Source organism: Aplidium turbinatum, chromosome 2 (genome assembly GCF_918807975.1).
Source record: "Aplidium turbinatum chromosome 2, kaAplTurb1.1, whole genome shotgun sequence".
Taxonomy (NCBI): Eukaryota; Metazoa; Chordata; class Ascidiacea; order Aplousobranchia; family Polyclinidae; genus Aplidium; species Aplidium turbinatum.
Genome location: NC_137473.1, coordinates 47890613 through 47962231, shown reverse-complemented (window position 1 = coordinate 47962231; position 71619 = coordinate 47890613). Strand labels below are relative to the sequence as shown.

Here is a 71619-nt window from a genome sequence, read left to right as displayed (position 1 = left end):
TGGAACATGTTTCTTAGCTAAACAGGAGTTAGCCTTTCGTGGTAACAATGAGAGCGCAAACTCTTCTAATCGTGGAAATTATGTTAAATTAATGTATGCTTTTGCTGAAAATGATGAAAGACTTTCTCGACATTTGGAGACATCTACAGTGTTTTCTGGTTTATCCAATAGAATACAGAATGACCTTATTTTTTATTTATTTATTTGCAATCAGACTCAAAGTCCATAGAATTTAAATTTTTAACAGTCATCACACAAAATATCAGACTAACACAACATCAAGCAGGCTACATCAAACAACGTACAAAATACTGTTGTAGTGAATATAAAATGTAGAATTAAAGTAGTAATCAGAAGACATAACATTGCGCAGTGGCTGAACTTATACGAACTGATATTAGAAAGGACATCAATGAAGCCTCGTTTGTTGCTGTAGAAGTCGACGAGACGACAGATGTCACGCAAAAAGCACAGATCTCCGTCATTTTTCGCTATGTCAGTGAGACCTCATTTGAAATAAAAGAAGCTTTCCTGGGGTTTGATGATGTGAGTGATCATAGACGAGCCTCTGCAATAGCTGAATATATCTTAGGAACTTTGCAAAAGTTTAATTGCGTGGAAAAGCTGGTAGCGCAGACTTATGACGGAGCATCTGTGATGTCATCAGGTTTGAACGGGGTGCAAGCCAGGATAAAGGAAGAGGTGCCCGAAGCTATGTTTACGCATTGTTATGCACATAAACTGAACCTGGTGCTGTTACATTCACCAAAATGCATGCCCGAATGCAAAACATTTTTTTCAACACTGGAAGGGTTAAGTGCATTTTTTAGTAAATCCGTAAAACGCACTCGCTTATTAGATGATGTTGTAAAGCGGCGTCTGCCAAGGGCATCACCTACGAGATGGAGTTCACATTCCAGATTGTTGCAAACAGTAGCCTAAGCATGTATCACGCTGATCTGCTTAAAGTTTTTCGTATTATTGGCGACGGTGATGTGAGGTGGGACAATGATTCGGTAATTTAGTCAGCTGGATACGAGCAATGGCTCTCAAAACCGCTGACCGTCTTTTTGATTCTGGCGTATGAGGGAATTTTTATTAAGACTGATGCTTTGTTCAGAGTGCTTCAAAACAAAATAATGGACATTTCCTTCTGTTGTGAGCAAATACGCGACACAGTTGGCTATGTGGAACGTCAGAGACAAGAGTTTGAAAGTTTTTATAAACGGTTTGAGCAGAATTGCACAACACTTGAGCTGAGATTTAACGACATTGATATTGGAAACCGCGCGTCGATTAAAAATAAACAAAAACAAATGTTTTACAATGTTTTGGACAATATCATTGTTCAACTGAAATCGAGGTTTGACAATTTTAGTGAGCTTGCCTTCCTGGGTTTGGTAGATTGTTCTAAATTTTCCGAAATGGCTCTAACGTTTGATGACACTAAATTGCATAGCCTGTCAAAAAGTTATGCAAAATTCTTCGACTTTGTAAAACTGAAAGCTGATCTTGTGGGACTATACAGCTCACAAACAGTCACAAAAAATTGTAAAACTCCTGCACAGCTTCTCAGTTTTTTTTTATACCAGAACGCTCTAAGTCAGACTGTTCCTGAGGCGACAAAGTTGCTACAGTTAGTGCTCACAATACCTGCTACAACAGCGTCGGTGGAAAGATCATTTTCTGCGTTGAAAAGGATCAAAACATACAATAGAAGTCGAACTGAACAAGAGCCTCTTTCATCACTAGCAATAATTTCCATTGAGATGAAGAGGCTTCAGAAATTGCGGCAAAATAAAGACGATTTTTACAACAAAGTCACAAATGTTTTTGTCCAAAAGGATAGGCGCATGGATTTTATTTTTAAATAAATGTGAAATTATGCTGCTAATTATTATTTTTTTGATTAGTATGATATCGTTTTTGTTGTTGTTAAAGAAAAATTATTGTAAACGTGACTTGAAAAAAATAGTGCCTCACCATCTAGGAACCTCACCGCACGTTACTGAATGTCACTCCACACTTGCACACACAAGAAATGGAGTGTTTTTTTGCCAAAGTTTGTTTCAAACCTGGGAAGAAAAAATCTGGTTTTAGCCTTATGTCTTATACCATATGGATGTATGTCGTCTAGTTTAACAAAGTAGCCAGAGAAACATGCTGCCAAAAAATTATTTTCGTACAACGGTAGCCTACTCGGTAGTTTAAAACTTCAGATATGTAACGTACGAACACGCACACAGAGTGACGGTTATTGTATTCAGCTGTCGACGACAACGACAGCTACGACAACGAACAAGCGACGGTGAAGTGAAGAAGAAGGTTTCTGTGACAACACAGCAAAACAACGATTAGCAAACAAAACTTACGAATTAGGCCTAATGCGGAATTACAGATGATGAATTATAGGCCTAATGAATTCTTACCGACTAATTTGTGGCGCACGGAACAGCACAGGGAGAAACCCAACAATTGAAAATTCTACCGTTGTAGATCGAAACTGAACATATAAACAGTAAACAGTAAAATATTATGCTATAAATTTCACATCATAGGTGAGTCCCGTACTTGATTTAAACATCGGGAAATAAGACGAGGTACTTATTACACTTAACCATTGACACTAAAATTCACATTGGCCTAGCCTATCACAAAGGTTGCAGTAGGATGTTAAGCTTACCGTGAACTGTGATAATCACTGATTTGGCCACATAGGCTAACGGCAACGACAGATGAACTTGCTGCAGACTTCAACAACACAGTACGTTAACGCAGTAGGCTAACTCTTATTCAACTAAAAAACAGCAGCACCGTTAATAGCTCGAATAACTGTCAGTCGCTAACTAGTTGCTGTAAACGTTAAGCTGATCTTTACATGTACTGCCACTTGACAAAACTCAAAGAACAAAGAAACGTAGTAACGAACGCAAACTCGCAAATGCAATTATGACGTAACGATCACACCTCGAGGTGAGACAGCAGGGGTTGCCAGGTGCTACTTAGGGAATCCGAATTTAGTTGTTACACATAGAAAAGGAGGCGGACAAATACGACGTAACACCCCCACACAAAAATGAGAACTGAGTGAACATTTTTTTTACAATCCAAACTAAGTCGTGTTTGGAACGATATACTTCACAATCCAATCGGCCTCTAAGAAGGCCTTTACGAACAAGGGATTAAAAATGCAGTTACATATTTACAATTAAAAGGCACATTTTTGAAGCAGGTAGTGTGTTTTCACTATTCTCAACCAGAAATGTTCGTTGTTGGCTGTATTAGCCAACAGAAATTCGTTCAATAGTTCATAATACACATTGATCAATGTCTTTAACCCGGCGACAGGTAAACAGTCCATTTTGTTCTGCATTAAGCAGTTTCCAAAATCAAGCACAGTTTCGAAATTGGTCTCTTGACCACATTGTATCGAGTTTTCACCGAAACTGTGCGTACAGTCCCTTTATTGTCCGGGTATGTGTCAACCACTCGCCCCAACAGCCACTTCGAACGAGGTTGGGAATCGTCGACGAGGAGGACAACATCATCTTTTTCAAAGTTCTTCTCTCTTTGAAACCACTTCTGTCTCTGAATGATGAATGGGAGGAACTCACGGGTCCAGCGCAACCAAAATTGATTGGCTAGGTATTGCACCTGGGCCCAGCGGCGTCGAACATAACAGTCCTTTCTATCAAACAGTCCAGGGGGCAGGTTTGGTGCTTCTCTCAACAGCAATAGGTGATTGGGAGACAACGGCACATCATCTTGTGGGTCAAAGGTGATAGGAACGATGGGTCGCGAATTTATGATTGACTCCACTTCGACCATCAGAGTAACGAGAGCTTCATCTGAAACGGTTTGCTCCTTCATTAGAGCAGTTAGGATTCTTCGAATGGAACGGATCATGCGCTCCCATGCTCCACCGAAGTGAGAGCCGGTTGGCGGATTCCAATGCCAGGTCACATTTTGTTGGCACAGATACTCATTAATCTTCTGTTGGTTCCACAGTTGTAAGGACTCACGCAATATTCTTTCAGCACCGACAAAATTCGATCCGTTGTCACTATAAATGTCGGTTGGGAGACCTCGACGACCAATGAATCGTCGAAGGGCATCAATAAACGAGTCAGTAGACATGGTGTGGGTAATTTCAATGTGGATAGCTCTAATTGACATGCACGTGAATACGCAGCCATAACGTTTGAGTGAACTGCGGCCTTGCTTCACCATAAAGGGTCCAAAATAGTCGACACCGACATGAGAAAACGGAGGCTTATCGGGTTGGAGTCTTCCAGATGGCAAATCAGCCATAAATTGTTTGCCAACTTGTGCATTCCTTTTTTTACAGAGCAAGCACTTCCCGAGGACACGTCTAACGGCGACGCCTCCCTTCAAAATCCAGTACGTTTGTCGAAGAGATGCCCATGTATGGGTCATGCCAGAATGGCCCACTTGAGCATGGTGACTTGTAATCACAAGATCTGTAAGGTGAGAGTCAAAAGGTAACACGATCGGGTGCTTGGCATCTTCTTCGATTGGTGCTCGCTCCAAACGGCCGCCAACCCGAATGACCCCATCAACCAATATAGGGTTCAATTTAACCATGGATCGTGAGAATGTCCTTTTAGTTAGCATGGCACCTCCAGATAATACGTTTAGCACCTGTCCAAAGCGACTTCTTTGCACATATTTAATCAGTTCCACTTCAGCAAGCTTCAATTCGCGGACTGTGATGGGAGATCGATTAAGTGGAGCTTGGCAAACCGAGGGTCGAGTCTTCATCATGAGGAACTCTTTGTAGCGCATCAACCACGCTGTTGCTTTCTTCAAGCGTATCAGCTTGGAATATCGTTGCATCAATCGGTCAGTTGAACAAGAAGTCTCTGAAGCGGCACTCACGTAAACTCGTTGTTTCTTGACGGGCGCAAACTCTGCTGGAAGATCAGGTAGTTTTATTGGAGACTCTGGCCATCTTTCTTCGGCTTCCCACAAAAACGTTGGGCCAGACAACCAGAAGCTGGAGCTAATCAGCGTACTCGCATTCATCCCACGGGACGCACAATCGGCAGGGTTTAACTTTGAAGGCACATGTCTCCACTTCGAAAGGTCTGTATTTTGTTCAATCGTGGACAATCGATTGGCAACAAATGTAGGGAATCTTTTCCTTGCATTACAAATACTTTGTAAGACAGCGCTCGAGTCTGTCCAAAATCTTGATGTGCAATTGGGTAGGTTCAATTCTTTTCTTACTATTTTATCTAACCTCACGGCCATAACAGCAGCAGTGAGTTCCAGCCTTGGAATGGAAACTGTTTTAAGTGGGGCTAAGCGGGACTTTCCCATCAGAAATGCACAGTGAATCCTTCCTTCATCGTCAACAAGACGGAGGTAGGACACAGCTCCATATGCCACAGACGAAGCGTCGGCAAAATAGTGAAGTTCATGCTCCGTTACCACGCCAAAGTGGGGAGGTTTGAAACAACGAGGCAGACGTATGTCGTGAAGTTGGTGTAGCTGATTTATCCATTCATTCCAAGTGTCTACTTCAGACGCCGAAATTGGGTCATCCCAACCGAGACCTTGCTTGCATAAATCTTGCAACAACAACTTTGGTTTCAAGGTCACTGGAGCAACAAACCCCAGGGGGTCATATAGCGAGCTCGTCGCAGACAAAATACCTCTGCGGGTCAGGGGCCTCTCGGGAAGAGAAACGTTAAACCCAAACTCATCTGTGAACACGGTCCAATAGACACCCAGTATGTGTTCGTTGATACTATCCTCATTAAAGGTGTGGTTTCTTAAACACTTGGAACGTTCATTCTCGGGTACCGATTCCAAAACGCCTTTGTCGTTCGACAGCCACTTGGTTAAGTGAAAGCCACCTTTGCTCAACAGCTGAGTGAGTTGTGACATCACTCGTATTCCTTCTTCCCGAGAGCTCACAGACACTAAGCAGTCATCAACATAAAAGTTATTTTTGACGATGTCTGGAATGCCTGGACAAAGAAGACTACTAAAGTCCTGCGCCGACTGTCTCAAGCAGAATCCAGCACAGCTGGGGGAGGATGTTGCTCCGAACAAGTGAACCAACATTTGATGTGGGACCGGTTGTTTGTCCATATCTCCTCCAGGCCACCAGAGGAATCGCAGTGCATCGCTGTCTCGAGGCTCCACCTTAATTTGATGGAACATGGCCTCGATATCAGCAACCAAGGCGATTCTTTCCTTCCGAAAACGCATTAACACGCCCACAAGATTGTTCACTAGGTCAGGACCTTGCATTAAGGCGTCATTGAGTGAAATGCCATGATGTTTTGCAGCGCAGTCGAACACCACTCGTAACTTGTCAGGCTTCCGAGGGTGTAAAACCGGGTGGTGCGGCAGATACCATGTGGTATTTACTGTTTGGATTTCCTCTGTTGGAATCTCTCGCGCATACCCCTTCGAAAGATAAGTTTCTATTACGTCAACATATTTTTTACACAGCTGCTCGTCTCTTGTCAAACGTCTTCGCAGGCTAAGTAAACGACGATGAGCCATCTGGCGGTTATCTGGTAGAGTCAAGGAACAGGGTCTCCAAGGTAATGGGAGTTGATATTTTCCATCAATCTGCTTGACTGATTTTGTCATCATGTCATATGCCATTCTATCTTCACGTGAGTTGGGCATGTCAAGTACTGATTTTTCATCGCCAAAATCCGTTTTCCATAAACACTCGATTTGTTGCTCGATGGCAATGTCTCTTGATTGAGCAAAGTTAACTTGAAAGGACGAAGAGGAAGTTGGTGACAGAGATGGGCCCAACAAGGACCAACCCAACGGGGTTTTTATAGCGATCGGCTGATCACGTGATCCCTTCCGTGAACGTTGAATGCAAAACACTTCTGGGTTGTCGACACCGATCAACAGTGTCACACTTCCACCTTTCACACAAGGAAATTCCAGATCATCTAGGTGGGGTAGTCCAGACAGTTCCTCTTGACTCGGAATGGCATTTGGAGTAGTCGGAATTTCATCAATTGACAGGACTCCAGACAGCTCAAACTTTCGTCTGTCATCTAGGGAGGACACAGACAAGCTTACAGATATTCCATCATATATTTTAGACGTGTTAGAAAGAGTCTGTAGTGAGATCTCTCTTTTATCCCCAGTGATATTCAAAACGTCTATCAATCTGTTAGCGCAAAAGGTTGCTGTAGAACCTTGATCGAGGAACGCGTAAGTCAAAACTTCATTGCCATTGTATCTAACCTTTACTGGCACAATGCACAGGTAGGCCTTGCAGACACCCGCGTCTTTATCTGGCGGCCGCGGTTCCGTCACTGAACAAGAAAGAACTCCCCTTTGTTCTTCATCACTGCGTGGCTGAGATGAATTAGGTGGATTAGGGTTGTGGAGCAAAGTATGATGGAAACGTCCCTTGCACCCTTCAATGGTACATGTGCTGTCAACTTTACAGTCGCGAGTTTGATGCTTTGTGCTAGTCAGGCACTTATAACATAAGTGTGCATCGTAAACCAGTTGTCTACGCTGTTTGTACATCATGTTTTTAAACTCGTCACAATCAACAAGCTTGTGCGACTTGCGTTTACAACATAGACAAACATTACTGAAAGATGGCTTTGATACACCTTTGAACGGAGGAACGTCCGTGTTAAATGCTGAAACTCGATCCTTACGATTGGGTTTCTTTGCCAGGGTCTGGTGAGTTTCCTTCGCCTTATGAATCCTACTTCCGTACAGGGAGTTCTGGATCTCTGCTCGCATGCCAACAAATTCTGCAAGATCTCTGAATCCTGCTTCACGGCTTGTGTTGTGCAGAACCATAACCGATCTCTCTGCCCATGCCTCTTGCATACGGAATGGCAACTTCTCAATCATTACCATCATTGTGTCCAGAGAGTTCAGTCCAGCAAACTCATTAATGTCATCCAGGGTTGAGAGACACACATCCATGGCATTGGCTAGATCCTTTAAGCCTTGAGGATCGTTATGCCCAACCTTTGGCATCCTCTTCAGTTTTTGCTCTGCTGCATTTGCGATGATATGGGGCTGGCCATACTCCAGGTACAACTTCTTCCTTGCCAGATCATAGCCATCGGATTTCTTCACAAGATGTTCTATTGAACGCTTTACGTCACTATGACAATGTTGTAACAAATAGACCAACTTCCTTTGATCGTTATGTACCAGCGGAACGATCTGTGCGTCAAACGTCCGCACAAAATTTTGGTAAGTTAAGGGGTCACCCTTAAATGAAAGTATTTCTGGTCGTGGTAAGAAACGTTCGTCACTATAAGAGAAATGTCTACTTGGTAGTTGGGGCTGCTGATAGGAGCACCCTGGTTGTTCACCGACATGGGACTCAGGTTGGTAATCTGGTTCATACGAGTCATGTTTAATTGTTTTCGGTTGCCAAGCCAAATTTGGCGAACTAATATTTACTTGAGGAGTCGAGCGTGCTGCAGGGAACGTAGAATTAGGCTTGTTAGCTTTAGCCTCATGAGTAGCATAAGGAGATGAAAGGACAGGAGAAGATGTCTCTTGAAATTGCACAGAGGGTCTCTTTGTCAAACGGGAGGAAACATTCTCCTTGCTGTTTGGCAGACCAGGTGACGTGAATCCAGTTTCATCGACAGTAACGTAAGGTGAATCAGCGTCACTCATCGCCTCTGCCCGAGATTGCAATTCCAATTGTAACATTTCAATTTTGTGTTCAGCTTGCCTGCTCTTCCTCTCAGCTTCTATCCGAGCTTCTTCTTTCTTCCTCTCTGCTTCTATCCGAGCTTCTTCTTGAATATGAAGCTTTTCCCGCTGAGCCAGTTTCAGTTGGATCAGTACTTCACGTTGCTTTGAGCTTGCTCGCGAGCTGGTGCTTCCAGAGCGTAGGCTCACGGAACGATGTGAGGAACTAGGCTTCTTGTAAGACGTAGATGGCACAGGCAAGTTGGCTGTTCTTTCCAGCCACTCCTTGCAACGAGTGTCAAACTCGACCTTATTTTCTTTTATTAGGGAGCGTTCGGTTTCCCTATCATCTCCAATCATATTAACAACTTCCTGATATTTTCGGTCCACTTCGGAGCAGTAGGAACGGAATGCCTCCAACTTAGTACTAGGATGAAGCATTAGCCGCTCTCCATGCAGATAGGACTGCTGCAAATTTTTTGCGGCCCCATCGAACTCAGCTTGCTTGGCTGCAGAAGCATCCTCGAGTGGACTACTGCCTTGGACGCTCATCATAAATAAACAAATGTAGAAACAATTAAGCCTACGGCAAACCTTCGGGACTTGAGTGCTGCAACTCCGAGGACTGTCCACTTTAGTCGAAACGCTTCTATGTAACGTACGAACACGCACACAGAGTGACGGTTATTGTATTCAGCTGTCGACGACAACGACAGCTACGACAACGAACAAGCGACGGTGAAGTGAAGAAGAAGGTTTCTGTGACAACACAGCAAAACAACGATTAGCAAACAAAACTTACGAATTAGGCCTAATGCGGAATTACAGATGATGAATTATAGGCCTAATGAATTCTTACCGACTAATTTGTGGCGCACGGAACAGCACAGGGAGAAACCCAACCGTTGTAGATCGAAACTGAACATATAAACAGTAAACAGTAAAATATTATGCACGGAACAGCACAGGGAGAAACCCAACCGTTGTAGATCGAAACTGAACATATAAACAGTAAACAGTAAAATATTATGCTATAAATTTCACATCATAGGTGAGTCCCGTACTTGATTTAAACATCGGGAAATAAGACGAGGTACTTATTACACTTAACCATTGACACTAAAATTCACATTGGCCTAGCCTATCACAAAGGTTGCAGTAGGATGTTAAGCTTACCGTGAACTGTGATAATCACTGATTTGGCCACATAGGCTAACGGCAACGACAGATGAACTTGCTGCAGACTTCAACAACACAGTACGTTAACGCAGTAGGCTAACTCTTATTCAACTAAAAAACAGCAGCACCGTTAATAGCTCGAATAACTGTCAGTCGCTAACTAGTTGCTGTAAACGTTAAGCTGATCTTTACATGTACTGCCACTTGACAAAACTCAAAGAACAAAGAAACGTAGTAACGAACGCAAACTCGCAAATGCAATTATGACGTAACGATCACACCTCGAGGTGAGACAGCAGGGGTTGCCAGGTGCTACTTAGGGAATCCGAATTTAGTTGTTACACATAGAAAAGGAGGCGGACAAATACGACGTAACAAGATAGTTTGTTTTTATTTTTGACCATCACCACGAAAAATAATATATGCCAAACATAACAGAAATCTAGAAAAATGCAAAAGCGACAAAACGCTAACGTAATGACGTGCTTGATATAGGAAATAGGATAGCCAGTTTAAAATATCGCACGGTTGCAACATCTTAAGTATTTTAAAAATTAGAAAAAATTCACAATGTTTAGACACCACATTAAATAACGTCAGTCCAGACAATATAATCAAGTAATATAATAATACAATACACTAATTTTTTTAAATATAACTCGACAGCAGCGAAGACAATAGGCACTGGGTTACGCAACTTCTCCCCAATTTTTTTAAACTTGCTTCGCCAGTCTGTTTTAGAAAAAATCCCAAATGGGAATCCATGGCATAGGCTAAATGACGACACAATAGAATTTTCGATGCATTGCATTCACTGATATAATGACACTGAAACAAATAAAAAGAGCACCTATTTGAAGGTGAAAAAAACGTAATTATCAACGGAGTTTGCCCGTACCCAATGGACATTTTCGTAGATTTTAGTGTAAGAGTTGGGAAGGCCTTCCACGTTCAACTGCAACAGTGCTACTCTGACCCTTACGACAGGTGGAGCTGCCTGCACTAATAAGTGAACTTTCTCAGGATCGTGAAGTTAAGTTCCTCTCATTGGACATCGGGGTTGAGGGTTTATTCTTTTACCGCCACGGTCAAACTTCACTTAACTAACTATGACACTTTTTGTGGCCCCTCCACCCCAAACAAAAATCAGCTTGTTTATTATGTCCTCTTCTCCAAAAAGCAGTACTTGATGTGATTGGTATTGTACATCAAACTCACAATCAATCTTGCAAAATAGAAACAAAGCTGCTCAACTCCGAAGAGCTCAATCCTGATGCACCAGTCATTAATTATTATTTTGTTATCAGTGCTAAAATAGGCTACAAGATTGAAAGAGCACAGTTCAGTTTGTTCGCTTTTGTTGGGGAGAAAAAATGTACAAACATAAATGGCGAATAGTTTTTACAACAACAATGACAGAAAAAAAAAAGTCACCAAAGTTAGCTGCCACCAAACCATACCAAACATTTGAAACAATTTGATCATTTGATACATCAAATAGTTTTTTTCACATTTGCTTGCTTATTTTTCGAAAAATTCTGGCAACTTTGTTGCTAGTGTTGCCAGATGAAAGATTCCTGTGCGCTGTCCAAAAATTAAAGGAATTTTCTAAGGAAGTGGCTATTTTTCCACACTTAACGCCATGGTTGGAATCAGGTGTTGCCAGAGTTAGGATTAAAGTTAGGAAGGGTTAGAGTTAGGAATAAGGTTAAGGTTTTGATCTTTGCCCAGGACTGAAAAAAAATCACAAAATGCAACTTATCTGGCAACGCTATTGAGGCTATTATCAGTCATTTGCTAATATGGAAAAATCTCTTTATTGCATTTCACCAAAATTTTAATTGTTTTTTGTTCCTACATAAGAAAACAAGATCTCCGCATCTTTTAGGCAATGTTTTTATCTTCAAAAAAATTTCAAATGTGGGTGTTTGTGATTACGGTTAAGTACGGTATGCTCTATCTGCCAAAGACTTCAAAATTTTCCAAATCAATTTAATTCAATTTATTTTTCTTTGTCAGAATGCAAAAGAAATGATATTGTGAAAAAGAAATACGGTAACAAAACCAACGAAAGGAAAAGGTGGCAAAACCTTAATGGTTTAAGACGTGCATAAAAGGATCTAATATTGCGGTATACGCATCAATAAATATACCGTAGTTAAGCACGGCCACCAAACACATATTCTTGTCTTTTAAATTTCCCTCAAATTAAGATAAAGTGAACCACCATTGTTGTTGCAAATATGCGCATGTTTAGGGCCTAATGATAGTGCCATTGAACGTTACCAAATTTTTTGTATGAAATGATTATTGAGCATTGACTAATGTTCATAATATCAAAGTATTGTTTGTATAGAGAGGATACCGTATATCATTTCAGTAAAAAAGTCTGAATATACACTAGTACTGTTAACACTGTGTTGCTAGAGTTAGGAAGGGTTAAGGTAAGGGTTAGAGTTAGGAATTAGATTAGGGTTTTGATCTTTGCCCAGGACTATAAAAAATTTCCAATATATATACAAGTTTTTGTTTTCAACAGCTTCAAACGTTTCTCAAATTAGGGCAGAATTCCTTATCTGGCAACACTATTGAGGCTATTATTACAGTATATAGTGTAAATATAGCCACAGCCAAAAAATAAATTGATTGATTGACTACATGTCCAGGATCGCAAACTATAAATGCTATTGATATTACAAAAAGTGCTTAATGCCCATCAAAAAAGCCAAGCAGAGCAAATTACATCAAATTCAGCTATATACTATTTTCTAATAAATAGATTCTATTTGAATAAGGACCTTCTACCTTCTAATGATCTCCAGTAAAGGGTGAAACAGGCTGTAGATGTTGCTAAAAATAGTAACTGAATTTGATTTACAGCACCCTAGATATAATGGTTGACAAGAAGAGTTTGTTGTTGTAAATGTTGCCAGTTTGTTGTTGTTGCCAATTCAAATACTGCTGTGCAATAAAGTTTTCCAAAGGAGTAAAAAGTGAATAAAACTATACTTTATTTTGAGAACTGTTCAGAAATTAGCAATGTCTGCTTGAATATTAAAGGTTTTTGAAATTATATAATGAACAAACATGCCTTTGCAAAACAAAAAAAGAAAAGCCACATGCTCAGAAGATGTGCAGATTAAAAAGAATAAAAAGAGGTTTGATTTAAATGTAAATGTGTTGTGTATTCCAGAGAATTTTGCTTAAATGCTTATATTGTAGCTAACTCATGCTTAATGGTCTAAAACTGTCCTTCGTCAGGGATCATAATATTTGAAACTTTACATTAAATGTTTGAAGATGTTAAACCCATTGAAGTTACATGGTTTTGTCTGTCTACTGTTCAACAAAGCAAACTCTACCAAAGCTTTATGTACTATTGTTTAGAGCTCGACCGATATATCGGTAAGCCGATATTTATCGGCCGATATCAGGAGTAACCGATATATTGTATCGGCTATTTTTCGCTGATAAACATCGGCCAGCAAAAGCACACTCAAAACCAATCACACATGCCTTTAGAAGAAACACAAGTTGCTCAAACGCTCATTTAAACTCTCTCGTATTAATTACGTTCAAGTGCAAGCGGCTGCACACAATCCATTTTTGCACGCAGCACTTGAGTATGCTTTTGAATGTCTTGTTGTGTGCACAACACGTGGAAGGCGATTTCAACTGCCAGCGCATCGGCTGGGGCTACAACAACATTAGGAGCGACGGAGATTTGCTGACTGACTGGGCCTTAGGGTGTATGGTTTTTTACAACCTATAGTGAAACCATTGTTTTTTGTCGGGAAATAAGTAGTTATGACCACATGTGAAATATTTTTTCTCAACTCCATGGTTTCGAGGTCCCAACTGCCACTTTTCTACATTTAAACAAACCTTATCTACAGTGTGTAACAAAAAAATAAACGCATCTCTTGATTTTCATTAACTGATCTATTTTTTTGATTCTGCTTCAAAAACACCAAACCCAATATGTTAGCAAGTGCAACAATAACTTTTCTCCATTTTATATTATTACGAGAACATGTAAGTTGAGTACTGAGCACACAAAAAAAGTAGATACATTTTTGGTACACACTGCATGAAACCATCAACACTACTACAATGTCCAAAGTACTCCTTTGATGCTTGTCTACACCAAAATTTTGCAATATCAGTCAGAAAACAAACATTTTAAACACTACCATAACACAAAAAGCACATAATCACATCAAAAACGAACAACAAGATTGAAATTTATTGCAGCAACATTCAGGGCTGGAGATGTGGAGCCAAGCATTTTCTCTGGAGCTGGAGCCTTTTTTAAATGTCTGTGGAGCCGAAGCTACAAAAATTTTATCTGCTCCAGCTTCAGGGTTGGGTAGCCTAATCTTGATTAGCTTAAAATCAAGTAGTAATACTGATAAACTGATAACATGAGGCTGCAAAACTACTACTTTAGTGTGCTTGCCCCTTTAAACAGAATTTTATATACTGTATAATGTATATATAATATTACAATGCAAATTACTAAACCGTTTTGTCCTACTGTGGTAAATGCCATAAACAATAAACATACTTAATGGAGCCGGCGCTGGAGCAATTTTTTAAAAATTTGCAGCTCCCGAGCTATTGCATGAATGCCTGATGGCTCCGAAGCTAGAGTCAGAGCTATTTGATAAATGCTTGATGGCGCTGGAGCCGAAGCCAATGCTCTCTTACAGTGGCTCCACAGCCCTGGCAACATTGAATGCTGCAAGTAATCAGTGCATCATCGAAATAAGATAACCTCTTATTCTGTCATCAACCTCATTAATTTTTTCCTGTGCCTGCATATCATTACTATCCTAACAGAGCTATTTGATAAATGCTTGATGGCGCTGGAGCTGAAGCCAATGCTCTCTTACAGTGGCTCCACAGCCCTGGCAACATTGAATGAGCATTGCAAGTAATCAGTGCATCATCGAAATAAGATAACCTCTTATTCGGTCATCAACCTCATTAATTTTTTCCTGGGCCTGCTTATCATTATTTTTCATTTATCATCTATCATTTACTTTTCCTTCAGTAATGCCTTTTTTCATAAAACCAATTGCTCTTTCATTTGACATCTGGTTGTTTTTTAATGAATGCCAGATGTTTGGGGTAGCGAGTGATAAACATGGTGAACATTGCATGGTAATGTCATAAAAAGAGGCAAGTTTCTTTTCACTTCTCAACAACATTGGGTTGTTTCTTTATTTGATGGGTTGGTAGTTATTTCATGGACATTCGGATGTTAGTAGCTGAAGTTGCCATTTTACAGTGTTACAAAACTACCATAAAATATTCTGTGAATGAATTAAATAAGGAAAAGTATAATGATATGCTGCAAGTACAATAGCTGTTTTTTTTTAATAATTAATCTATAAAACTCTTAGTTTCAGAGACTACCGAGTAACTCATTCTAAGTCACAAAACGGCTGGGATGGGAAGCTACACATCCCAGCAACAGCACTTCATGTTTGTCAATTTTGAGTGATCTGTTTGAGTTGACTACCTACCAGCGAATAGTGCTGGACCCTGTCAGCGACAATCTGTAAACCAAACAGTTCAATATGTTATTCCTAATAACATTGAACCAAGGCTAAAGTGTCTTTGGCTTGGTAATGAGATTAATTATTGAACTTGCAATTACAGTGCAAGTTGACCCCCGTCGTTTTCATAAAGCTGACTTGGACATTTTTAGGACCCTTGCAGCCACTGTTTGGGGCCCTTCCAGCCCCGTAGCTCTTTGAACCCCAGGCTAGTGACCACTGTGGCACACTTTTTTATATCGAACTCTTAATGTTACTCAATACTAACTGCAAAAAGCTTCAAAGTCCTTTTTAGTGGTTAAAATTCCCATCGCCGGTACCATGATTTTACACCAATTTCTTTCTTGAGTTGGGACCTTGAATTGTTGGAGTAGGAAAAAAATATTTTAGATAATGAGTTTTCAGCTTATTTCCCGACAAAAAAATTTGGTTTTGTTGGAAAATTTGAAAAAAAGTTTAAAAACCGTACACCCTAGTGGGCCTCTACAAACCATCTTGCTCTCCTATTCAACCCAAAGGAACCAGCCAGTTTCCACTCCGTTCCTGGCATCCAACCCGCTGAGCTTCGTCGTGAAGAAGCCACTCTGTCCCTCGGTCGACGGGCGCTGGAGCCCAGTGATGTACGCGCATACAAAAAATATTGACGCCGTCAGCGTTAACGCAAACGTTCGAAAAACCATACGCCGTATGCGTCAACGCAACTTGTAAAAAAAGTTGGCGGCGTCAGCGCATACACTAGCGTAAACTAATTTTGTTTGCGAGGTGCCAAACATTCACACAGTATAAACCACTTGAAACAAACAAGTTTTATTTTGAATTTCCACGAAGAAACACAAGCATCTGAAAGTGTTCATCTGACATTTTGCTGTGTTTTGGTTCCAATATGTATTTGCCCATGGAAAACATTCTTTCAACTGCAGCGCTGGAAGGTATTGGCGTGTTGTAGCGAAAAAAAGACATTAAAAAGTATGCGTTGACGCTATGCGCTAAAAAACCGTGAAAACTTTACGACGTAGCCTCAAGCGCAAACTATCCAAAAAATGTGGCCGCAAGCGTTAGCGTAAACAAAAAGTCTACGCCGCAGGTGTGCGGCGTTTACATTTGCGGCGTATACGTACATTTCTGTGTACTATGCAATGTGTACTATGTATGTGTACTATGCAATTGACAATTGACTAAATCTGTATTTATAAAAAAGTATTGTGTGCAATCTAACAGCATGTTAAGTATTGGCAATAAGCATTAAAGTGCTTTTGTTAATGTCATATTAAATATTATATATATATGTGATAAATACCTAAAAAAATAGAAACTAATTTAATAAGTGTATTACATATTAATCCACTATTCCATTGCAAGGTTTCAATTAATACTTATAACTAAGTCATTATAAATAGAAGAACATAGCATTATAAAGCCATCATGAACTGAGCAAGATTTGAAATTTTAATGAGCAAATCTGTGTTTGCTAAATTGAATATACATAATACTGCATTGATGCAATTGTGATGATTTCAGCCAAAAATCACAGAAAAAGATTGGTGAAATGTTTTCTTCACATTCACGCCAAAGAAATAATGCACATCCCAAATCACCAGAACCATTTTCTTTCAAGAAATGCTTGCAGTGGTTTAAAGAGTATGCAGGTACTTCATCAAATGGTAGATCAGTAGATAAATGTATTGAGTGTATTTTAATTTCAAACAACATTGCTGAATGCTAGTAGAGCTTAAAGGTTTTTTTTTGTTTTTTTGTGAAATATGTGAGCCTTAGAAAGTAAGTGAGAATGTTGGTGTAAATGCTTCACTTCATAATAATACAAAGATAGACAACAGTGTATAATTCATTAGTATCCATATAAGGCTTTCCGTTCAAAATTATCTTCACACACAAAATAATAATGCAATCAATATACAGTAGAACTCGGTTAATCCGGATTCGGTTAATCCGGATCTTCGCCTAATCCGGATGAAACTGGAAGTACAAATGATTTGTAATCTTTTTCTTGAGAAACGGCTTCGGATTATCCGGATTGTTTAATCCGGATCTTCGCCTATTCCGGACAAAAGTTGCGCTTTCTCTATCGCTTTATCCGGATTTTGCCGACAGTTTTGCCATTTTATGCTAAAACGTAACGTGGCTTATTGCGAGAAATTTCTTATCTATTGTTCCGTTAATGTGACGCAATAAATTATTGCGGATTTCTTCTTTTCATGAACAGTAATCCCTCCTAACGCAAAATTTGTGTGCAAATGCTCAAACTCGTACTGTAACTTGAAAAGATGTCGGTGGAATTTTCGGTGGTATGTCGGTGATGTTTTTCCAATAGAAGACTTTGTTTGATTTTTTGTAAGTTTTCCAAAGAAACTCGTCTTCTGTAACTGTTTTCAAAAGTTTTGAGTGACTACAGATTATTCCGACACGCATGTCTGAAGATATAACTTTTGCCAGTGTGTTCTTGCGTTAGACGCAGAGTCTACAAATACTTTCGTTTTACATGCATACTGCATTTCAAAAGAATTCTATCGCTAATGTGGTGATCGCGCGTCTCGGAATTGGCAGATGACCACACTAATGCGTTCAATTTCGGTGATTTTTACCGATACCCTTCTATCTAGGTAACGTCAGGCTTGATAGAACCGTCATCGGTTAATCCGGATCTTCGCCTAATCCGGATGGAATCGCCGGTCAAATCGAATCCGGATTAACCGAGTTCTACTGGTACAAACTGTACATACCTTTTATTCAAGATTAGCAAGTTCTAAGTGGAAAAAAGTTTTTCAGTAAAAATTTATCTCTTAAGATAGCCTACTAGTGGCAATGGTGAAATAAAGGTATATATTTTTCTTGTCAACCTCTTTATTACTGGTACGGTATTTCATCAAGAATTGACTTGAACAAACTTGAAGTCAACTATTTTTTTTTGGAACATCAACCTGCAGTCATGATATTATATCAACTTCTTAATTGGGGTGAATAACATTAGGCAGTTGTAATGTTTTCAAGGGAATGTATCAAACATGTTCCATGATAAGTTCTGTAGTTACTTTGTTAGAAGAATATTTTTTCTTTGCCTTAAATCAGTTAACACAACAACAAGGGTGCCACAGGTCAGAAGTTTTGTGTTTTACTTGGTATCAGACTTGATGGCATATGTGCCGACTTCCAGGCGGGCCGGGGGGCGGCGCCCCCCATAAATTTATGGTTGAGGAGCAACAAAAATGGTTATTACAAGTGGTGTTTCAAAGATAAAACACTTCACGAAAGAGATTTAGATAAATTAAACAGACTTAAAGAATGACGGAAGCAAAAAACAGCCTACGTTGTTCTTGCCCGCAAAACAGTAGTTGATCGCATGGCTTTCTCATACGGTACGGAAATTTCAAAGTAGATGGTAGAGTAACTTATGCTGCTGGAATAGTCACGTAACTATTCACTGCAATATTAAGTAAACCAGTTAAATTAGACGCGCTAGTTTCAACGAGGTCTTTCCGCTGTGAGATCAATTATGATTCAACAGAACGCATTGTTTTGTTCGCAATGTGTGAGAATCAAATCGAAAACCGATAAAAGAAAAGGTGTTTAATGGTCTTGGTCGCAGATATTGCCTGCATTAATGACGTCTCTTACCGCTATTATCACCTAACTAACCTGACATCATTGTTTTATGCGCCCGCTAAGGTTTGACTTCGATTTCAACGACCATGGAATGTTACGTAATAAGAACGATTATATCCTACACGCAAAAATAAAAAATTGATCTCTTAAAACAGCTCTTTCTGCTGTATTGTCTCGTGTGTTTTGCATATATTGCTCAACAAATGCATAAAGTTTTGAATCGACAAGAAATCATTAAATTTGAAAATTAAGGTTGAATCACTGCAAATAAACGTATTCAAAACTTTTACTTAGGCCGACGCGATTTCACAATCCGTAATCTACGTCGACAATGATTTTTCCGCAGCATAAGTGCGTTCATTTTGAAAACTGCCGAGCTGGAGACAACAGCTTGTCCCGTGTTAGTTGAACTTGTCTTTTTGAGGTGAAAATCACTTGCGAACATCTCGACCTATACTCGAGTATATCGACGGTCGAAAACAAGAAAGTCGTAAGTGACATTTTGAGAAATTCCTATTTTTGCATTTTCAAAACCTATGCACTTCGGGTTATCTACTACTATAGTTACAGATATTAATTCTCAAAGTAAAAGCGTCAACGAAATCCAATAAAAGAAAAAAAATGTGTTTTTTTGCGGAATGGCCCGTTTCGGTGAGTCCGATTTGGTGAGTCCGATCCCTTAACGGGGGATTTTTTCAATTTTTTTTTAAAATTATTGGGTACCGTAGCCTAATTATCATTGCCGTTTTAGGGTTAGGAGTTAGGGTTAGAGGTTAGGAACTCACCGAATCGAACTCACCGAATCGGACTCACCGAATCGGACTCACCAAATAGTAGCAGACCCGTTTTTTTGGCCCTTTACTCCAAAGTGTAAAAATGCACTTATGACTTTTTTTGTTTTTCGACCGTCGATATAGCCTACTGTATTCAATAAAAAACTTTCGATAAAAACAGAAGAGAAAACACTTCGCCGTTGTTAATGCTTTGAAGGTAAGTAATTAGCAAAACGAGCGAAACGAGGTTAATAAAACTGATCCTGGTTTTATTAGCGGGTTTTCATCCTGCTTGAGATCATGATTTTTTGCGTTTTATTTCTATAACTGCACTGTTTTGATCGTTGTTATTCACTCGCACAAAAAGGCAATGAATCGGCTTGTTTTCCAACTGTTCCAATTATGAGCTAACAATATCAAAATTTTTAAGACTAGGCGTACTGCATGCGTAAAACTAATCGTTTCAAGCAGCGGTTCTAATAAATTCGGGTTGCGACCTAGGTGTCAATATAAACAAGACGGTAAGCTTAATCAAAGACTATTTTAATTGAGTAAAATAGTGTTATGGTTATGACGTCGTCGCCTTTCTCGCCTGCCAAGGTTTTTTGAAAAGTTGGCGCCTATGCTTGATGGTCTTCCATGCCCATTGCCCACTTTATGTAGGTTACTTTGGTCATGCTCTAAGTCAGGGGCGGGCAACTTCTATAGTCAGCGGGCCTGATATGGGAAAATGAAGTACTTGGCGGGCCGGATTCATGAATCGCTACATTAATCGCGTACCGGTATTTATCTACCTAGACTAGGAATACATCGTATTTAATGTAATGTAAACTTTAAGTTTAAGGTATAGAGATTAAAAACAGTATTTAATGAATTTATTACCGTAATGTACTTCAATAGCTGCTGAAGTCAATGAGACATCTGTGGTCGATCAAAGTTGTCAAGTTCTTTAAACTCTGGCTGCATGTCGGACGTAGAAACCCTCAGTAAAACCGCACGGGAACATCAGTGAGATTGGATCGCAGCTTTGTCTTGTTAATGGTCATGGTCGAAACTGTTTGCTCGCAAATGTATATACGGTAGACCCGAACAGAACAAATAGTTTCATGGCCATCTTTCTCAGGTTGGCAAACTTGGACTCATTCAGTGACGCATAAAATTTGTCAATGCTTTTAGATTGGAATATCTCTTTCAGGGTAGTCACACTGCAAATCAATCAATTCCAGCTGTAGAGCATCCAGCACCTTTTCAAAGTCAGTTGTAAAGGATGATGACAAGATATCAAACTCGGCAGAAAGTTTCTGGAAGTCCGCAAAACGACGATCAAATTCATTGTCTAGTGCAGATATCATATTGGTGTACTTCTCAATTGTCATCATCCGTGACGCGACAATTCATCGAAACGACACTTAATCGAACCGACTGTTTATCGAAACGACAGTTCATCGACCGACTGTTTATCGAAACGACAGTTTATCGGACGACGAATCTTCCGAAACAAATTTTATCTAGGGTTAGGGTTAGTCGTTCGATTAATTTTCGTTCGTTTAACAGACGTTTCGATTAACCGTCGTTCGATTAATAGTCGTTCGATCAATAGTCGTTCGATCTATACTACTGTCGTAGTACCGTCATCATCTGGGGTGCCGTAGTTTCGAGTGTTGGAAAGTGTGTTGTGATATTCTGATTGAGCAGACGAGAAAATAGTTTTAGCTTCACCCTGAATGCCTTCACTGTTGAGTACATTTCGTGAGCAAAAGTGCCCTTCCCTTGAAGTCTGGTGTTCAATTCTTACAAGAGACAAAGAAAAAGGATGGAAGGGCCCGTTTATGACAGAAAATAACATGCTTGTCACTTGACTAAAAACCGAAAACAAAGAACTAAAGAATAACTAACAATCACTATTATTTGACGTATTAAGCAAGTAGTGGGGGGTTGCGGCAGAGTGTGGCCGTGGGCCATTATCATGTAAAGACCGGAAACTGTCTCCGGGCCGCTCAAAATCCCGTCGCGGGCCGGGTCCGGCCCGCGGGCTGTATGTTGCCCGCCCCTGCTCTAAGTTATACTTCCACTACATTAGACCGACTGCACTAAAGTGTAATTACTAACTAATGCTACTCAGTTAACGCTGCGCTCATTTTTTAAAAGACTTTTTGCTAATTTTTACCATCTAACAGAATATTGATTCTGCAGTGCAATGAATATTTTTATGGTCAGATATTTCAAAGTTAAAAAAAATTCAAGCTGAATTCTAATCTTCAAAAATAGTAATACTGTGAAGGACCAAAGCGAACCAGGTTCTTGACAATTTTCATGTAGGCCTTAACATTAATGTTCAGCTGGATAATATATGACTATTTCAATATATCTTTTTTTTCAAATGATGCATTTTATGTGGCCACAGTGTTATGGCAAAAATGAATTTCTATTTTGTTGATTTTATTGCAGTTTTATAATGTTGTTTGATGCATTCAACTTAATTTGTTGCCAATCATTTTTCAATAATATTTTTGGGTTAATCTTGGTTTCTGAACAAAATAGTTAGTCCACATTCCATCATTATCTCTTTGATTACCAATTCTACAAAGTTGTATTTTGTTAGTTTTTTTAAGTTGTATTATCCTTAACCAGAAAATGAGCAGATTGGACCTGAAGGAATAGAATCACTTTGCAAGTCCATTGGAGTGGAGCCTGACGATATTGTCATGCTTGTTATTGCGCAAAAGCTTAATGCACAGACAATGGGATTTTTCACATTGCAAGAATGGACAAACGGAATGCAGAACTTACAGTATGTTTTCTTATTTCAAAAATTAAGCACTGCTTTCGATCGCTTGAGTCACATTTACATGCAAGAAATAATGCAGAGGAAAAAAATACCTGCTTTTTTCAACAGTTTAAAATTCTTTCAAATCGTTGCTATTGTTGTGGTTTGTTTATCACCGAAATGTTTTTTTTCTGCTTCTGTTACAGATGTGACAGCAGCGCAAAACTACAGAGTAAATTATGCGGATTGCGAGTTCTTTTGAACGATTCCTCCTATTTCAAGTCTGTTTATCGATATGCGTTTGATTTTGCCAAGGTGTGAGTTCAACGTACAGTATAAATAGACGTTTGTTGCGGTTTTGTCAAAACCCCATCGCATCCTAGTTTTGCACGCTTGTGACATTACTTAAACGTATGTAGAATGGAGCGTTTTTATTGGCTGTCAGCCGGGTCTCGCTGTGAATGCTTGCTATAATAGGCTGCCGAGGAACACATATTACTTCAACGTTTTTATTCACTTGCGGTTAACAAGCAACAGTTATATTTTGGAAGAATCTTGTCTACAACTTTTTCACCAGACATGAAAGCAAGTGGGCCAAGACATTTCAACAGAAATCTATCTGGATACTATTTAACGTCTCTTGCTTCCCGTACTGCGAGAGTTGGACTGCAACGAATGTCTGGTGGCATTTCTCCACGCCACCAGATCCTGAGAGCCAACCGAAACAAAATGATAATGAGAAATGGTTAAAGCAATTTGTTTTATCGATTAGTCACATATCGGTTGATTGAGACTAAGCTGGATGAATGAAGTGACGTTGCATTTTTTTGTTTGTTTGAAGGAAGCTGGTCAGAGAACTATGGACTCCGACACAGCTCGTGGAATGCTTGATGTGTTGTTAACGAACCGATGGCCTTTGTATCCACGATTTCAATCATACTTGGAAGTGAGTATGTGTTTAAGGTTTTATTTGCAATAACCTGTCATGCTGCTCTAAAACTGCTATTAGCATAAAGTCATCAAATGTTTCTATATTTACATCGTCTTTCGAGGATGCAAAGGCGGCAGTTTTTGCTCAGGGACACACCTCTGCTTTAAAATCCGCCGTTTTTACATCGATTCAATGTATGCCTTATTCCATTATTTCCCTAAGACCTCGAAGTGCAAAGCAATCAACCGAGACCAATGGAACAACATTTTAGAGTTCAGCAGACTGATACGACCTGATCTCTCCAACTACGACATGGATGGTGCTTGTAAGTTTGTTTTTGTATCCTGCTTACATAGCAGCTTTTGGACGTTGGAAATGTTTTTGTCAACAATTTTTGTTGTAGCAGTTGTTTTTGCATTATTTTTACCGCCTGGCTTAGTAATCAGCAACCACTTAGCCTTGAGGCAGTCATTATAAGACCGCACAGAAACAACCGATTCGTTTTGTGGCATTCTGAATTTAATGAAATGAACCTACGATAACGTTCACAGGCCTTAAAACTAGTGTTTTTTTTCCGGCAGCCATCGTGGCCTACCGAGAGCTCCTTCTCGGCGGCCAAATCTGCGTGCTTGGAAGCCAAAATACAAATAGGCTAACGATAGCACAAGTAAATAGAATTAAACTTGCAACAATGCCAAAATGATCACTTAGCGTTGAAGTCTGGCGACGTACTGCAATAGAATCATTGTACCACGCAATAACTCCTTTATCGGAATTGTAATCCGGTAATGCGGGACCATCTAACAACCCTAAATTGTTTTCACTGCTCGCTGCTCAGTGAATTGTTTCAACTGCATACCACCTTTCATAAAACCTGACCATTTATTCCGTTATGATGTCACCATTGAGGGTGTGAAGTCACTAACCCACAGCGGGAACATTTCTCAACTATGTAGACACGTGTTTTCCCGTCGGATGTCAACTAACCTACCCAGACAACAAAATCCGTCATTTTTACATTAATTCTACGTTTGCAGTCGTTAAATCAGGGAAAAATTACAAATTTTGTTTCGGATTAACACTTCGTTAAAATAAACGTCGGGAATTACAAACAAGACGTATAGCTGGTGATCGCAGCTGGATATTTTCCATACAATACCAAATGTTTTCGCACAATGCAACAGTGGTGATTATGACGTGCTGACCTAATTCTGCGTCACTCTTTGATACTACATATTTTCGACAGTTAATCCACGATCATTCTAAATTGCGAAATTAAATAATTAGCTAGAAGAAACCGGCGGCCAAATTGGCCGACTGAGGAGGTAGCACCGGCGGTCATTCAAGCACTACTTAGCGGCGATGGCCGCCGGCTGCTTTAAGGCTTGCGTTCACTTCACTTTTTTTTTATTAATTTAATGGCCACTGTGACCAGGTTGTGGAAGTGTTTGAACCAGTCTGTATTTCGAAAAAGATTACTTACACCCGTAGTCAGTGATGTAGCAGCACCATCTGTAGCACTTGCATTTTGGTAACAATTGTCGTCAACCAACAAATTTTGAAAAGTTCAAGAGGTTGCTGGAAATTTTCCATAGTACAAAAAACTACCAATTTGGCAATATAAATTCGAAAACGGAGAATACATTGGACGCTCCCAATGTAGGTCTATAGTAGATGAGCTTATTGCGTACAAGTTAATGTTGCATACAATTGCAATTTATGCATCTTAGCTATGTAGTAGTAGTCCAGTTTTAATCCGGTGATGTCCCCGTTACGAAGGTAGCCGGATTCACCTCCAAGTGCCGCAATCGCCACACACCCTGACTCCACATCGATCTGTCTAAGTGTCTAACGCGTCCTCTCCTGTAAAGCCCACTTCCACCTTGCTGCTTTCCTCTTCAACTTGCCTTTTCCACGTTTTCTTGGGTCTTCCTTGTTTTCTACGACCCTCCGCTTAGGGAGCGTTCAAATATTACGTAATGCTGTTTTCCGAATTTTTGACCCCCCCTCCCCCATGTGACGCCAACGTAACGTTTTTGTCAACCCCCCCCTCCCCCACGTGACGCTTTTCCATTACAAAGCCCGTTTTGCCAGTGTATATCAAAATTATGACGTGGAAACACGTGCTGATAAAATATCTTGGTTTGTATGCACCTAAAGCTTACGTTTGAGACATGAAATTTTAGCTATATTCTTTTTTTGGATTAAAACGTTATGTACCTACTGAAAACGTCTAGTAGCCCACCGTCCAAAATGTTTCTATCCAAACCTTTCATTGTTTGGTTATGTATTGAAAGAAACATCACAAAAGCGCAAAAGAAACCGCAAGGAAAGCTAAGCATCTTCGAATGGGGTCATCAATGCTTCAAAAATGTTTCTATATATTGGAGCAATAGCCTACTCTCGCTTTGTGTGGTTCGAACTTGATGGATAATTGTCTTCTTCAGACTCGCACGTATGAATGTCTTCTACCTGTTGAGAGGTTTGTGTCAAAGTCATTTGGTTCTTTAATGAACATATGTAGGCCTAGGTTATGTAACAGTCATAGGCAGTGGCGTACGCAGGATTTTCTGAAGGGGGGGGGCATTGACAGTAGCGTAGCCAGGAATTTTGAAAGGGGGGAAAGTTTGACGACCGGTGGGCTTAGCCCGACGGCGTTTTCGCCTAAGACGACACCCAGCGGCGGGGGGTCTGGGGGGCCTCCCCCAGAAAATTTTGAAAAATTACTTTGAATTTGGTGCATTCTGAGAGCATTTGCAACAAAAATGTGGGTATAAATATTCCTGTAAAATGGTGCTGTCAGGTTGCATAGCAAAAGGATAAGATCATGTTTTCTTCGGCATTTTTCGGAAATAAAGCTAAGTCTATGTTTTCTTGTTGCTAATTCCTGGCTGAAATGTTTGGTATTGGCAAAACTCGCTCTTGCAGTTTTGTTTAAAATTAGGCAAGTTTTTTTTTAGACAAAGCATCATTCCCAAGCATAAAGAGACTGAAAGCATCATTCTCAATATCGTGACGTCACACGCGTGCCAAAGAGGGGGTTGTAACCCCACCCCCCCCCCCCCCTGGCTACGCCACTGGCCATTGATATCTCGGACGTCTTCATGATATCCCAGTATGGTTTTAGTTTAGACTTTATCCATTTCTTTCTCGCTATAACAGGCTTACAGAACACTATGCTACATTGGCATACCTGGGGTGGGGTAGGTGGATTGGGCTATGTATTTCGTATTGGCTTAGTCTATACAACAACATTGTTAGCCTAATTGCTTTGACAGTGCAATCCAAAACATATTGAATGCTTTAATCTACGTCGTTAACTACTAAAATATTTTTCGGGGGGGGGGGGGGGGCATGACCCAACGGCCCCCCCCCCCCCTCTGCGTACGCTAGTGGTCATAGGTACACCTGCATACCTGTTCATCACCATGTGTCGCTTTTTTGCTGCTTGACTCGGAAAGTATGCACAAATAAACTACCGTACCGTACTCGTAAGCGTTACGTAACGTTTTGCTTGAACCCCCTCCCCCCGATGTGACGCTAACGTAACGCTTTTCATAACCCCCCCCCCCCTCCCCCTCGATAGCGTTACGTAATATTTGAACGGTCCCTTATTTAAAGATCAATCATCGAGCCTTTGCAAAAATACTTTAATTGAAAATCACAGTCATTAGACATGATCAACAATGCATTAATCCCATAATTTTATTAACTAACTTTCAAACAACTTCTCACGTATCTTGCCTGTAGAAACGCTCATCAAAGAAAAAATTTAAGACAAAGACAAAATGGATTCACAAAGAAGAACATTTTGTTAACCTTTGCAGCACACCCAGCGTCTCAGCGTTTCTTTAGCATAGGCTGTGTAGTGTGTAGCCTCAGCCTACTAGTCGTTTGAACAAAAGATTTATACTGCTAGTCTGCAGCAATGGACAAGAATTTATGTTTAAAGCTGATTTATTAATTATGTTTTTGCCGTTCCCTTGAACCTACCACTCATAGATTTATCTACTGGGTACGTTAGGTCTCTGCTCCTAGTCTGGCTGATTACCCCATTCAATGCAATGTGATTAAGAGTTTTTGTTTACTTTTAACTGACGGTATAACGATAATCCTTTTGGAACATAAGCAACTGTCGATGTCGTGGCTTAAACGTTGTCTCTTGCATTTTTGTATTTTCAGGGCCTGTTCTTATGGATGAATTCGTGGAGTGTATAAAGGAGACCAGTGCGAACTAATATCTATAGACAATTTTCGCTTGTTTTCTATTTATTTTGTTTGTTTAGATTTAAATGTGCGCCTTATGCTGGCCAAGCAACTCATGGGGGTTAAACTATCTAATCAATGAGTTTCATCGTAACTCTTCCAATGCGCATAATGACCCATAGAAGGCTTATTGAGTGTAAAGCTCCAAAAAATTAAGTCCAGTCACATCAAATCTGCTGCTATATAGGCTTTTCCAGGCAAAAGTAAGTTACAAGTCCGGTGAAAGTTTTTTTGTTGATATTAATCCAAGTTTCACCAACGTTATTTATATGCGACATATTCTACTTTCCTCAGGGAAAGTATGAAATTTGAAAGATGTTTCATCCGGGCTGCGAATTCAGATAAAAATATTCTGGTCTTGTCTTCACAGCCTTGTTTTTATTGCCTAGTCTGACAATGTGGGCGACTGTACCAATGTCAAATTCGTTCGCTTGTGAATGTAGTTAATAAAACGGTTGATTTATTGCAAATACAACATTTTAACAGTTCATAGCAATTTCTGCTTTGTAAAACTTAAAAGCTGCATTGAATGCAAGAACTTTTAGAAATATAGGACGTGTTTCGATCTGATGAAAGAAGGAAAGTCTTTCAATAATAGTGTTGCCTGGTGTTATTTCATTTCAAGTGTTATGTTTAGTTCGTCAAAGTTAGATTGAAAACGAAACAAAATTGTTGCAAAAGTAGGCTACCGTAACAATTTCTAACTACTCTGTATTCAACGGTACCCAGTCGGTGGGATAATTCCCCGGCAAACAATCAGATTCTTCTCTGACGGTGCTTTACTCTGCCGAATTTTGATAACCGACCCTGCGTCAAAAGTCCCGAGACGCATTGAGAAGAATTTGCTAAAGTCGATCATAATTTAAATGCTTATAAATGCTTTTCTGTAAGTTTCATAAAAAAAGTACTAAATAGAAATTTTACGACCTTTGCAAAGAATCGCGCAAAAGAACAGCTTTAAATTCAGATTCGCGGTGAAAAAATACAAGAGAAATGACGTTGCTGCACTGCTTGAGACGGTGCCTCCAAATACCTATTGTCAAGGTTGCCTGTTTCCAATCGGACCATTTTTGCCGATTACGATTGGAGTTTAGAGTTAACATTAGGTATGGTCAGAAAACACTTCAAAATTGCTGCCAATTTCTGAAAATGCTTGATAATTTTTAAAGTTTTGCCTGCCAAACTGGGCTAGTTTTGCTTTCCAGTTGCGGAAAATTTTTAGCAGTTGTGATGTTGTTGATTTCATTAATTGCTTATTATTTCAAGCAGACTTTAAAAGAACAAATATTATTTTTAGTTCAAAACACCTTGCAACACTGACAATGCCTGACATCCTCTTCCGCCAATCGCCATCTTTCGGTAAAGAGGTGGCCATGTGGTCCAACCAGTTGTTTCTTGAACTGGATCGTCATGCTATTGTCTGTTTGTTTGTCTGCTACTTTTTTCAACAATATGCCGAATTGGATTGCTTTTTTACTTGACACATAAAACATACAGTAACCCACGTTTCTCATATTACTGTGACATGCATGCCACTCAGGGCCGGATTTAAACCATGAGAGGCCCTAAGCTATTCCATTTGTGAGGCCCTCCCTATTTTTGAGCTTAGAATTTCTCTCTAAACAACATCACATGTCATTGCTTAATGTTAAAAATATGAGTGCATTAAACTCTTCGTTCTTTTCATTTTCCACATTCATGGGTGCAAATTTTTAATTAAAAAAATAAAAATTTAGTTAAAGCAATTTTGCTTTTAATTTTAATTTCTTTGATCAAACAACCGTTACAATAATTGTAAAGTTTATTTACGAGGACATAAGAAGTATTTACAGCCATCAAATAGAGTAAGACTATGCTACCAATTTTTTTTCTAGCTTTCGTCAAAGCAAAATCATGCAAAAGTTCATCAAAATTTATCTGTTTAAGTTTGTCACTCTCAATGCTCAGTGCGGACAACCTTTCTTGAAACATTGTCGATCTCAGTTTATTTTTGATGCTTTTGAGCCTTGAGAAAGATCTCTCTCCTGAGCAGTTAGTGACCATTAAGCTTAGAAACAGTCTTAATATTGTTTCCACATTAGGAAAGGCAGTGTTAATTTTTTCCTTGAACATAATTTCATAAAGGTTTCCATGAGACAAGGAAATAGATTGCTCTTCTGTACCGGCAAGCCCTTGGTTTTGTGTTTGTCTCATGTAGTCTACAAATGAAAATGTAGAAGTTCATCAGTAAGTTTCGGGTCAACATCTTCCGGATACGCTTCCTTTAAAAGTCCTACGCCTCGTACAATTTCTACCTTAGTTGCTTTCAGATTAGCAAGAAAGAGGAACATTTCTGCAATGTCACGGTACACATTAGCTCTTTTTCTTAAAATATGTCTTTAAGTGCATCGAGCATAGAGATAAAGAAATTTATTTTAAACCTTTCTTTTGAAAAGAGTTCACTTAAAGCGTCAGGTGCATTTCTTTGTCTCCTATAGTGACAGCTCTGTGGTTAATATTCGGCAAGGTTGCTTTTGCCTGGTGATCAAACTCATTTCTAATTTCGCTTAGAAAGTCTGTCAAACTAGTTGTGTATAGAATTTTCTACTCTGAAAGAAGGCTTGATATATATATACTTTTGGTAGGGTTTAAACTTGTCAAGTTTTTAAAAGAATTACAAACTTTGAAACCGAATTTCGAGGCCCCTTGACGTTGAGGCCCTAGGCTTCAGCCTGCCTAGCCTATTGGTCAATCCGGCCCTGATGCCACTATACTACATCCCAGCTAGCGGGCCTGTCATTTTCGACTACTGAGTAGGCTACTGACTACCTCGTCCACCTGTTTTTAAAGCTATATAACCACAATTTACAAAAAAAGAATGGCTTTACAAAAAAGGAGAACGTGAAACTTCTAAAAACAGACAGCTTAATAGGGGAACAAACGAAGGATTGCGATATCACAGACATCAATCCATACAGAACACTGCGAAATCCTACCTCGCAGTTTACACGGCCCCATTTCTGTCCCTGGTGCCCGCAAAATCCTATCTAGTAGTTTACACAGCTCCTTTCTGTACATAACCTTGCTTGTCGCCAAACGCCTAGGCTATAATCTCTCCTAAACAAATAATTTGACCATTAAGAAAAAACTGCAATAATGTGAAAAACAAACGACCAATGTTTGTTTAGGAAATCAAGTATAGGCTAACTGCAACTTGTAACTGTTGAAAAAAACTAAAATAGTAGCTAGTTACTGCTTGAAGTTTCAGTTACCGCCTACCGGTACTCAAAAAGTAACTAGGCCTAGTTACCTTTTTAACTGGTTGGGCTACTGCCCACCTTTGCCTATTAGCCTAATGTGACATGCCGATGCCACTATACTACATGCCGATGCCACTATACCAGCTAGCGGGGGCTGACATTTTTCATTGATTCAACGTTGGATCGGTGTAGTAGAGGTGACGACATTGGCGTAGCCAGGGGGGCGAAAGGGGCCATGGCCCCCAAATTTTCAAAGTTTGGATTCCGAAGTTAAGCCCTTTGTTGAAAATATAATTAATATAATTTGCAGGAATTTATATCGTTTTCCAAGATATCTTAACACCCCCCACCCCCAGGACTTGTTTTAGACACACAGAAAGACACCAATAAATTTTGCAAATCGCGCACAGTTTACGCGATTTACGCTTCTTTTAGCTAATCTGTGGAAGTAATTTCAGAATTGTTTTTGAGTTTTTGGTGTTCTCTAATTTTAGCCGCAGTTTTTGCCCGTTCGTGTGTAAGAGCTACTTTTAATAAGTTAACAGGTGTTTATCTGCTAATAAACTTCATACAAATATTACCCTAAAAGTGTTTCCAGAAAATGCTATAATCCATTATTTGAGTGTAATTTTGCAAAAAAATCCTGGGGGAGCATGCCCTGACCCCTCTATATACGCGTGCTTTCGGCACGTTCTAACCCCCCGCCACTTTATTGCTTTCCTTGCTCCACCCACCAGGATACGCCATTGCACATCACGTGGCGATGTTTTAAATCCAACACTTTGTCCTGCATGTTCGACTCCAGCCACCCGCACTTGTTGTTGTTTCTCTGGGCAAGAAACTTTACGATAATTGCCTCTATCCAGTGATCGATTTCGAGTAATGGGTAGTACCAAATTTAAGTCATAAGTAGAGTAGACAACCGGAAACAGACATTGCAGTCGGCTGCAGCGTGGGTCAGGTGTACGTCGAAAGGCGTACACCGATGCATAGCGCTCAAGTCCGCTTTCCCGCAATGCAGGATAAAGTTAACAAAACAACAAGAAAAACAAAACAATTTATCAAATATTTGGCCCCCCAAATTTTTTTTATGGATTTGCCACTGGGTGACGAGTTTAGCTGGCTGGGGTCTTATAATTATCGCTTTATCGACGTAACTTTATATCAAAGCACGCTTGATATCTGCAAGACATAACTTCTCTGGGTATAATTGGATTTCCGCAAGATGATGATGTTGTTTTTGCTTGTTTGTTTTATCTGTTTTTGTCATTGTTTCGTGTCGTCAAGTCAGATCATCAGCACTCTTGATAACGCACAACGCACCATGGCCGATCTTCATAGCAAATGTTTATTTATACAATTCTTGAAAATATCAGCTAAAGCTACTGAAGGTGTTGCGAGTGTGCCAAATCCTTCAACTTAATAACTTAACTTACATCTGTCATACTCACAACCACCTTTTAACGTTTGCGCTTTGTCGCTTCTACCTTTTCTATGTTGACGTGTATTGTTTTGGCTGTGATGGTCAGAAATAAAAACAACTGAACTGAAATCGAAATGGGTATTTAAAAGTGCCCGTTTGAGAAGCAGCTTTTGGAAACTCATTAAATTGAATCTGGCAACACTGTTTGAGTATAAAAAATTGATTGATTGATTGATTGAATTTTTATCCTCGGACTGGGAAAGCTTCTTGCAGAGCTTAATCCTGGCAGTTTCGCATACTTGTAGAGGCTTTGAATCACTGACGCAGGCCCGGTCACCGAGATTGACAGAGTGAAGTTTCCGATTGTTGAAGTCTTGTTGCCGGGGAACTATTCCATCCATTAGATGCCGCTGAATGGAGAGCAGTCCTTAACGTGCGTTGCTCAAGCGCACACCCCGAAAGTCGAACCACCGCCGCTTGATCTTGAAGCTTTTTCGTTCCGAACTACAGTACGATTCTAGGAAGTCCAGCAACGTTATCAAATTTAACAACTAATATGTAAGTTTATTACAATAATAATTACAGAAGTCAAAAAAGTAAAAACAAATTACAAACGTTTTCGACATCACAAGATGTCCTATTCAGGAAGGATGCAACCTAGTTGCAACCTTGTCGCTTCTACCTTTTTCTCGACCTTTGCTATGTTGACGTGTATTGTTTTTGATATGATGGTCAGAAATAAAAACAACTGAACTGAACTAGTTCGTACTCTGAACAGTTTGTACCCTGAAAAGATCAAGAGATAAAATTAAAAAAAGCGGAAGTCGTTGATCGCAGTTTCCGCAAACATTTTAAAATTTTCCCCCTGAAAAGATCGAGAGAAAGAAGGCACAAAGCCGAAGTCGCTGATCGCAGTTTCTGTTACGGTAACCCTCACCCTAACGCTAACCCTCGATGAGCGCAGTTTCCGCAAACATTTTTCTGCAGTTTCCGCTAACCTTTACCCTAACTCTAACCATAGAGTAATCTATGCTCTAACCATATCCCTAGTTCTAATCCTAACCCTCGCTGATCGCAGTTTCCGCAAACATTTTTCTGCAGTTTCAGCTTACATTAACCATCGAGTAATCTATGGCTCTATGCTCTCTAACCCTAACCCTCGTTGATCGCAGTTTCCGCAAATATTTTTCAGCAGTTTCCGCTAACCCTAACCCTCGAGTTGTTTGCGGAAACTCCGATCAGCGACTTCGGCTTTGTGCTATTAAACTGCGATCATCGACTTTGGCCTTTTTAATTTTTTCTCTCGATCTTTTCAGGGTACGAACTGTTCAGGGTACAAATTAGGTTGCACCCTTCAGGAATATCAGTACTTTTACATCTAAACTATTGATACCGTATGTCTAAACATTTCTTGCCTATAAATGGCCTACATTTATCATAATTGCTTGAAAGTGTAATGTATTTTTTTCAGATAGAAGCTTTATTTTGCAGGCTACTTTTTAAATTTCCCTCTTGTGAATGTCCATTAAAAAATGGAAGAACAAGAAAAGGCTGTCTTGTCAGAAAAAGAAGCTAAAAGGTACCGTATATGTCAAAAATAGTGAAACAGTAGATGTAGACATTGATTTTATATTTTTGCAGAAAAAACACTCTGTTCAAAGTACGCAACTGCATAAAAAAGCATTTCAAGTTTTTTGGTTTATATTGTCAATTGAACTGATTCAACTTAACCTCACACAATCTTTATCACAATAATCACACAATCTTTATCTGGTTTTTCTTCCTTAGACTTGAACGACTCAAGGAATTAGAAAAACATAAAGGTCATGAATCTATGCATGCAGAGATGATTTTAATTCTTCTTGGAACGTTATTGGTATCACAGTTTTTGCTTGTACAATGGAAAAACAGGCATCCTAAATCATACAATGTATGTATTGTATAATTTAGTATTTTTGAAAACGAGAGATTAAATATTTATTAAACAAAAGAGTAGTTTACTTTTTTATTTTTTAGTGGCTTTGGTAATCAAATATTATAATTATATTCGACATAGTGGCCATTGCCTCTATGGCTAAATGTCCTAGTAGTAGTTGCTTAAGCATGAAATTGTATTTTTGTTTTGCAGGAAATTAGTTTATGATTAGCTAGCCTACTGACTCATATCCTACTATGATTGGCTAGCCTACTATGATTGACTAGCCTACTGATTCATAAAAAAGAAATTTATAACTGTACATTTTTGACGTTTTGGTTTTACTATTTTTTTCTTTTGTTGGTTAGAGCTCATGTGTTTACAATGTATGCGTGATCTTAAGATTTGTAAAATTATGTGTTTGAGTGCATGACATCATGCTTGAGTAACGTTTACAGAGGTTATGCCGACTATAACTATGGTCTGTGCCTTTTATTTGGTATTTTATGATGATTGTGATGATTTCCTGCTTCAATTGATTATCATAATTTTTCAGTTGTGTAATTGTGTAAATTAATTATCTTTATATTCTCACTTATCAAATTTTTAAAGAGCATACATACAGTTTGGACATTCTAGTCCTCTCACTTCGTCATTTTATATTTAGTTTAATTGCCACCAATTTAAAGTCGGTTTATGTATTATTACTGTGCCTAAAAACTTTTTTCTGTTATGCAAATCTATATGCTGGTGTTTTCTTAATTTGGGCACTGACATTGGGTGTTGTTTCATGACCTGAATGGCATTAAATTATTCATAGTATTACTAGTGTGTTGTTGTTAAATCATGTTGCAGCAAAAATCATAAAAATGTTTTTATAGAAATTGATTGTGTCACCTCACAGTTTGAACGATCAATAATTTTAAAAGAAACTTTATAATAATTTTGTAATTATTTTAGATTAACTTTGTTAATCTAGCTGTACAATTTATTTATTACTGTGTCTCCATAAAATGGGTGGACTTGAGTTTGATTCATATCCTGTTTTAAAGTCACATCAAAATCGATTGCTGAGGGCCAAGTAGGAACATGATTCAATGCATAATTGCATAGCCTACCATTTCTACAAAGTGTCGATGCAACATAATAATGTAATATGCTTCTACATGACTGCACTGATTGCTTTGTCTGCTTTGTAAAGCTCTGAAAGCGACGGATGTCTATGGTATATACACTATACAGTACTGCATGAATCACATTACTGTTATTACTATCAATAATGATTTGACAGGCCGCCACATTATTTGGCATGTGGTTGATTCCTATATTGTTCACAATCAAGTTTTTGTGGTGGAGATTCATGCTTACTTGGGTTCTTTACACTGTTGTGACGAGCTTCATCATTTTTAAAGCAACAAGAAAACCTTTGTCTGGTAGAACACCCAGGTAGACTTTAACGATTATAACATTACCAAACATATTCATACTTATTACTTACAGATATTGGTATAAGCTTTGCCCCAATAAAAAAAAATTTATAGTTATACCGGTACTGTAGTTGAAGTTGAACTACTAAGGTTCCATTCCATTAGTTTGACAAAGAAAGAGAGTATGTTATTCTTTATAAAAGGTTATGTAAATGCATACTAAGCAACGGCTCAAACTTGTTTTGCGTATTCATGATTCGTGTTGCAATGATTGTAACACAAAGCTACTCAAATTGTCATTTTGTTTACTTTAGCCAGGATTTTGATGAGTTAATCATTTATTACACTCAAGCAATCAATGTCACAGTTTTTCCTTTTTGAATAGCACTCTTTCGCAAAATTATTATTACCGTACAGCAAAACCATGTTATTCATCATAATCCATTGTTGGTTTGTTCCCCACTAGTGGGGGTGGCCGATTGTTTCCGCGCAGCAATTGTTTTAATCCCTTTTCTCCATTTCACTCTGTCCCTTGCATCTTCCTCCTTCAGTCCGACTTTTTTAAATTCATCCTTCACTTGTTGTTTCCACGTTCTTCTTGGACGACCGCGTTTCCTCTTCCCATCCACCTTTAGATCTAGTGCCTTTCTAAGAAAACTTCCTTCCTCCCTCCTTATCACATGTCCATACCATCTTACTCCATTTGCCCTTGCCAGTTGGTTCTATGGTCTCTCTCATCTCTAGCATATCCAACAATATTCTTCAGTCCTTTTTTCCCTTCTCGTTTTCACCCCATACATTATTAAAACCAGAAATTTCTGTTTTTGGTATATATACATATGTATTATATTTCATTTTCTGTGCAATTATTGTGGAAAATGAATATTAGTTATATATATAATTGAGTTGTGACTATTTAAGATTGATAATATTAAAGTTTGCATATTATTATTTAGAAAAACATTTTATCACAAGTATAATTATATTCATTTTATTGCAGACTTGTATACCGTTGGTTTTTATTTCTGTTTCGTTCAAGTTATGCTGTTGGAATTGTTGGATATATTTCTGTGTTACTGACTCTTTTTGGAATAAATGTGCTGTTTCTTATAAAACCGGAAACTGTAAGTATATATGTTTGTGTATTTTTTATAGTAAATTTTCTATGAATCTTTAATTATGTTGAAATTTTTGTACTGTTTAATTTATCAAAACTTTATGTTACCGTATTCTAAACCTGTTTGGTATTTGCGTTATCATGAGCAGCATTTTTGATTCTTGTAGAAAATGCAGACTATTCGCTATATTCACGCAGCCAACAAGTAGTATGAAGGTTAAAGACTTAGGTTTGCAATTGCTGAGAACATTTTGCTGCATGTGATTTCTATGTGGTGACATTATTAAAATAGTTTTTCTTTATGCATGCTAGGGTGGAGTGAAAAAAATTTTTTTTTTCAAATCAAAAAATCAGATTAACCAAAAGTGGCGTATGGACCTAAAACCAACTTCTGAGAAGTTTTTGGGTTTGTGCCACCTACACCCAGGTGGCCCATAATTTTTAAAGGTCATCCGAGGGTCAATTTTTATGAAAATCCCATAACTTGGAAACCGGTTAAGCTAGAATGTTGGTTTTTGGCTTAAAATTTCCAGAAGGTCCATGTTTATATATGCTCTAATGCAACTTTTGTCTCTATTTTAACTACATAAGCTGATAATAATAAAAAATGACGTTTTAGTTTGAAAGCTATGTAACGTGAAGAATTGAAAATGCTATATTTGAACTATTTGCACCCATAGTTATGTGTTAAGGCATAATAGGTACAAACTGACTGAGTACTGCTTAAAATACTTTCTAAGTAGTTAGTACAAAGGATATGCAAGCAACAATCATGGATGTGTGACAAAAAAAACTCAATGACAAAAATAATGTAGCAAAGACTCCTATGCAATAATGTTACAATGTTATTTGACATTAAGTTTCAAAATTTACATCTTTGGTTTCTATGAAATTTATAAGAAACTACTTACAATCAGGGTCACATTATAAAAATTATCATGTGAAAAAATATTGAAAACCTCTTGAAAACATTAGGACTATCAAAGTCAGAAAAAATATGTTTCGACTTTGATCTATTGTAAATTTGGGCAAGGCTGACTCTGGTTTGGTAAAGACCCTTGCCAACCTTAATCCACCACTGTTTGCAATCAGTGTTAAAGAAACCATGACATCAACTCATTTATAATTACACGTATCCAATAGCAATACACAGCCAGGGGCTCCAAGGGGGAGGGAAAGTCGGGCAACTTTCCCCCCTAGCATGATATTGTAAAGGAAAAACAAATGCAGAGAAGCATGGATTTGAAACTGCTCAAGTAGGCTTCTTGATTGAGGCAGCTTTATTTTGAATTTCCTATCTGGCCTGGTTACACTTGAAAATGACACAAGCTACAGTACATCAATTACTCCAAAAATGATATGACCACGAGAGTCAAACCAGCGCTGCGTCATCTTGAGCCGGGCGCATAACCACTGAGCTAACAGGGTGGACTTACGCCTGGCTAACGCATTTTTTTAAGTCAAGGTTCCGTTGGTCAAGCAAAAATAGTAGGCTACACGCTTAGCCAAACGCAGCAGCACCAGTTTCCAAGTTAAAACAATAGAAAATTGATGATGCATAAATCAGTAGGCTTAACAGCATCAAATTTTACGTCTTGAAGCTGTTTAACATCGCCTACCTTAATACGAGAATGATTTGTTCTTGATGAGATGCATTTGAAGTTACATATACTATGATCGAAAAATACTTGGAACTGCCTATTTCATTCAAAAAATTGTTTTTTTTTAAGTTGGTACACTATCATTTTTAGTGGCAAAAATGGGCCCCCTCAAACGTGAAAAAACGAAAAGCTACTCGTTTTTCCTTTAGGCTACAATGTTATCCTAGGGGGGAAAGTTGCCCGACTTCTCCCCCCCCCCTTGGAGCCCCTGGCTGTGTATTGTTATTGGATACGTGTAATTATAAATGAGTTGATGTCATGGTTTCTGTAACACTCATTGCAAACAGTGGTGGCTTAAGGTTGGCAAGGGTCTTTACCAAAGCAGAGTCAGCCTTGCCCAAATTTGTAATGGATCAGAGTCGAAACATAGTTTTTCTGACTTTGATAGTCCTGGTGTTTTCAGGATGTTTTCAATATTTTTTCACCACATAATAATTTTTACAATGCGACCCTGATTGTAAGTAGTTTCTTATAAATTTCATAGAAACCAAAGATGTAAATTTTGAAACTTAATGTCAAATAACATTGTAACATTATTGCATAGGAGTCTTTGCTACATTGTTTTTGTCATTGAGTTTTTTTGTCACATATCCATGATTGTTGCTTGCATATAGGGGTGTTCAATTTCGATTTTCAATTCGATTCGATTTCGATTAAGGTGATATTCGAAATTCGTTTTTCGTATCGGACATATTCGAAATTATAGCCGCCCTTTCCGCTGAACGCGGTTGAAAGTAACTCGAGTGGCGCGAAATCTGTCTTGTCACATTTTGCAAGCGAAAAAAGACTTCGACGCATGCGCATCGTCGATCACGTGACTATCACACGCTCTTGCGGGTCCAACGGCCAGTCCTACACCAGGGATGCCAGGTTGGCATTTTTAATGCCAAATTTCACAAATTTCCCTCAAGAATGAAGATAGCTAGGTTGTGCAATAGCAGAAAGTGTAAGCTGAGCTTTGTCGCAGTTTTATCCATTTTTTACTGAATCCATAGGCGCCTAAGCCGTGGGGGCAGGGCCGTAACCAGACCGCAGAGCAAGGGGGGGTCAACTTTTTTTTTAGGAGGGAGGGCCGAAAAAAATTAAATGGGCAAAATCATTATAATTGTAGCTGTTGCTCGAGAATGTTGAGATTTTGCCAAAAGGGGGGGGCAAAATTTTTTTCAGGGGGAAAGGCCCCCCCTGGCTACGGCCTGCGTGGGGGCAACTTTTTATGCTGCATTGATACATAAAACAATAGATGAACTAGCGATCGGCAGTAGGAAAACACTTTTTGAATGCAAACCGCAACAGCTTCGCGATAAATAATCACTAGAACGAGTTGCGATGCTACAATCCAACAACAGACAACAAAATCTGTCATTTTTACATTGATTTAATGTCTGCAGACGTTGAATCAATGTAAAAATTACTGATTTTGCTGCCTGGGACATAGCAAAAATCTACCATTTCGTGTCGATTCAATGTCATCAGATGTTGAATACACCCAAAAACAATATAATTTGCTACGTAGACGGAGTGTGCGTTTAGCTTTATGCGCTTGAAAACATACTCGATGTCGCTTTCGAGTCGAAACCTCTGCAGTGAAATGTCGCGGCAGTGAATCGCTCGCTGTGAAAATGAACTTGAAGTGTTTGGGATTCCAGCGACCTCGGCTTTAGCGGAGCGATCGTTTTCAAAAGCTGCCTGACCGTCACGAAGCTGAGATCCCGACTGATGGGTGACCATGTCACTTGTGTTCTTAAACACCAACATGGGCCTGGAGCTGTAGACATGAGTTATTTTGTGTTCTTTTTTCGCAAATTTTTATCGCTTTTTTTCGCGTTTTCTAGCGAATTTTCATGTCATTTCTTTCAATAAAATCACATTTTGCAGTGTGGTGAATAGTTGTGATATTCGAAATCGAAATTCGGAAATCGAAAATAAATTGAGTTTCGAATTTCGAATATTCAAGTAATCGAAATTGAACACCCCTACTTGCATATCCTTTGTACCAACTACTTAGAAAGTATTTAAAGCAGTACTCAGTCAGTTTGTACCTATTATGCCTTAACACATAACTATGGGTGCAAATAGTTCAAATATAGCATTTTCAATTCTTCACGTTACATATCTTTCAAACTAAAACGTCATTTTTTATTATTATCAGCTTATGTAGTTAAAATAGAGACAAAAGTTGCATTAGAGCATATATAAACATGGACCTTCTGGAAATTTTAAGCCAAAAACCAACATTCTAGCTTAACCGGTTTCCAAGTTATGGGATTTTCATGAAATTTGACCCTCGGATGACCTTTAAAAATTATGGGCCACCTGGGTGTAGGTGGCACAAACCCAAAAACTTCTCAGAAGTTGGTTTTAGGTCCATATGCCACTTTTGGTTAATCTGATTTTTTGATTTGAAAAAAAAATTTTTTTTCACTCCACCCTAATGCATGCATAAAAGCTAGGGACACGGCAGTACATTACGAGACGTGCAATTTTGCTGTTCCAGTAAAAGGGTCAGTTGCAAATGTGACATTTTTTTTGCTTAACTTTCAACTATAAACCTTAAGACACAACAATACAACATGGTTGAGCATTGTAACAATATAGTTTACATATTTACGAATAGTTTTAACAGTTGAACGTTTTCAACTTAACTTAAGCCCTCATCAGGAACCTGAAATTTTTATACATATTTTCAGATTCCTGATGAGTGCTCAAGTTAAGCCCAAAGCGTTCGACTGTTAAAACTATTTATAAATATGTAAAAGATATTGTTATAATGCTCAACCCTATTGTATTGTTGTGTCTTGTCTTTGGTTCAAGAAAGCAAACTCTCTCCCGAAAATATAAAAACCTTAAATTACATTAAAACCAACTTCATTCTTATAACTCATAAAAAGTACAATATTTTGTAAACCAGAAAAAATGTAATCTTATTGTGTTGTGGATAAGCCAAAAGTGGATGCAGTTTTGCATCCCCATGATCTACAATCTCTAATAAAGGTTCATGGCTGATATATTTAATTGTAAATATTTTCTGCTTGTCAAAACCAATATCAAAGGCAAGTGTAATTTATGTTTTAGTGGAGACTATGTAATTTCTATTGTAGTAATAAGTGTAGTGTGTGTACGATTTCAATTAGTTCATGATTATAAAGGTAGCGTATGCAGTTTATGAGCTTACTGCGGTAGACGTGTAATTGTAGCCGTCTCCGTTTATTGAACAATTTTCCTGTAATTTGGAAGAATCCACAAAGCAAATTTTTGTAAAAACTAATTCTGTCGATTTTTCAACGTTACAAACATGGTTTTTCTGCAGCTGTTAATCATCTCAAAGTTTTTGAAAATGTTTTCTTTCAACTTAACCGGTGCCCAAAGCAAAATTAATGTGCTGTTCATTAGGTAAAGCTGGGACAAAATAGTTTTTTTTATTTTGCTCAAGTATGATTTTAACAGCCTGACGACTGGTTTTTCCAGATCACAAGAGAACTGTTACGTGTAATTCTTTTCCAAAGAAATGATTTTTTTTCGTTTTGATTCGGAAATAGATACAGGCATACTTTTAATGAAACATGATTGAATAATGAACCATATATACAACAAGTCATCCACAAATTAAACGAAAGAGAATAGGTGAACTGATGCATTATATTTAACTAAATCGGTACTTTACTCAATCAAATACAGCATCTTGCTTATATTACACCATGTTATATTCAGGGGTCTGCTACTATTCGGTGAGTCCGATTCGGTGAGTTCCTAACCTCTAACCCTTAACCCTAAAACGGCAATGATAATTAGGCTACGGTACCCGATAATTTAAAAAAATTGAAAAAATCACCAAAAAGGGATCGGACTCACCGAAACAGGCCATTCCGTATATTCAGATACTAATCAAAAGATTTTCCTTTCAGGCGCTGGATTTTAGTATAGTTCTTTTATTCTACGGTCTTTATTATGGTGTTATGTCAAGAGACTTTGCAGAGATATGTTCAGAAAGAATGGCCTCCACAATAGGAGTAAGTTAAGTTTTGTTTTGTATTGATGAGAAATTACTATGAGGACATCTGTTATATGTAAGTACATATTGAATATTGATTATTATTATTATTTATTTGTGTCAGACAAAGCTGTCCATATTCAAAACAAAACAACGAAATGAAAAATTATGTTTCAAGTAATGCATTTTTGTTTGCCATTTTTTACAGGCTGTTTTTGTTGAGAGGTAACTTTGTTGAACTGTAAGCAGATAAAACTAAGTAACGACTAGACATTTAACATATTATGTAATATGCAGAAATACTTTTTATTATCCGCAAAACGACATGTCTAACGTCCAATCAAGACCTTTTTTGAAGAACTCACACTTATGGCTTTATTTGTTTTCGTAGTATTACACGAAATCTGGTATGCCCACCAAGCACCTTTCTGATGGAGTTTGCGCTGTTTGTGGACAAGAGCTTATTCTTCCCCAAGACCAGTTTGATACCACTGTTGAACGAGTCTATAAACTTTCATGCGATCATATTTTTCACGACTCGTGCATTCGAGGCTGGTGTATAGTAGGTAAGCTGTTTACAAGCATAATAATTGATTGAGCATTTGCCAAGTTAACTGTTACAGTATTTGAAGTCTAGCCAGAAACTTGCTTGTGAAAACACCGTTATTGATGCGTAGAAATTTGTTTAAAGCAAAGCCTGTTGATATTTTCTTCGATAAAATACCTTATGTTTTTGTATTGTTGGGTTACAAAATTTCTATTTATAAATCAATATTGAACTCAATTATCTCCAACTCTTCGACTAAGAATGACGCAAAGTCATCAAGCATCGTTCTGTATCAATTTCTTATTTGATTTTTAGGAAAAAAGCAGACGTGTCCGTATTGCAAAGAAAAAGTAGATTTGAAAAGAATGTTTACGAGCCCTTGGGAACGGCCTCACATTATGTATGGACAACTCCTTGATTGGATTAGATATTTAGTTGTTTGGCAACCTGTTATCATATGTATTGTTCAAGGCATTAATTGGTCTCTTGGTTTGAAATAGTTCGATTATTAATCAGTATACAAGCGTTTCTGATGTTTAGAAAATTTTTAGTATGGTATCGGTGTTCCTTTAATGTAGATTTGGAAACATTTTCCTACGAGAAGAAAATTGGTTCAGGTGCTTTCAATAAAATTGTCCTTTCCGTTGCTATTTCTATCAGCCATTCCAAATCCTACAAAATTCACACGTCCACTTTTAAAACTCTTACTGCAATGGGCTTATTTCGAATTTTTATTTGTTTCCTTGTTCTCCACTTCTTAAAAGTATACTGCAATATCACGTACCTCAATGTTCGCTTCTACAAATCAATCTACCACCAGCGTCTTGCCACATGTTGGCCTGTTCACGTTGTTATTTCTGAAAGTACAGACCAAAGTCAAACACTTTGGGCAATTCGCACCGATGTTAACCAAAAAAGTGAAATACCAAATATATAAAGTTTATTTTTCTATTTATTTGCAAAACAGTAAAGTTCACTATGTTCATGTTCAATTAATGTTCAATCATGAGCAGATAAAGGACTGTTCGAATATCTTTTGACAAACCACGAGAATGAGACATCACTGGCGTCAGTATTCCACTATTCCTTTATTAGTTTAGAAACAAACGTCATATTTGCGTCTTTTGTAGTTGGAGAAAAACAAGAAAGTTATGTCATATATGATACTACCCCTAATCGTCATATATCTAACAACCCCTAATCGTCCTCGAGTCTTTTTCTTGCAGTTGTAGTAAAATATGTGTAAACTTTAAATCAAATGCTCAAACGATGCTTCGAGAATTCAAAGCGATTTTAATCTTAAAAATTAAGAGAATAACTTATTTGTTTTTTCTTGTTCCTCTCTTGTTCGCAGGTGTGGCGGATTCAGAACGTAATTTATGGGTGGGCCTAGAAAATATCTTGGTGGGCCTTCACCAATAATGCCACGGCGGACGAGCATACAAAAACTTAGTGTTACCGAATATCTCTTACAAATGCTGTGAAACAATGATGCCACAGACTATTCAGTGCCACTTGGTTGTTCTAGTGTTAAACATTAACATGTTTTTTTTTCATGAATCTGATTTTGGGTGGGCCCACTGTCAATCTGGGTGGGCCTGTACCAATCAGGCCCACCCGGTAGATTCGCCCCTGGTTCGCAGGTGTCATTGAACTTTGTCTTTTTTAAGGATGTAGGAAAATAAAAGCTTGCTGAAGGATCTTTACTTTCTTCATTTAAAAACCAAATTAGAAGCGTGCACAAAAGCATTACGCTCAGATTATAAACTGAATGAGACTGTAGTCTATTGACCTAACGTCAAACTAATACAATATAGTTGATTGATTGTAGAAATCTTTTATGCTTGGACTGAGAAAGCTTCTTTGAGAGCTCAATTATGACAGTTTTGCATAGCATAGTTGTAGAGGTTTTGAACCACTGACGTAGTTCGGATAGCGAGACCAACAAAATGAAATTTCCTTTTCTTGTCTCTGATTTCTTCCATAAACTGGGTGTTACTGGTTGGAAGCTGTCCTTGAAATGCATTGCTCAGCCCCTCCCACGAGAACCGAATCACCTGCGCCTAATCTTACCGTGTCTTGGTTCATGAAATGCGGCGTTCAACCACCTGAACTATCGGAGAGTGGTATGCTTATGTGAATCTACATTTAAAATAATTAATATTTTTGCATATTAGTTGGAATATAGGCAGGACTTTAAGTTTGAGCAAAAAGTTCCTACTCTGAAATTTTTCAAGGGCTGATTTTGGACTGGCATGGCGTTCTCATATTTGACATGGCGGCTTGGAACAACGCCATTGAGTTGGTTTGGGCAGAAGATCAGAGGCTATACATTCGATTAGTCCTAGGTCAGGGGTCCGCAACCTTTTTCAACAAAAGCCATTCTGCTTCATTTTCTAGCAGATGCGACCAGCAAAGGGCCACAAGACGCATTTTTTGATATTTCTGTAAATGTAAATCAGAAAAAGGTTTTTCTGCCACCTTGAGAAACGACTTTTTTATATACCGTAATCTCCGTCTGTAAACGGCTTTCCTATCTCTTGAGATACTACAAGACAAGCAGCACTACCATGTGGCATGGGCTATTTTACTTACTGGAAACTTCCTTAGGCCTACCGTAGGCTACTCTGCTTTTTACATCAGTTCCAAAACTGATTTCATTGACGTACGATCGGCTACTTCACAAGTGTGGATAGCCTACAAACGACCTAGATTCTAGATTTATAAAGTAAACAACAATCATGCTGCTAAAAGCGATCCTCAATCTATTGCATTTCATTGGGGTAGCCTACTTTGCAGAAAATGCTCTAGGCTATGCCTGTTTTAAAAATCTCCTTGTGCCACATTTTTTTGCTGTTTTTAATTTTTCCACATATTAAGCAAGACTGCAGATGAGCCAATATCATTTGCATTAAATGCAAAGTTATCTGTCCATTCTAAGTTAATTTTTTTGTTTTCAACTACCGTAAAACCTTCCTCCTTTTTATTTTAAGTTGTAGGCCACATGGCTATACTCTGACAGAAAAGGTAGGCTATGCTGTTTGTGCTAAAAGCTGTAAATTGACCTCATAAAGTCCAAACTTAAACGGAAAAAAAGAAAAGAAAAACTAATATTTAGTGACATTATATAGAACCAGTCAAAAACGCTTTGGAACAGTTTCTTTTTCCATGCTTCTTCCAGGGATATCTAGATATCCCTGGCTTCTTCACAGAATCTTTGGCCATCATTTGGCCGTACTCCCGTATTGCGTGGTAGGCTACACTTCGTTCACATTGACATTCAATTCATTTTTCTTTGTCAGAATGCAAAAGTAATGATATTGTGAAAAAGAAATACAGTAACAAAACCAACAAAAGGAAAATTGTCCTTATTTTGAAGGGCCAGGTCTTAGAAAACGTAAATGTCCTTATTTCTAAGAAATGTCCTTATTTTGATTGATTGAATCTTTATCCTCGGACTGGGAAAGCTTCTTGCAGAGCTTAATCCTGGCAGTTTCGCATACTTGTAGAGGCTTTGAATCACTGATGCAGGCCCGGTCACCGAGATTGACAGTGAAGTTTCCGATTGTTGAAGGCTTGTTGTCGGGGAATTATTCCATCCATTAGATGCCGCTGAATGGAGAGCAGCCCTTAACGTGCGTTGCTCAAGCGCACACCCCGAGAGTCGAACCAGCGCCGCTATTGATCTTGAAGTTTCTTCGTTCCAAAAGTGACGCGCTAACCAATTGAGCTATCGGGGCGGACTTGCGTCCTTATTTTGTCTTATTTTCAACAATTACACAACTTCGATCGTTTTCCTCTAGTATCCGGTGTTGCATAGGCTAATATTCTAAAATTAGTCTAATTAGTTTCCTTTAGTCATCAGATTCTTCAACGCCAAAGTTGGAGTGCGAGTGCGTCTTCTTGACCTGCGATCAATGCCAGGTGAGACCTCGGCACAGAGGGTTGATTTGCTGTTGATTTTTCATTTTATCCAATTCAACAAACTAACTCACACTTGAGTTTTGGCCAATTCAATTTGTTTGTATTGTCAACTGCTAAAGTGAAAGTTGAGCTTGTCATAGCTTGTCATATATATTTGCTCCTCTAGGCTAGTCAAGAGAAAGGCCTAGACATGAAACAGCAGACATCCTTTTGTGCCGATAATGCACCAGTGAATTTTGGAGGACCACAGCATAGTGGGAAAAACAACGTCTTCTCTCGTCTCAAAGAGCAAACTATTGCATCTGATCCCAGTCGGCTGCCCTGCTCATATTTTACAGGGATCAGAGTTCCTAACACTTGATCGTGCTGAAGATTGGTAGCCACTTCAAAAGCCAAACTGGTAGAACGATGAGGCTCAAGCATTTCTGTGAGGAGCTTTATAGCAACTATTCGATTCTACCAACACACACGCCGACTCGATAGATCACACAATGTGGTCCACACTTGATGCTGTAGCCTACTCGAGCAAGCGATCGATTTCTGAGAACAACTCAAAGTGCATTTTCTTTCGCTGAAACATCCACCAAGAATATTGAAGGATTAATTCTTTAAATCAGAAAGGTCACAGATCATCCTATCATTCCTCCACAGCACTTTATTGCTGTTCATGTGTTCAACAAATCACTGTTACTCCTGCAAAAGTTAGCTACATCTGCATTGTTTCCAGAACTGGCAAAGATAATTGAATTTTTCAAGATCAAAATGTTGCAACGCCAGTGGACAGGGTTTTTCGGAGCAACAACTGCCGAACTACTAAAAACAGTCGATGAAAAGCATTCTAAGTTTCTCAAAGCGAGCTTCCAGGAGTTCTACACCATTAGCCTATTTTAGAATATATCAACAAGTGATGTCGATTTGAGAAGCATCCAACGCACATCAACTGGATCTTGCTGAAAGATCAAGCAATCGAGTACGAGGAAATCAAGGGGTTAGCGAAGCAAGTTGATCCACTAATGGCAATGAAAGATGAGCTGTTTGATGAGGTCTTAGCTGTTAACGCTCTGCTCAAGAAAATTCCAGATGATGTGTTCAGCAAGGATGAACCTGAAGTCAAGTGGATGAAGATCTTTATCGAAATTACTCTTTTCCGCTGCTTTACATGCTGGTTAGCATCATTTTCTCCTTTCCGGTCAGCAATGCGTTTGTGGAAATTGAGTGTTTTCTCTTGGTTCGGCGCAGTGGACCAAGGAAAGGAACAGACTTAGTGAAATGACAGTCAAATCCCAGCTACAAGTAAAGATAAACCTATGATACCTGAGCTGCGTGAGATCCATGAAGCAATTTCTAATAACAAGGAGTTGCTGGAGCAGATTGTTTCTGGCAAAAAGTATGGAATGTGATATGACACAGCTCGTATAAATACAAAGTATGCCCAAAAACGTTTTTTAAACGCTAATCCAATGTTTCGGTTGTTCTTATTTTTCGGTCCATCCATGTCGATGGTAACCCTGGGTATAGGCCTATACATCGATAAATTAATATAGTTAAGCGCGGCCACCAAACATGTATTCCAAAATGGACATTAACACGTCGTTTGGATTTCATGCAGGTTTTCATTTCAAAGGATCGTGTATAGGCCTAAAAATTGCCGCATGGCTTAAAGTTTAGCTGTAGAATTTGTGATATAAACTAATTGGTTTTGGACTGGACCGGGAGGTTGAGTTGAGAAAATTACCACGCAGCTGTGGAGAAATTCAGTTGGTGGCATCTGGCAACATTCATTAAATAATGCAAATGTAGCAAGTTGCAAAGCAGATTATTATTAGAATGTTGGTTGGTCGTGTTGGAAGGCCACTGTATCGAGAAAATATACTAAATTTTTGACACATATAAGAATAGAGTAGCCAGCTTACTTCTCTTGACAGCCTTTCCTGCAGAATCTACTATGGTATGTGGTCGCCACTTTAGCATGTCAATTCTCAATAACAATCAGTGATATCGTCAACCAATCAGAACATTTGTGACCCTTCTAGACCTTACCAAGAGTTAATCTCTTGCTTTGAACTCAGTTTAGTAATTATGGAAAAAAGGGGGGCTTGTAGGTTTTAAGCCGCTCACGCCTGATGGTCGGCAACATCTCTCTTGTATTTATCATGGGTGGCCAAAAACCTACAAGCCCCAAAAAAGAGCTATAGTTTGGGTGGGAATCGAACTCATGTCATCGAAATGTATTCCCTAGCCCTAACTACCCTAACCCTCTAGGGCACGCTGGCTACAGCGGAAAATTCCCTTAATTTACTTTCTATCAGAACTGTTTTTTCTCTGTTCCACCTCTACCTCAACCATAAATTTTAAACATACCACCCCATAAACTTCCATTTATGTGATGACATCACAGACAACGTACCGGTAGCTTCTGATTGGTTCATGCTTTACAGGCTCTTATAAAAGTTGTTATGTTAAATTGGCTACCATGGTATAGCCTACAGTACCGGTATCCTATACGCCAACCAAATATATTTCACCCCACCCTGCGTAGAGATGAGCAGTGTTATATTGATATTTAAGATGAGCATAAATTGTGACGCTAAGTAAATCAGTATGGCAGGCATTCAGCCCAGAATGAAATGAAGAGATCTCCGTATTTGTCTTTTTTTGAAGTTCTTCTCTTGTTCTCTTGTTTTCTCTTGTTTCTGCAAACATTTTTCTGCACTTTCCGCTAATCCTAACTCTAACCATAGACTAATCTATGCTCTAACCCTAACCCTCGCTGATCGCAGTTTTCGCAAACATTTCATAGTTTCCGCTAACTGCAGTTTCCGCTAACCCTTATCCTAACCTTAGAGTAATATATGCTCCAACCCTAACCCTCGCTGATTGCAGTTTCCGCAAACATTTTTCCGCACTTTCCGCTAACCGCAGTTTCCTCTTGCCCTAACTCTAACCATCGAGTAATCTATGCTCTCTAACCCCGACCCTCGCTGATCGCAGTTTTTGCAAATATTTTTTCGCAGTTTCCGCTAACCGCAGTTTCCGCTAACCCTAACCCTCGAGTTGTTTGCGGAAACTCCGATCAACGACTTCGGCTTTGTACTATTAAACTGCAATCAGCGACTTCGGCTTTTTTAATTTTTTCTCTCTATCTTTTCAGGGTACGAACTGAGGGTACGAACTGTTCAGGGTACGAACTAGGTTGCACCCTTGGAACTATGCTCAGGTTAGGTCATCTGTAAAAATCCATACAGAAAACATCCATACGGAAAATATCCTGAATGTAAAATATTCATACAAAAGAAATCCATACAGAAAACGGCACGTGTAGGTTTCAATTCGCCCATGCCCGATGGTCGGCAATGTCTCTCCCATATTTCTCTTTCATAAAATTGTTGATGGATTAAAACCCACAAGCCTCCAAAAAACATCCATACAGAAAAAATGCATACAAAAATACCAATACAGAAAATATATTTATACAGAAAAAATCCAATAACAAACCCTGAAGTAGAATTCAGCAGTGTTGCCAAACTGCTTTACATATAATATAATTGATATCCATTAACATCTTATTTCATCAAATACAAAATAAAGCGCATCAAACAGCCTAACAAGGTTTGGACTTGTCATCATTTATTGTGTTTCCCTGTCATGGTCAGATATAAAAACAAACTGAACTGGAATTTGTTTAACATAATCGGCCACCCCCACTAGTGGGAAACAAACCCATGATGGATTATGATGATGATGATAATGTAATGAAGCCTTTTTTCATCAAACGAATAGAGTTGCTGATAAAACTTGACAACATTTGCATTTTGCAGCCATCCCATCTGCAATCTCCCGTGATACTATTTGATGCAAATTTTATTCAGTCTAGTAATTGAAGTGCAAGTTTAAGTTTGCAACCCTGATATAGCATCCTGAGACTTTTTCATTTTGCAGCCTTGTTTTGTCTTTTTGTATGTTGAGTCCCAACAACATCTAAAGTTGTTCTTGTGTACTTGTTGACATAATGCAGACATACTTATTACTTAAGACTTTGCATTTTATTGTAGGTTGAGCAATTTTGGTTTGCATTTTGTTGACAAAACCCAGCGATTAACTTGATACGTCATATTTCTGCAGTATAATTTTAGTCGAAGGATTGTTTTGTAAGATGTAGCATAGGTAGTTTCTTTGATTTTTTTTCCAGTATGTAAATAACATGACAACATTCTCACCATCACCTAATGTGCAATCAGCTCACTTTCCCACTACTCCTCAGTCAAGAAGGTAATTTTATTTTGATATGTTAATTTCGCACATGATGAAGCAATAATAAACTTTTCTGTTTATCTTTTCCATCAAAGTTTTATTTATGCTTCTGGTTTTAGCTGTCAGAGCAAACGTAGTGAAATTCAGCGGAGCATGTCTTTTAGGTGCAGACAGTTTGATGCCTGCCAAATAGGTACACACACTGTAGCATCAGGATCTTTATTCTTTAGGTGTGGCGCCCGGTCATTGAGGTGGTATTCCCAGTAAAGTCTATTTCATTTGGTGCTTGATGGTAATATTGCGGACCTATTTTATTATTTGCAGTGTTTAATTGCGCATTTTTTATATTTTATGTATATATATATTGCTTAAATCTATATCCTTATACCTCATGCACCTGTTCAAACAAAAGAGCTTTCTTAGTGAGTTCTTGTCTGTACTTGCATAGTCATTAGTCAAGCTCTGCACACTGATATGTTTCAAACTGAAATTCACTTTGTAACATGGCGAGGAGAACTGTCGCATAATCATTAATCAACCATTTGTGATAAATGATTGTGAGTGTAATCTGACGCACCGAATAGCACCTATGTCCTGATGCTACTGTGCACACACCTATCTGGCAGATACCTAACTGCACCTAAACAGCATGGACCCAAATTCACAGTGAAACTATCCAATTTTTCTATTCTATTTCTCAAAAAGTAGTTTTTTACCATTGGCTATACAAAGCCACAGTTTTTTCACTAAGCAAATATAGGTGTGTGTGTGTGTGCATATAAAGATTATATGATATACAATGTTCATTAGTGTAGCATAATTTTAGCATTAGTAAATTGTTTCGGCATCAGTTGTACCGGTACCCGGTAGTAATATATTTAATTGATGATAAGTGTTTGAATTTTTTTAATAAGTCTGCTTACAATATTGGAGTAGGTTTAAGTATCTTAGATTGTATTTTTCAGGAGCTTTCATAGAACTTCATCAACTTCATCTAATACCATTAGCACAACAAATCTTATTCGAACAAAATCTCTGCAGCGGTTGTCAGAAGAACAAAAAGCAAAAAAGGTACTGATGTTAAAAACCTTGTAGTTAGCTTGGCTTGTTGATTGTATTGAATAGCATAGATTACTAATCATAGGTTATATTTTTAAAAGTAGCTTAAAGATTGAGTACGGTATATACTTTGATGGTAATGTAGGCTAGTGGCTAAGTTTGTTTTGACCCAAAACTTGCAAGTTCTGCATAACTGTGCAATACAGGCCAGACAATTGCATATATCCGATTTTCCATGCATATATATCTGATATATATGTGAGGGTCCACGTCCTTTAGGTGCAGACAGTTCTAAAGGTGTCTGCCAAATTGGTGGCCACACTGTTGCGGCCTGTCCTTTAGGTGCTATTATGCAACACACATTCAAGTGAAAAACTATGCTTCTAGGGAGTGAGTTGCTGGTAGCTAAGCCTGCTAAATGTAACAAGAATTTGATTATTTTCTTTTCTAGCAACAGTTGCAACGAAGCTAATGCTACAAGAGTTAGAAATCCTGATGAACACCCACACTTTGCTGTATTTATTTAGTTACTTGTTGAAAGTAACACTTGTAAAAAACAAGAAAAAGGAAATTCGCAATATAACTTGCGGGTTATACTTAGCAAATGGCCCATGGGTGTGTTTTTAAATTCGTTTTTGTTTCAATTCAAAAGGGATTTTGAATCCCCTTCCCCTTTGAGAAAATCTTATGTATGCCTCGGGTCTGCTACTATTCGGTGAGTCTGATTCGGTGAGTTCCTAACTTCTAACCCTTAACCCTAAAACGGTAGGGGTACGGTACCCGATAATTTAAAAAAAAAATTAAAAAATCACCGAATAGGGATCGGACTCACCGAATCAGACTCACCAAATCCGGCCATTCCGGTATGCCTCTGTTTGCAGTATTACCATCAAGCACCTAATGAAATAGCCTTTACTGGGAATAGCACCTAAATGACCGGGTGTCAAATTAGGTTACCTCATTATCTTATGATCAGAAATTTTAATGTGATACATATATAATGGTTTGAATGTTAAACTGGTATGTGATTAACTCGTTTGTGCAGTGTTGGCAAAATTTGACATGAATTTATTCATTTCTAATTTCTTACTTGTGGCTTGATTAAGAAGCAGTTCAAGTGCACCTCTTTTGTGTGTTTATCTGCTAATCTTTCCAATTAGATTTGCCCTGCTTTCTTCTTGTCTACTTGACGGTGTTTTGAAGTGGTTGAAGTTCTCCAAAAAGCGATTAACTAATTGCTACTGTTCTTCACTTCTTACTTACAGCCTATTAGATTAGGGCTACTGTGTAAAGGAGTAAAGACGTTGTACAAAGAACCTTTTTAAATGACAGTGATTTTAAAATAGATCAGTGTGGCCTATTATTTTACTAAAAATGAAATTTATAAATTTTGAATATGTGATTTTGGTGTTGAAACAACTAGCTAGTAAAAAAGGCTGTCAAGTTTCACAAACAGAATTATTTACTTTTTTTTATTTGCATTGTAGAATTGTCCCTTTCTGTAATATTTTCACTTCAGTTGTGTAAACATTTTTCACTTTTTTAAAAAATAAATTGTTCTTTGCTTTTGCACACCAGTCAGTTCTAACTTTTATTTGCAATAAACTGTATGAAGAACCTATTTTGAGCTTGTCGTCTCCAGACTTGAAGAGATCAGCAAGAAAGATGGTATATCTGTAGCTTTGTTAAGTCATCAATATTTCTACTTGATTATTTACACAGTGTTATTCGGATAAGTTGCATAGAAACTATGTTTTGCCAATGCAATTTTCCGTTGTTGGTAGTTGGTCACTTGTCTGGGGCTTAAATAACTACTGTATATAATACAGTAAATAGTGGTGAAATACAGTTGTTTATATCTCTTCAGTGCCATAACCACATCAGTACATCACCCATCAGTGCCCTAATTCAGGGGTTCTTAACCAGGGGTATGTGTACCCTTTGGGGGTACGAAGCACCAAAGCAGGGGGTACGACATACAGTGCGAAATTATACACTATTTAGGTATATTTGTGAAGAATATGTAACAAGTCGCTTTTTTATATGTCTATATTACCGGGGAGGTTTCTATTTCTCAAGGATGGATGCAAGACCCATTTATTTATTTTCAACCTACATGCTATGAATGATAATGACCAAATGAAAAACTATCTTATTGAGGTGAAAGCTAGTAGTAAAAGCAAAATGGAGTTTGATTCAATTTAATTGGATGCCTTCTGGTGTGCACTACTCAACACATCTCCCCAGTTAGCACAAAAAGCTTTAGAAATCCTTGTGGCTTTTGCGACAAGCTACCAATGTGAAACTGGGTTCTCAACTCCTGTAAACATCAAAACTAAGTCAGGAAATCGTTTGGATCCAAGAGATGATATGCGTGTGCGCGGAATGGCTCGTTTCGGTGAGTCCGATTCGGTGAGTCCGATCCCTTAACGGGGGATTTTTTCAATTTTTTTTTTAATTATCGGGTACCGTAGCCTAATTATCATTGCCGTTTTAGAGTTAGGGGCTAGGATTAGCGGTTAGAGGTTAGGAACTCACTGAATCAGGCTCACCGAATCGGACTCACCGAATAGTAGCAGACCCATGCGTGTGTCTATCTCAAAGAAAGAACCTCGTTTCAACATGGTCAATTGATCATTGACGAAAAGCAGCAACAAAAAAGCCATTAGTAAATTGACTGATTGTTGGTGTGCTGTAAATATTGTTGAACTCACAACACTGTTTTTAATGCATACATTCAACACATTCTTTCATTTCTACACATTCAACACAACTTTGAACTCAACTCATTTCACCAAGTTATAAATACACTGAGTTTAATTCCTATTTATTACAATTTCATTTACTTCCATTGGCCATTGTGGAAAGAGGGTACGAGAAAATTTCAAGAAAGCTCAAAGGGTACGAGCGCTAAAAAGGTTAAGAAACACTGCCCTAATTACATGGTACTCTCTCCTGAATGTGCATCATATTGTGGTCTCACTTTTGTATTTTTATTTCAAGGTTCGTTTTTATAGAAATGGAGATCGGTTTCATCAGGGACTTGTGTACGCCGTATCATCGGCAAGATTTCGATCATTCGAGGTTTTGTTGGCAGACTTAACTCATCGCTTAGCTGACAAATCAAACTTGCCACAGGGGGTGAGGGTTGTTTTCACAATCGACGGAAGGAAAAAAATTAACTCCATTGAACAACTAGAGCAAGGTAGGTTAATTTTTCGAAATTTTTAACTTGAAAAGTAGCAGGATTTTAAAGTCATGATGAGTCGTTCTAAATATTTGCATGATCAATTTGTTTTTCCTTCCTAACAGGTGAAAGTTATGTTTGTGCGTCTAGTGACCTGTTCAAAAAAATCAATTACGCCCATAATACCAACCCCAACTGGTGCGCCAATGTGAGAACGGGTAGTTCCTTGTCTTTGAGGCTGAAGCACCAGGTAACGACACCAAAATAGACGTGATGTATCATGTATACACTGTCACACTAGGCTATACCTTCAAATTTATAATAGAAGTGAAAAAGTTTGCACTTTTAGTATTTTTGTTACTTGCATCAGTACTAAAATTGGACTGTTACGTCTTTTTTTAAGGTTTTCATTCATTACTCTTGGTCTAGTAGTCATTTGTTGCTTTAAAATTTTGTAGAAAAGTAACGTATTTAATTTTTTTGTTTGTGTAAATAAAAGTAAATTTGACTGTTATGATGGCAATAACATCTAAGCTATGCAGTATGCAATGTAGAATGTATCCAAATAGCTGCCAGGGACCACTGAGTTATTAGTCATCGAACAGCCGTTCGTAAAGAAAACTTCATGCTTTTTGATAATTAAGCTTTCTGATTAAAAACATACTTACTGATTGTTTTCTTCCTTTTCAAACTTGAGAAGACGATTAATAAGATATAATGCTAAAAGCCAACTAGTTTTGGAGATTTTGGAACACTGTGCGTAACGATGTATCATCGCTGCTTCAAACAATTTTGTAACATTTCCTGCATCACTTTGATGTGTTATGACGTCAGTTTGATACTAACACTCTGTGATTGGTGCAGGAGCGTAGTGGTAGCTGGGTTATGGACGATTTAAGAAGCTGTGTCAGTCATGAGACTCTTTGCAAGTCCAACGAGCGAGAAAATCGAGACTATATTCGCCCCAAACTAGCAACCTTCATCCGAAGTGGAGTCAAGCCCAGAAAAGCTGTAAGCAAATATTATTTTTTAAAGCGCTATGATCTAGGCCCAGAAGATGTTGCAGAGAAATCCCATTGATGTACTGAGATCAGGATGTTTTGGCGAGGCCGGATTGATTGAAACAATTGATCGCGGTTGATATGTCGCAGTGAAATCTCATCACAAAGTACAGCTCGGGAGTTCTCGGCGCGATTGCTTCATTTTTATAGGTATCTTTCTTTGTGCAGGTATTTTTGTTTGCCAATGTTGGAATCACATTGCATTTTTTTCACTGAACAGTGAACACTCGTTGTGATGCAATAATCATCTAGTATATATTTGAAACAAGAGAATACGAGCTTCTCAAAAAAAATATAAAAGCCCTAAATTGTGTTGTGATGCGCTTTACCTTGCGATAAGATGTCCCTGTGACAGAACGGCTGCGCTCAATTGTTTCTCGCCAAGTCGGCTGCACCAGAATGTCGTGCACTCATTCTTAGCACATACCAGTCAAACATGCGGCAACGTTGCCTTTAGAAACAACTTACAAGCAACAAACTAAATTCCGACTTCTCATTTTCATTATCTATTACCCCCAGCTACTAATACAGATCATTGTGTTATTTTAAGATAATCTTATCTGTACTTGCTATTTCATTACTCCCCTTGCAATAGAAAATCTGGGTCACGGCTACGATAGAGTTTGTCTTGGCTCCGTTACTCTATACTCTACATGGAGTTTTAATTCGCTACCTCACTGACTTTCACATCAGATAGCCTATCTTATTTTTCTTGCATGTGAGCGATTGTTTTAAGTGTCGGTTGTTCTGTCTGCTCACTAACATCTGTCCATGTTTTTACCACAAAATTGCATGAAGGAAGCAAGGAACAATGAGGTGACGAAATGAGCTTCCATCTCATTGGAAAGTCGCATCACAAACTAATGAGATGGTTTGAATTTTTTTTTATTACTTGTAGATTCGAATGCTTTTGAATAAGAAAACTGCTCATTCGCTCGAACAAGTCTTCAACGATATCACCAAAGTAATCAAGCTCGACACTGGAGCAGTGCGAAAAGTATTCACCTTACAAGGAAAACAGGTAAACAATCATTCTTAACCAAGGCTCTGTTGTAGTAGTAGTCCAGTTTTAATCCGGCGACGTCCCCGTCACCGGGGGAGGCCGGATCCACCTCCACGTGACGCAATCGCCTTCACACCCTGCCTCGACATCGACTTATCAAAAGCGTCCTCTCTTGTCAAGCCGGCCTTACTGGTCTATGTATAGGTAAAAGAAAAAAACCTAGTCACTTTTTGTTGAGTCAAGTGATACATTGTGGACAATGGCTAGTGAAAATTTGCGCGGACTAGTAGAAATGTTGCAGTACTAGTCCGATTGGCTAATGAAAATATTCGCCGGTGAAAAGTTTTAGTTTACAAAATGGCGATTGGCAACGTCACTATCACTCTGAAATACTGCAGAAATTTGCTTGCCAGAGGCGAAATTTCACGAAGAAGGCTGCAAAGTCGGTTAACTGAGCACGTGACTACTTTTTTCTCGCATTTTTGCACGCCAGGTTGCAGAGTTGCCAATTTGGCTTTTTTGAAGCCAGGTTTTGAGAATCTGGCTGTTTTTCAACTCGCTTGGCTTATTTTTTTCAATAAAAAAAAGCCAGAAAAATTAGGCTTTTTTTCATGTTTCACCGATTTTTTGTCAAATTAATAAAAAGCCAACATAATTTTGGACTACTTTTTTCACGTGACTACTTTTTTCTCGCATTTTTGCACGCCAGGTTGCAGAGTTGCCAATTTGGCTTTTTTGAAGCCAGATTTTGAGAATCTAGCTGTTTTTCAACTCGCTTGGCTTATTTTTTTTAAATAAAAAAAAGCCAGAAAAATTAGGCTTTTTCTGGCTTTTTTTCATGTTTCACCGATTTTTTGTCAAATTAATAAAAAGCCAACATAAGTTTGGCTTTTTTTGGCTTAATTTTATCTTTCGCGATTTTTTTTAGGAAAAAAATTCGGTCTGCGTCAATTCGAGCAGTAATTTCTACCTTATATTTGGTTGTAGTGTCCGTCCGAATTTCGTTTTAAAGCTGAAACTAGAAAAATTTCTAGTTGCTTGTCTTTTCATTAACTATGTTTCTGCGTTGTCGCTGAAGTCAAAGTTCGGTGGGACACCATTTGGTTGTGCACTTTTATATGTGTATTTTTAATGAATACTAATTGGCTTTTTCTTGGCTTTTTCAGCTATTTTTTGCTGGCTTTTTTTAGGCTTTTTTTGTGACTAGGTCTGGCTTTTTTTGGTGAAGACAGGTTGGCAACCCTACAGGTCGCCAGCACGAAGCCAGCATCCCAGCAAGCAGCAGTTAGCGAAATTAACGTTTTTTGTTGTTGATATATTGTGATCAAATGCTGATTCAACGTTACTACAAAGTGTCTAACGCTGAGTGTTAGCTGGGTAGTTATCGCTATTGTTAATACGTCATCAGACAAGTGAAAAGTCAGTAAACTGGTCGGACTAGTGAAAAATCGTGCGGGCTAGTGAAAGCGGGGAGCAACTAGTCCGGTGGGCTAGTGAAAAAAAAAGTTAAGATCGACCCCTGCCGAAGAGTTGTAGTTTCTTTCAGTGATCACGTCTTCAATTTTTGTCTACCAAACCGTTATCCTATAAAAAGAGCATTAAAATATGTTGATTTTTAAACTTTTTACTGCTTTTGCAAGGGAACAAAGTTTTGAAATTTGTAAGTGTTGTAAAACGTTATGCTGTAGGCCCGCTGAAGTAAAATTTTTCAAGAGCTTTGTTGCTCAACATCTCATCAAACGATACACAAAGCACCAACGTTTCATTCCATTGTGGAGCACTTTCTTAAATAAGTTTCCGAGGTAAAATTTTGTCTTTTTAAAATTTACGTGTAAAACAGTTAATTTTTCTTGTATTTATGTTATTTTTTTGACGGTCATAAATATTGTGAACACAATATTCTGTTTTGTGATGTGAGATTCTTAGGAAAGTCTTCCAGTTAAATAAGTAGCCTAATTTAAACAGGAAACAAACAAGTTTCTGTACGGTTGCTACAAAAATAACTTCAAAATTTTAATTCTTGAATGTGGATGCGTGAATTCATTGCTGATACGCTTTTAAACTAAAATTTCGACCTGCCAACGCTAAAATGTGAACGAGAACTTTTTTGAGCTTGTATAACTTGCTTTTTTGTAACATTTTAATCTAAATCGACGCATGAAAATTCCAAATTATGTCGAAAAATGTTGAGTGATACGTCAACAAAAAACATTAACGCAAAAAAAAAAACTAACCCTAATTATGACCCGTGGAAATGTGGCATTTTCCTTGACCAGTGAAGCAACAAGTTATACGACTTCAAATGCGTTCTCATGCCGGATGTTGTTCTCGGCTAAGGGCGATGTTTTGAAACGGTTTTGCTTCTGTAAACTGCAAAACAAAAGCCCCCTTTCCCCTTGTTTCATAATTAAACAGAAAACATTGCTGGTGATCACTCACGCATATTGCTGAATTTGTGCATCAGTGTTTTGTGAAACAAAATCTTTGTTATCAGCAGGTTTTTGTGAGTTGATACACTAGTAGATGCAGAATTTGCGAAGAGAGGTCATTTACATTTTGCAAAGTCAAAACTTGTTTTCATTCTTGTTTGTTTGACTTCGCTTGATGATTTTATGCTTTGGAGTTTAATTTTTCTTGGAACAGTGCAAAGTTACTAATCGGTCAATTTTGTTTACTTTCGAAAACAAGTTTTTGTATTGGTTCTCAGGTCATGTCTTTGCAAGATTTCTTTGGACCGGATGAGATATTTGTCGCTTACGGTCACGAAAAGCCATCTCAAGAGGATTTTCACATAGATTCAGACGGTAAGTGAAGACTGTTTGCTCTCCCGTAGCCTTCCAGTGTAGTCCAGGAACGTCGTGAATCTGTGGTGGTGAAAGGGTGTACCCTGGGCCCCATAGACGTAGAAGAATTGAAGAGTGGTCAGATTTCACTTTTATTTCTTGTCATCCACATGCCACTACCAGTATGAGCATAGACGGGTTACAAAGCCTTGTAAATATGAACTATTTATCATAGCAGTTGAATACACAAGTCGATTGAGATTTTTTGGCTGACATAACCATGTAAATACATTTTTTTCTCATAAACTTTCTACTTGGTTCATTGCTAAAGGCAGAATGTTTTGGTTTCTCATCGCAAGTGATATAATTTTTTTTATGAACGACCTTTTGTTCTACGGGCAGTGCAATGCTGAAGTAGCGCACTCAACCATTATCCCGCACAGCAAAATACGTCATTTTTGTGAAACTGACGGATTTTTGCTGTGTTGGGTTATGTTGTGCCATGTCTATGTTTCACTATAACTTTTACAATGTTATCCATTGTCACAAAATACATCACGTGCGTTAATGCAGAAAATCATACGTCTCAGTCATAGCAGAGTTAAGTCATTTAACGGATCGTTTAATGTTGGAAGGACGGGATTAGCAGTCCAACAAATTGACACAAACCGTCATCTCAGTAAAGAGTAGTTCTGGCCATTGCACATTTTGTATCGATTGAAAGTCTGCAGACGTTGAATCAGTGTAAAAGCGGTCTGATTTTCTGGCTCGGTTCTCGTGTAGTCCACTGGTTAAGTTTTGGTTCACAACACTGCGTTTGTTCTGATAAGCAAGACCTGTTAAAGCTCAAATATTTAAAATGGCTTACAGCACTGAGAGTCTCGTTGCTTTTGTTTCATACTATTTAACAGAGTATTCGTCATAACATTTTTAAAAATTTTGTTAACGTTGTGTCATTTTGTGGTTAATGTCAGGGAATATTTTGTCCATTACTAAGAGCATGCTTATACATGTTTGTCTGGCCAACCAACGGTCTTTAGATCACGTTTCATATGAACTCTTCTGATGAATAATTAATTTGCTATAGCATGTGGCGTGAGTTTTCGATGCATTTTCTGGTGGACGAAATCTCTTCCACACACAACTGTTGCTTATTAGAGCATACCAACAGCCAAACACAACTTGATACATGCCCAGCTTGCATTGTGCATCAGCTTGTTTCAGAAAGTTACCGCTTTCTGATCAGTCTATCCAGATCATGATGATACATACTTAGAGACTTTTGTCGTCCTTTACCAGTTTAGATGTATTTCAATCATAGTAAGCCATGATTCCAATCGTTTGTTTTAACTTAAAAGTAAAACTTAATAAAGCAACTACGCGTAACAAAAAGTCTTTATGCTTGTCGACCACAGCTTCACATGTCCTCACAAGACTGTTACCTTTTCAGAAGCGAAGTTCATCCGACCTTATCAGCCTGCAGCTCAGCGTGCGCCGCGCGTTACCTTACAGCGGAAAGGTAGCGCTAGACTGAACCAAACAGCTGATGCGGATGTGCTCCGTTCACACCAAACGACGAAGAGAACGTTTTCATTGAGAAGCTCTTTAAGTCCAAGAAAGACATTCTCTGCAGTAAGCGACTGTGTTCGTTTTCATACGGAAAGTTATATTTAAAAGATTTGATAGACCCAAAACAAAATTACCGTACAACTTAATCTTTAAAGAGTAGCGTACGTTCAGCCGTTTGACAGGTAATGTACAAGTTGACTAAATTCAATTTGATTTAGTGTGAGGTGTATTTCTTTGCTTTAACAAACGCATTCAAGATGATAAAAATACCAATTTGCGATCTATCAATTCACTGCGAAAGCTGCGAGAACTATTGGCAACGAGTCGTTGTAATTGCTTACACACAAAGGTGTGTCAATGCGCAAGGCAATTCGTGAAGCCGATACATGGAATCATGGTTTGAAGGAAGGTTTCAGCTGGGTGTATTTACTATTTTTTGCATTAAATTAACACCAAGCAGCAGACGAAATACCGAAAAATGATGTGACCACCAAAAGTTATATGTCCAATATAAGAAATTAGTACTGGCGTCGTTTAAATTACCATTGTTATTAGCTTAGAGTGAACAATAAAGTAGGTACCACTGTACGCCTTTTGTAAATACTTGGTCTTGCAACGTGCCACAGTATTGACTTAGCAACACAAAATCCTTACGAACACGAATTTTTTTATGTTATTTTTTATCATTGCCAATGAAATCAATACCTAAAAAATGAGCAACTGTGTTTTTTTTTAATATTCCGTTGCTCACTAGAATTAGAAAATTCCTATTTTTTTTCGGAAATGTTTAGTGCAAAACTTTTGTATCTTTTTGAAAAATTGTTTGATTTTCTCCTTGTGGTAAGAGTGCACGTATTTCAGTGTTCGACAGGTGTCTTTCTTCACTTATATAACTTCTTTGTCAACTTTGAGGATGCTTTACACTATGCACAATCAAAACAATGATAAGTCAGTGGTCCGTAATTTTTTTCCTTGTTGGCAAGTCATCAATCGTATAGTTTAGTACAACATAGTTTTTTGCGTCATTTTATAACTATGCCAAATTATTTCGCATCCACGCACCCCCTGGAAACAGGTCTCGCACCCCTGGTTAAGAACCCTTGGTCTAAGTATACACGGAAAAAGTGTAACCTCAAGTGTAAAAGTTTCTACACTATGTAAAAAGTTCTTTTACGTCCAAGTCAGAAGTGTTATGTGTGTATGCACTGCAGCCTGCTGGGGAATTAGTTTCCTTAGAAGACGCAAAATGGCCGAGGCAGGTGTCGGAGCGGTACGAGGTTGGCGAGGTGATTGGTGACGGGAACTTTGCCGTGGTGCACGAGTGCGTAGAAAGAAGCAGTGGACAGAAATTCGCATTGAAGATAATTGACAAGTCGAAGTGTGTCGGCAAGGTAGGTTGGGTAAAAATTCAAGTTATGTTGTCACTGTTGCGTTGCTCAATCTTATTCTATGCTAAAAAGTGACAACCTAGCTGACAATATGTCGTTAAAAATAATGTTGTCGCATATACTGCATACTGACAATAATTTCCCAAAAGGCTGCATAAACTAAATGAGGCCATCATAACGTATTGAAATATCGTCCTCCGCCCTGTTAGATTCTTTTTTTTTTTAATGTAATAAATAATGTTAAGAGGTTAGATTGTTATACGAAGCCATCTAAAACCAAACCAATAAATGCAAATGAGCATTTATGCAATAAGAATGACTTAAAACAAGTTGAAAAATACAATTGGTAATTTTAACGGACAAACCCGAACTTTAGAAAATGTATATTTCTACTAACGTGTGACGTATGAGATTACGGATTGTTGGTTTGTTTACAAACCGTCTACTATTTTTGTTGCTGAAACAGGAATAAATTAGCCTTATGCAATTTTCGAGAATTCTATTTTGATTTTGTTATTCTGTATGGTTTGTGGACTAACCGAAAAGAAACCCCGGTCTCACCGTCGCTAATGCAATTACACGCAGCATATTGATTTCGGCAACCCTTTTTCTGTTTTTTTTTTGTCTAATTCATGTTTACTATCGTTAATTTGATATCACTTAATGTTTCATTAATGTACACTTTTGGTACAACACATGCAACTACCGTACCGAAAAAGTGACCAGGCTTAATCTGTGTAGGTTGAAGCCTCAATACAGTAAGACTTCGATCAATGCTGCTCGCATCAAAGTGTATTGTATTATTACGTATTGCTAACACTTTCACTACGTATCATATTCTTAGCATCATGTGTTGTTATTACTCCCACGTAGCCAATTTATGTGTCATTTGTTAAAGAGCTCATATGACTGCAATTAGTCGTCACTTATGTGTTGCATTGAAAGAAGGCTTAACATTGGCTGCTTAAGCCATCGCAGCTCCTAATGCAATCGTTTTGTGTACAGGCTTGTCCAACTCTAAGCGCTATTTAACTTTTTGCAATTCATTGCAGGAGAGTGTAGTAGTAAGATTTATGGAGGTAAAAATTCACCAAACTCAACAAAAACTTATATTAATTTGGTTGCCAAAGAGCAATTCCGCTTTATTGTTGATAATTCTTAACACGTGGGTTTCTAATAATATGCTAAATATATTTTGCACAACAATTTCGGTTGGATGTGGCTTACTGGTATGTCAGTTGCGGTACTAGGTTATCTCCCTATTTGTACTCATTGCTACCCTACAGGTGAAGCCACACTTTGTTGCATCATAATAAATCTATGATATCTACATTATACTGATGTTTTTTTTGGTTTTATAGTAAAAGTTTCAGTAGGATTTAACCACTTCCAGACACCGGTCAACCATCATAGTCTACTATTTTTCAATACAAGATTTTCGATAACTCCATTCTTTTTTACTGTCTTGGCACAATGCACTGAAATGAATCTGACAAACAGCATCAAATTGATATCCATCGAAACATCACCTTTATTGTTTCTTCAGGAGCACATGATATTCAACGAGGTATCCATACTGCGTCGCATCAAGCATCCCAATGTGGTCAGACTGGCGCAGGAGTTCGATACTCACAAAGACATTTATCTGGTCATGGAGTTGGTCAACGTGAGTTATTGTTGCGGTGATTTGCGCAAACAAGTTCTGTCAGTCTGTGTTCTGTAAACGGATTTTCGCTGGATAGCTGTTGGATCAGGCATGTCAAACACAGGCCTTGCTTTAAAGCAATTTCACGGACTTCACAGTTGTCAGTTAACTGTGCGTGCATGTGAAACGTATGAAACGAAGTAGGTTTTGGAAATTAACCTTTGAAGCTTTAATTGGTGCAAGTTCTAAATTTAACCACTCAGCACTGCTTTAGTTATTGTTATAGCACTATTGTTATAGCACTTTCTACTCTGGTCAATTTTCTACTCTGGCTATTTTGCCGTGTGACATAAGCAGACAATTGTATCAATACAATGCACTTCCTCATTCGCTCGTGCACGCGTGGCAGGAGAGATTATGACGTTTCCTGTTTTGATATTGTTTTGACAATTATATAAAAAATAACTTTTCCAAAGTTGTTTGTCCTATAAAATGTGTGTTGTAAATGCGTCGTTGAACGATTTCAGGATTGATTTTGTAAGCGAATCACGTGATAACAAGTTTCTATTCACGAAAGTTCAACAGTTTGAGACCTATAGGCAATTTTGCCGCATACTGCATCTGAAAAAGCAGCAGGAATATTAATGGAATCTTCCCAGTATAGTGATACAAACATGTTGTCTTTCATACGCGACAGGGCGGTGATCTGTTCGACGCGATATCATCGGCGTCGCGGTACACGGAACGAGACGCAAGCAAAATGCTTCATAACTTGGCATCTGCATTGGCATACCTGCACAAGCTGCGCATTGTACACCGTGATATCAAACCTGAAAACCTTCTGGTAAGTTTATTTTACCACTAAAAAAAATTGAGATCCAGTCATGATATAATATTATTTTAGTACGTGCAGGGTTAACTTTGAGCCATTTTGAACAAACAAGTCAAAACTGTTATTTTTGTTAAACTGATTTCAATGCTCAAGGTCTACGAATACGCGGACGGCGGTAAAGCACTGAAGCTTGCTGACTTTGGCTTGGCTACCTCTGTCACTGGCCCACTGTACACAGTGTGTGGAACACCTACCTACGTAGCACCAGAAATTATAATCCAGACCGGGTAAGAGATTACTACAGTCATGGCTGCAGCGATGATAACCACTTTTGTTATATTTTAACAGTGCGAATATCTCAAAACAACTGAATGTTGTCTTTTTTGACGACAGCACAACCCTACCCCGAAAAAGTTAGAAGTTGGTTTCGGCATACTTTAGTAAATGTTTCAATCATGTGTTTGTTGTAGATCAAAATGAATTGTCTTTCAAAATTTTCTTGATTAATGCAATAAGTGATTGTTGGAATTAGAGATCCATGTTATGTAATGTTTTACGTTAAGCGTTTTTTCAATTTTAACTACCCAATACCATTCGTTTACAAAAGGTAGATTTGTATGCATCTTGTTTTTTCCAAGAGGTTATTTGAAATTTATAAACTTCGTAAAATGTCAACAATTTACTCAGGTCCAAAAAATGCTATTCATTAGCTAGTAGCTATCATTTTCTGCCTCTCTGGGAATTTGTTTTCATGCAACAATGTAGTCTATTTAACAATGTCACAATAAGTCCATCTGGTTTTAATCTCATTTTGGATGAGGTATCCGCTACGGATCGTATTCCTGCGTTTATCTCCGACATCCTCTTCACCTCATCATCTTTCAACCGAGTTATTTTCTTATCCCTCCAGGTACGGCCTGAAAGTGGATGTGTGGGCCGCGGGTGTGATTACTTACATCCTCTTATGCGGCTTTCCTCCATTCCGGTCAGAGACTAACTCTCAGGAGGAGCTCTTTGACGAAATCCTTGCTGGCAATTTAGTCTTCCCTTCACCTCACTGGGATCACGTGTCCAAATCAGCACGTGACCTCATCTACAAAGCGTTAAACTTGAACCCGGACCAGCGGTTGTCGGCCGACGAAATTCTTCAGCATTCCTGGCTTTCGGTAAGTTTCTCTTCCTCAAATACGATTATAAAAACGTTTTTTTCGAGTCACTAATACAACAATCACGTGAATGCAAAAACTGCAGTCTTTCTCTTTTGTAGTTTGTCTGTTATTCTTACCTGTTGTATGTATAGCGTTTAGCCGTAACAATTTTCTTGTTGTTGCTGGTGCTCACAACAGTGTGCCGCTTTGCTTCCGACGTCAGCGTTAGTTGACAGGACATGCCTGCAAGTTGTTTTTCAACTTTAATTAAGTTTGTGAAGCTTGATTTTTTTCATTGTTTTGTCTCAGCAAACATATTTTAGCTTTATTACATCGCCGAACGTTGAAAAAATATAAAAAGATGAGTTGTGTTGCTGAAGTGTTATTATTGCAGGAGGACACTGCTCCCGATAGAGACATGAAGAACAGGATATCAAACAAACTATCCAATTTGCGTCCTGAATCGGAACGAAATTCATCCGCCAAAGTTCGAAAACGACGCGTTAACACCGGAGCCAGGGTCCTTGCTGTAAGTGGGATACGTTTTAAATGTCATCCATATGATATTCCTTTACGTTGTTTTCGTGAAAACATTGCAACAACAAATAGCTTGTAGCTCAGTGTTGTAACGTTGACCCATTGTGTTGGGAACGTTGATTGTAAATGTCAGTGCAGTTAAGTGTTGTTGTACAGGAAGATGTGCATTGTCATTCGCTTCCGACTTCAGTTTACCCGCTATTTTATCAAGAGCATAAAATGATCATAGTTGTAACTTAGAGAGTTATCAATGACACCCTGAAGCAAAGATAGAAGCAATTCAAAAATAGCGTACGAACCGACTGAATATACAGTATATATGTACAAAGAGCACTTTCCAGCGTGTTGTTCCACGTAGCCTTGGAACAATTGTCTTAACCAATACTGTGTTACCCTGTAAGGCCTTTGTCTTCCAGAGGTTTTCCCAGAGATGACAGCATGCTTTATCACCCCAGAGCTTGGGCAGGTATCAAATACAAAGTTCATTGCATGAGTGCACTGCATGCTACTTCGTTTTCTGTGCACTTTGTGTTATTTTGTTTTCATTTTTAGACTCGATTTTGAGTATGCAATAGTAATATAGAATGCATGTGTTTGCTCGTGAATGGATGTATCCATCGCGTATCTGGATTGCTGTCAGTGCTTTATAATGCTGAAACTTTCAGCGCTGTTCTATACAACAGAGTACATAGAAGTTCAGCCGAATAGGCATTAATCCTGCTTTCATTTCCCTAGCAGTAAATAGGAACGATACTTGCGGTAGATTGTAACCAGGTTTTTGGTATGATTGAACTGAATATCGAACCCTGTTCTCCCAGCCGAGGGACGGAAGATTTGTTTATATCATAATGCTTTTTGTTGATTGTAGTGGTTTGTTGAATGCCTCGCACCTTAGCATGGAATGTATTGGTTATGTTGAATTATACATCTCTGAGGCCTGTTTTGTTTGAATTTAAGATTTGTTTTTCCTGACTAAGACTTCTTTAATCTTATGTTGCTTTTCATCTTACGGTTTGACATTTGATTCACCTTTCGTTTCTTGCATGTGTTTTCATAATACATAAAGCCTGTGTCAATGGTTCTTGTTTTATTTTAGGTAAAATACTAATGGTTTTATCAGTCTATGGTTGCAGAAGTCACCTCTTTACCTAAATTGTATTAAATACTATAATCTAACAATGCAATAATTAATTTGCTCGTATAGCTATCGAATATGCGAGTAAAGGCTTGTTAATACTTTATCCGTGAAAACACGGCTTTTCATTATTCAGGTAGTGTGTAGTGTTATTTTATGATAATTTATTTTACAACAGTAGGCAGTAACAGAGCATCAATATGCTTTTGCTCATGATCAACTTTTACTTTGTTTTTAGTCAGTGATATGGTTACACATAAGTTGAAATAGCTTTTCTTCAAAGTAATGTAAGCTGTATTGAAATTTGCAAATAAGAGTTTTTAATTGGTCAGTTTTTTTGTTCAGATGACCCCGTTAGACAAAGGTGCGCCATTTCTTCCAAAGGGTTCCATTGACTTTATCGACGCGAGCTCGAGCGAAGACGCCGCTGATGAAGAGCTGACCTCACCCGAGTCCGATTCAGCTGATGCTTTTTAAAGGGTTTTCTGAGGAGTTGAACTGTCAGAAAAACTACTTTGACATCTGTAACCTTATTTACACAATATCTTTCTGGAGATAGATTGTAGGCTATGTCACAGACGATACTAAATTAACGAACAAATAGTTTTCTTTTATAAATTTTGAACATGACACAACTTTTTGTATTTATATTGTAGCATGACACTGACCAGAGATAGCTACTGTATTGCTTATGGGATGCAAGAGTTTTTTTTCTCCATACCATGCTGTACACATCTGTCATCGTTTATGCCACGACGACCAATTGGCCTTTCTGAAACCAGGAGTTTTGCAGTGATTTGAAATTCAGTGATCACTCTTTGGAAGCTTGGTTTCTTGTAACTATCGAAGGACATACAAACAATATTTAACAATCAAAATTAGATTATTCTCCCGTCATTATCAGACTTCCACGTTCGGCAAAGGCTGTATTTGTAGAAGATCTATCTGGCGTAGGCATGCAATGGCATTAACAAACAGTGCTATTTTTATGTGTTTGAAATGCAGGTAGTCTCTCACTTAAACTCGAAATTTAGAACCAAAGTTATTCACATGACAAGATTACCGGAATTTCATTTGAAATAGCAGTCTAGACAAGCCATCTTGTGTTTTTTTTTCATGTTGATTTTTTTTTCTTTTTCTATCATGAGTTTAAAGTTTGCGTTATTCTTTTCAGAGATTTATTATTTCATCACATCATGCAGTTAAAAATATTTATAATACGTTTGCTGCTGTAGCATGTGGTATTCAATATTTCACACGTGTTAGATTACCAGTTATCTTGTAAAATATGTATGAACGCTTTCTAAGCCTGTCGTCTACCTTAGCTCTTCACATATTGTAATCTTGTAATTTCAGAACTAAAATGTTTTTGTCGAATAATAATCATTTAGTTTTATCTCACTCGTTAACTTTTGAGCACCAGCTTAAGTCTTTGGGTTAATGTAGTAGGCCTAGGTAGTAAGGTACAGTATGAAACAATTTTTATTATAGCCCACATCGGTTTAGTATCTGAAAAGAAGATTAAATGTAATCCGATTTTTATTTTAGTTTACAGCAGTTCTCAGACTTTAAAAAAATGTCGCACTTGTGGCTTTGTTCGTAAATAGAAGTATCACATAAAACCAAAATTATACAAATTTGAAGAACAATGTAGCCTATTGTACAATGAAGGGAAAATGTTACATTTGTTTTGCTGGTCACCTGCTGCTAGGCTCTATTGAAACTTCTTACTGGTAAAGTGTTTCTTTTTCCTTTAAAATAGTCTGAAAGCTGATTAGCCTATAAGATACATGATAAGGCAAAGGCTGGACGGAACTGGTCTTCACAGTGCAAAAGGTCTCAGCGTCTTGCAGTTTTCTTTATAAACGCAAGTAGCCTTTTTTCTACAAAGGCCATTCACACGTTTTTTTACATGTATCTTTTTGGTGGTTACCTATTTTTGTTGTAGCTTAATTTTTGTCCAAGCTGTGACTTCTGTCCTCAGTATTTAGTGATGTGGTTACTGTTTCACTGTGTGTCAATTATAAAGATAAATACATGTTCTTTGTGTTGTAGCAAGTTGTTGATTTGTCTAACAACTGGACTATACACAGTTGGAGTATATTTTGTGGAATGCTTGGTCGTTGCCCGTTGGCAATAATGTTGTCAGTGTATTAACAAATAAAATTACGTATCTGCATTATATGAAATCATGCCTCCATGATCGAATGCGCAACTCTGAGCAAGTTTTCTGAAACATACAGGCCGCAATTTAATCAACAAAGGAAAGACATCGTTGCACTGTCTACTCGTTTGAAGTGTTGTTGCTTCAGTGAGGTCCACTGTAGGCTTTAATTTGCCAAGCTTTGATGAATGGGTAGTTTCTATTTGGTCAAGATCTGTGCAAATATCCACCGATATCATTTGTACTTTTTTATACCCTCTGGATACAACTTTTTTTTTATCAATCTGTAGGTTGTAAATACACGTTTCTGACAGTGTCGGATCTAGGGGACACCTAATCACGTCGTTCCCCCTCCCAGAGAAAAAACGCTGCACGAACTAAATATGAGTGGGCCTCTAGTTAGAGGTAGGCCACCAGTCGGGGGTTTGGAAAGAAGTAAAAAAAAGAACAGTAATTGATGAAAAGATGTTATCAGCCTACTTTGATACTGGATCACCATCGCAGGCTGTAGCCCACGCTTCACAACGCATAGCCTAGGTCAAAATCATCAGTTTCAGATGGTTTTTGCCTGAAAAATATTTTACTCTTCTCGGCACTCATCAATGTTGCTTTTGCAGGAGTTTACAGTTTTTATTGAAAGTTTATAGGCTATATTACAATAACCCAATGCAGTCTCAAGATATTTTTTTTATTTGTGAGTTCGAATTGCAGAATTTAGAACACCAATTTTTGAACTAGCGTTTCTTAGAATGAATAAAGTTTTTGAATTTGTAAGTAAGAATTATCGTATGATTGATGATACCATCAGTGATGACGCAGATATTAAAAGGCAA

General features: G+C 38.2%; 4 protein-coding genes and 1 long non-coding RNA gene across 8 annotated transcripts; 3 read left to right on the top strand and 2 right to left on the bottom strand.

Moving 5' to 3' along the window:
- Nucleotides 1-1649: 1649 nt before the first annotated feature.
- LOC145765713 (uncharacterized) lies at nt 1650-2799 on the bottom strand. The gene is made up of 3 exons (XR_014288608.1): nt 2684-2799; nt 2430-2503; nt 1650-2075 (listed from the first exon to the last, which is right to left on the bottom strand). It is a non-coding gene; the product is annotated as an uncharacterized LOC145765713 (long non-coding RNA).
- A 573-nt stretch (nt 2800-3372) lies between these two features.
- Nucleotides 3373-9237, bottom strand: LOC145764353 (uncharacterized). Its single transcript, XM_082575970.1, has one exon. The coding sequence runs from the start codon at nt 9235-9237 to the stop codon at nt 3373-3375; it is 5865 nt and encodes a 1954-aa protein (XP_082432096.1).
- Nucleotides 9238-12882: 3645 nt separating this feature from the next.
- Nucleotides 12883-28273, top strand: LOC145788195 (DCN1-like protein 5). Its single transcript, XM_082599885.1, has 7 exons — nt 12883-13022; nt 16947-17074; nt 22451-22610; nt 22793-22901; nt 23428-23532; nt 23740-23842; nt 27700-28273. The coding sequence occupies exons 1-7, from the start codon at nt 12952-12954 to the stop codon at nt 27753-27755; spliced, it is 732 nt and encodes a 243-aa protein (XP_082456011.1). The 5' UTR covers nt 12883-12951; the 3' UTR covers nt 27756-28273.
- A 4434-nt stretch (nt 28274-32707) lies between these two features.
- LOC145764777 (E3 ubiquitin ligase RNF121-like) lies at nt 32708-44800 on the top strand. Of its 2 annotated transcripts, XM_082576451.1 has the most exons (8): nt 32708-33003; nt 33937-34024; nt 34234-34375; nt 35652-35806; nt 36788-36911; nt 42468-42572; nt 42945-43119; nt 43416-44800. In XM_082576451.1, the coding sequence occupies exons 2-8, from the start codon at nt 33978-33980 to the stop codon at nt 43598-43600; spliced, it is 933 nt and encodes a 310-aa protein (XP_082432577.1). In that variant the 5' UTR covers nt 32708-33003; nt 33937-33977; the 3' UTR covers nt 43601-44800. The 2 variants fall into 2 exon arrangements, with proteins under 2 accessions (XP_082432577.1, XP_082432576.1); XM_082576450.1 differs by lacking the exon at nt 32708-33003 and having other exon boundaries at nt 33915-34024.
- Nucleotides 44801-51165: 6365 nt separating this feature from the next.
- LOC145765539 (serine/threonine-protein kinase DCLK1-like) lies at nt 51166-70805 on the top strand. 3 transcript variants are annotated; one of them, XM_082577376.1, is made up of 16 exons: nt 51166-51293; nt 52241-52346; nt 55338-55539; nt 55647-55771; nt 56386-56532; nt 57481-57603; nt 60293-60389; nt 61819-62000; nt 63149-63328; nt 64872-64991; nt 65668-65814; nt 65956-66089; nt 66713-66968; nt 67345-67479; nt 67904-67953; nt 68968-69085. In XM_082577376.1, exons 1-15 carry the CDS (start codon nt 51226-51228, stop codon nt 67919-67921), a joined length of 2040 nt encoding a protein of 679 aa, XP_082433502.1. In that variant the 5' UTR covers nt 51166-51225; the 3' UTR covers nt 67922-67953; nt 68968-69085. The 3 variants fall into 3 exon arrangements, with proteins under 3 accessions (XP_082433502.1, XP_082433500.1, XP_082433499.1); XM_082577374.1 differs by lacking the exon at nt 67904-67953 and having other exon boundaries at nt 55352-55539; nt 68968-70805; XM_082577373.1 differs by lacking the exon at nt 67904-67953 and having other exon boundaries at nt 68968-70805.
- Nucleotides 70806-71619: the final 814 nt, after the last annotated feature.

Bases quoted from the DNA above. Each gene is read 5' to 3' on its own strand.
- LOC145764353 (XM_082575970.1), bottom strand. From the start codon at position 9,237: ATGAGCGTCCAAGGCAGTAGTCCACTCGAGGATGCTTCTGCAGCCAAG.
- LOC145788195 (XM_082599885.1), top strand. From the start codon at position 12,952: ATGCCTTTGCAAAACAAAAAAAGAAAAGCCACATGCTCAGAAGATGTG. The intron at 13,023-16,946 runs GTTTGATTTAAA...TGATGATTTCAG, and splicing joins ATTAAAAAGAATAAAAAGAG to CCAAAAATCACAGAAAAAGA. The intron at 23,533-23,739 runs GTGAGTATGTGT...TATTTCCCTAAG, and splicing joins GATTTCAATCATACTTGGAA to ACCTCGAAGTGCAAAGCAAT.
- LOC145764777 (XM_082576451.1), top strand. From the start codon at position 33,978: ATGGAAGAACAAGAAAAGGCTGTCTTGTCAGAAAAAGAAGCTAAAAG. The intron at 35,807-36,787 runs GTAGACTTTAAC...ATTTTATTGCAG, and splicing joins TTGTCTGGTAGAACACCCAG to ACTTGTATACCGTTGGTTTT. The intron at 36,912-42,467 runs GTAAGTATATAT...TTTTCCTTTCAG, and splicing joins TTCTTATAAAACCGGAAACT to GCGCTGGATTTTAGTATAGT.
- LOC145765539 (XM_082577373.1), top strand. From the start codon at position 51,226: ATGACAACATTCTCACCATCACCTAATGTGCAATCAGCTCACTTTCCC. The intron at 60,390-61,818 runs GTAAGTGAAGAC...TTACCTTTTCAG, and splicing joins TTTTCACATAGATTCAGACG to AAGCGAAGTTCATCCGACCT. The intron at 67,480-68,967 runs GTAAGTGGGATA...TTTTTTGTTCAG, and splicing joins CCGGAGCCAGGGTCCTTGCT to ATGACCCCGTTAGACAAAGG.